General features: G+C 35.0%; 3 protein-coding genes across 7 annotated transcripts; 1 reads left to right on the top strand and 2 right to left on the bottom strand.

Moving 5' to 3' along the window:
- The first annotated feature begins 7,954 nt into the window (after positions 1–7,954).
- On the top strand, positions 7,955–16,732 carry LOC123554776 (ADP-ribosyl cyclase/cyclic ADP-ribose hydrolase-like). Of its 4 annotated transcripts, none has more exons than XM_045345113.2 (8): positions 7,955–8,163; positions 9,105–9,182; positions 10,726–10,858; positions 11,355–11,579; positions 11,845–11,924; positions 12,474–12,560; positions 12,930–13,016; positions 15,976–16,732. In XM_045345113.2, exons 1-8 carry the CDS (start codon positions 8,132–8,134, stop codon positions 16,133–16,135), a joined length of 882 nt encoding a protein of 293 aa, XP_045201048.1. In that variant the 5' UTR covers positions 7,955–8,131; the 3' UTR covers positions 16,136–16,732. The 4 variants fall into 4 exon arrangements, with proteins under 4 accessions (XP_045201048.1, XP_045201049.1, XP_045201047.1 ...); XM_045345112.2 differs by having other exon boundaries at positions 7,960–8,163; positions 9,105–9,267; XM_045345111.2 differs by having other exon boundaries at positions 7,961–8,163; positions 9,124–9,267.
- Positions 16,733–19,367: 2,635 nt separating this feature from the next.
- LOC123556012 (ADP-ribosyl cyclase/cyclic ADP-ribose hydrolase-like) lies at positions 19,368–21,220 on the bottom strand. Its single transcript, XM_045346600.2, has 4 exons — positions 20,978–21,220; positions 20,191–20,270; positions 19,854–19,940; positions 19,368–19,458 (listed from the first exon to the last, which is right to left on the bottom strand). Exons 1-4 carry the CDS (start codon positions 21,218–21,220, stop codon positions 19,368–19,370), a joined length of 501 nt encoding a protein of 166 aa, XP_045202535.2.
- Positions 21,221–41,629: 20,409 nt separating this feature from the next.
- On the bottom strand, positions 41,630–70,624 carry LOC123554777 (uncharacterized). 2 transcript variants are annotated; one of them, XM_053547736.1, is made up of 19 exons: positions 70,503–70,624; positions 69,562–69,668; positions 69,114–69,142; positions 63,042–63,227; positions 62,205–62,541; positions 61,754–61,803; positions 61,398–61,481; positions 59,495–59,617; positions 58,352–58,477; positions 57,584–57,661; positions 56,963–57,090; positions 56,235–56,321; positions 54,189–54,278; positions 45,558–45,650; positions 44,726–44,927; positions 44,076–44,222; positions 43,611–43,690; positions 42,908–42,995; positions 41,630–42,609 (listed from the first exon to the last, which is right to left on the bottom strand). In XM_053547736.1, the coding sequence occupies exons 1-19, from the start codon at positions 70,548–70,550 to the stop codon at positions 42,482–42,484; spliced, it is 2,211 nt and encodes a 736-aa protein (XP_053403711.1). In that variant the 5' UTR covers positions 70,551–70,624; the 3' UTR covers positions 41,630–42,481. The 2 variants fall into 2 exon arrangements, with proteins under 2 accessions (XP_053403711.1, XP_053403712.1); XM_053547737.1 differs by lacking the exon at positions 70,503–70,624 and adding an exon at positions 70,307–70,437.
- Between the last annotated feature and the right edge of the window lie 1,465 nt (positions 70,625–72,089).

Below are 72,089 nucleotides of genomic sequence, written 5' to 3'. Positions count from 1 at the left end.
AAGCACCCCGCAGCAGCAGCCTATATAGTTATATCCTCTCAGAACAGCACCTCGCAGCAACTTATATAGTTACATCCTGTTAGAACAGCACCCCGCAGCAGCGTATATAGTTACATCCTCTCAGAACAGCACCCCGCAGCAGCTCATATAGTTACATCCTCTCAGAACCGCACCCCGCAGCAGCTTATTTAGTTACATCCTCTCAGAACAGCACCCCACAGCAGCGTATATAGTAACATCCTCTCAGAACAGCACCACTCAGCAGCTTATATAGTTACGTCCTCTCAGAACAGCACCCGCAGCAGCTTATCTAGTAACATCCTCTCAGAACAGCACCCCGCAGCAGCGTATATAGTTACATCCTCTCGGAACAGCACCCCGCAGCAGCGAATATAGTTACATCCTCTCGGAACAGCACCCCTCAGCAGCGAATATAGTTACATTATCTCGGAACAGCACCCCTCAGCAAATATAGTTACATCCTCTGGGAACAGTACCCCGCAGCAGCGTATATAGTTACATCCTCTCGGAACAGCACCCCGCAGCAGCGTATATAGTTACATCCTCTCGGAACAGCACCCCGCTGCAGCTTATATAGTTACATCCTCTCGGAACAGCACCCCGCAGCAGCGAATATAGTTACATCCCCTCGGAACAGCACCCCTCAGCAGCGAATATAGTTACATCCTCTCGGAACAGCACCCCGCTGCAGCTTATATAGTTACATCCTCTCGGAACAGCACCCCGCAGCAGCGAATATAGTTACATCCTCTCGGAACAGCACCCCGCAGCAGCGAATATAGTTACATCCTCTCGGAACAGCACCCCTCAGCAGCGAATATAGTTACATTATCTCGGAACAGCACCCCTCAGCAAATATAGTTACATCCTCTGGGAACAGCACCCCGCAGCAGCGTATATAGTTACATCCTCTCGGAACAGCACCCCGCAGCAGCGTATATAGTTACATCCTCTCGGAACAGCACCCCGCTGCAGCTTATATAGTTACATCCTCTCGGAACAGCACCCCGCAGCAGCGAATATAGTTACATCCCCTCGGAACAGCACCCCTCAGCAGCGAATATAGTTACATCCTCTCGTAACAGCACCCCTCAGCAGCGAATATAGTTACATCCTCTCCGAACAGCACCCCGCAGCAGCGTATATAGTTACATCCTCTCAGAACAGCACCCCGCTGCAGCTTATATAGTTACATCCTCCCGGAACAGCACCCCTCAGCAGCGTATATAGTTAGATCCTCTCGGAACAGCACCCTTCAGCAGCGTATATAGTTACATCCTCTCGGAACAGCATCCCGCAGCAGCCTATATAGTTACATCCTCTCAGCACAGCACCCCGCAGCAGCGTATATAGTTACCTCCTATCAGCACAGCACCCCGCAGCAGCTTATATAGTTACATCGTCTCAGAACAGCACCCCGCAGCAGCGTATATAGTTACATCCTCTCAGAACAGCACCCCGCAGCAGCGTATATAGTTACATCCTATCAGCACATTACCCCGCAGCAGCTTATATAGTTACATCCTCTCAGAACAGCACCCGTCAGCAGCGTTTATAGTTACATCCTCTCAGAACAGCACCCCGCAGCAGCGTATATAGTTACATTCTCTCAGAACAGCACCCCGCAGCAGCGTATATAGTTACATCCTATCAGCACATTACCCCGCAGCAGCTTATATAGTTACATCCTCTCGGAACAGCATCCCGCAGCAGCCTATATAGTTACATCCTCTCAGCACAGCACCCCGCAGCAGCGTATATAGTTACCTCCTATCAGCACAGCACCCCGCAGCAGCTTATATAGTTACATCGTCTCAGAACAGCACCCCGCAGCAGCGTATATAGTTACATCCTCTCAGAACAGCACCCCGCAGCAGCGTATATAGTTACATCCTATCAGCACATTACCCCGCAGCAGCTTATATAGTTACATCCTCTCAGAACAGCACCCGTCAGCAGCGTTTATAGTTACATCCTCTCAGAACAGCACCCCGCAGCAGCGTATATAGTTACATCCTATCAGCACATTACCCCGCAGCAGCGTATATAGTTACATCCTCTCGGAACAGCATCCCGCAGCAGCCTATATAGTTACATCCTCTCAGCACAGCACCCCGCAGCAGCGTATATAGTTACCTCCTATCAGCACAGCACCCCGCAGCAGCTTATATAGTTACATCGTCTCAGAACAGCGCCCCGCAGCAGCGTATATAGTTACATCCTCTCAGAACAGCACCCCGCAGCAGCGTATATAGTTACATCCTATCAGCACATTACCCCGCAGCAGCTTATATAGTTACATCCTCTCAGAACAGCACCCCGCAGCAGCGTTTATAGTTACATCCTATCAGCACATTACCCCGCAGCAGCTTATATAGTTACATCCTCTCAGAACAGCACCCCGCAGCAGCGTATATAGTTACATCCTATCAGCACATTACCCCGCAGCAGCTTATATAGTTACATCCTCTCAGAACAGCACCCGTCAGCAGCGTTTATAGTTACATCCTCTCAGAACAGCACCCCGCAGCAGCGTATATAGTTACATCCTCTCACAGCGTAAATAGTTACATCCTCTCAGAACAGCACCCGCAGCAGCTTATTTAGTTACATCCTCTCAGAACAGCACCCCGCAGCAGCGTATATAGTTACATCCTCTCAGAACAGCACCCCGCAGCAGCGTATATAGTTACATCCTCTCAGAACAGCACCCCGCAGCAGCGTATATAGTTACATCCTCTCAGAACAGCACCCCGCAGCAGCTTATATAGTTACATCCTCTCGGAACAGCACCCCGCAGCAGCCTATATAGTTACATCCTCTCAGAACAGGACACCGCAGCAGCGTATATAGTTACTTCCAGAACAACACCCCGCAGCAGCTTATATAGTACATCCTCTCAGAACAGCACCCCGCAGCAGCGTGTATGTATTTATGTATAATCGATAGACATGTATACGTACAACACAGAAAAGGTAAAAAAATAAATAACAAGGCCAAACAAAAAACTGCAACCAAAAAAAAACAAATACAGTGAGGTACCATCTTGGAACGGTCAGTGGCAAAATACCGTAAACCGGTTAATTGCATGCAAGCCTAAAGAGCTTCCTATCATGGAGTCTTCCACATGTCCCGTCCGACAGAAGCAAAGAGAAAAGTGTAGCGTGTAACTATAAACTAACCGAACACCAAATACGCGGTATTTCTCAAAATGGGCCATAAACACTCGTTCCTTATAAATCATGATTATGTATTTAATAAACAAAATAAATTTGTTTGTTTGTTTGTTTGTTTTGGGTTTAACGCCGTTTTTCAACAGTATTGCAGTCATGTAACGGCGAACAGTTAAACTAACCGGTGTTCCTGGATTCTGTACCAGTACAAACCTGTTCTCCGCAAGTAACTGCCAACTTCTCCATATTCTGTAAATTATGATTATGTATTTAATAAACAAAATAAATGCGTTCAAAAATAATTAAGCTTACTTTTAACCACAGACCCATGTCAGTTTAAACTAGGCTTACTTAGTTTCTACAAAATGATGAAAGATGAAAGGTCACAAAAGTAAGCGTAACATTTAAAAAAAAAATACATTCTGACTCAAAAGTTCAGTTGGCGAGTAACGAAAAGTCGTTGTTAACATGCTTGACCGACACACCTGGTGTTTCTTTATAAAATACTGTACGTTAAATTTATAAAATCCGTTTCTAATGTTTATGTTCTTTTTATCGTTTCTGCCTTAAACCCACGAACAAGATTGGAGTAGACATTTGTATAATGCTGTACTTTTTTTTATTAAAGCCGGGGAATGTTTGCACATTTTCCAGTCACGTGATTTTAACAACGTTTCTCCACCATTTGCAAAAGTTTTTCTTACAATTCTACACAGTAGATCAGATATTGGAATGAGTTCTTACTTGACTCTCATTATGTGCGGATGACGCCAGCTGTATTTAGGCGCTACTTTAGCCTAACACAAGACGACATGACCATAAAACACCGTTACCGGTTGAACACGTTGGAATTCGATAATTAAATCGACTGAAAAAGAGGTAGGAAACACTTTAAAATGTTTGAATTCTTTTTCAACAGAACTCCTGCTTGGACTACATTGATCGAAATGCCAAAAAAACAAGTCTCGAGATCAAACACTAGTCAAGGTTGGTTGAAATATTAAAAAGGAGATATCAAAAATTATTTTGAAGAAGTCATCTCTTTGCTTTATCACTGAAAGAATATAAACTGTAAAGACCAAACTTATTGTAATTACAATCTTACCTCTAAGATAGTATAAAGCACTAATCTTAGTTGTCAAATCGCTTTGTGAGAGGACTCGCTCATGTAACTGGCACGAGTTTCGACCACCACCGTTTACATAAAAGAATGATTCACAAGTATCTTCAGTTGAACATATATATGTGCACATACTTCTACAGAATGAGCATAGGTCAGTGCTTGTTATATGATTGTCAAAGGCTTCGTCTCTTTGATATTGTTTCATCTGCTTGATGAAACCAAGTTACCTAAAGCTTAAAAAGATACGAAGGATCTTAACAAAACACATTTTTTAAAGTGATAAACCTTTCTTAATTTATGACTATAAACTTATTCATTTAATCTCTATGGCGTAAAGTTTACTTTCATTAATCTCAAATTAGTTTCCGATAAAAATCTAACATTGGGGATTACAAGTGACAGACAGGCAAAGTTTAGTTAAGATTTGAAAATTAGTTCTAAATTAACAAGTGCATTTACCCAACGTGATAACAATCCAGTCTAGGCGTCTATTAGCCATGTCTTTTGTTACAAAGACTGAGACCTATCTGATTGCATCGGGCAAGGTTCCAAACAAAACAACTCTATGTAATCACTTTGAACTGGGCAAATGAACAATATTGGTTAACTGAAAGAGAGGCCATCTGTTTGGCTTTTTAAACTTGAATATTTTGAAGTGTGCTGTTTCCAAATATTTTAACGCAACATCAAATTTTAGTAATTTTTTATGTTTGTCCAACTTTTAGAACAATATGCTATAAATAACAAATCAGCAAGCATTTCAAGACAATTGAATTATTCAATTGCTAAAATCTTAGTAATTTTACCGCCTCATCTTATTCAATTTGTGAAAAGTTGCACGGATTACTGTACTGTATTACAGTATTTACTATTTTCTTGCATATGACGAGGCAACGAATTTGTTTTGTTTCTATTATCATATTTTACTTCATTGTTACCCGTTTACTTACTAAATGTTTCTTTGTTTTATAAATGGGCTTAAGTCGTAAATTGATAAAAATTGTACTTGTATGATGACAGAGCCTGATTTCATCTAAAAACAATGATATGTTATTATCAGTAAATAGCCTATATATGTATGAAGATATACATATGTTTAAGATATTGGCAAAATACAACACAATAATTATAATATGCATATAAATATATATATAATATATATGTATTAGACCATGTGTCAGTGATATTTGACCGTGTGTCAGTGATATTTGACCGTGTGTCAGTGATACTTGACCGTGTATCAGTGATATTTGACAATGTGTCAGTGATATTGACCGTGTGTCAGTGATATTTGACCGTGTGTCAGTGATACTTGACCGTGTGTCAGTGATATTTGACAATGTGTCAGTGATTTTGACCGTGTGTCAGTGATATTTCACCGTGTATCAGTGATATTTGACAATGTGTCAGTGATATTGACCGTGTGTCAGTGATATTTCACCGTGTGTCAGTGATATTTGACAATGTGTCAGTGATATTGACCGTGTGTCAGTGATATTTGACCGTGTGTCAGTGATATTTGACCGTGTATCAGTGATATTTGACAATGTGTTAGTGATATTGACCGTGTGTCAGTGATATTTGACCGTGTATCAGTGATATTTGACAATGTGTCAGTGATATTGACCGTGTGTCAGTGATATTTGACCGTGTGTCAGTGATATTTGACCGTGTATCAGTAATATTGGCCGTGTGTCAGTGATTTTGACAGTGTATCGGTGATATTGACCGTTTGTCAGAGATATTTGACAATGTATCAGTGATATTTGACCGTGTGTCAGTGATATTTGACCGTGTGTCAGTGATATGTGACCGTGTATCAGTGATATTTGACAATGTGTCAATGATATTGACTGTGTGTCAGTGATATTTGACCGTGTTTCAGTAATATTTGACAATGTGTCAGTGATATTTGACCGTGTGTCAGTGATATTTGACCGTGTATCAGTGATATTTGACAATGTGTCAGTGATATTTGACCGTGTGTCAGTGATATTTTACCGTGTGTCAGTGATATTTGACAATGTGTCAGTGATATTGACCGTGTGTCTGTGATATTTGACCGTGTGTCAGTGATATTTGACCGTGTATCAGTGATATTGACCGTATGTCAGTGATACTGACCGTGTATCAGTGATATTGACCGTGTGTCAGTGATAATTGACAATGTATCAGTGATATTTGACCGTGTATCAGTGATATTGACCGTGTGTCAGTGATATTGATCGTGTATCAGTGATATTGACCGTGTGTCAGTGATATTTGACAATGTATCAGTGATATGTGACCGTGAATCAGTGATATTGACCGTGTGTCAGTGATATTGACCGTGTGTCAGTGATATTTGACCGTGTATCAGTGATATTGACCGTATTTCAGTGATATTTGACCGTGTATCAGTGATATTTGACCGTGTGTCAGTGATATTTGACCGTGTATATTTGACCGTGTATCAGTGATATTTGACCATGTATCAGTGAAAATTCAATATTTATTGTTTGCTGAAAGTCGAAATACAAACAATAAGTGTTTTACTTTAATTGAGTTTGCAAAAAACTTCGAAGAACGTTAGAAGTTTAGATTAATATATTTACCTTATTATTTGCCGCTTTATCCGAATTCTATATTGATATTGTTTCCGAGCTTACTAATTTGTTCCTGTAGCTTGAGGGTTCTTCCTTTATTTTTTATGAGCATTTACCTTTATTACAGTTATTGTTTACATTCAGGTCTAATTTAAATTCATTAAGGGCGGCTATATCAGGTATATATCAATGTTTCAGTGTCAACTGTAATATTTCTATGGGTTATCTCATTTCATAAAGTTCTAGACCAATAATTGTCGAGCACTTTAAAAGCTTTCTCTAAATATTTCTAATTCCAACCGATCATACTTTTGTTTATTGAAAATTATTGGTGTACATAAGATCACCACTGTTCAGAAAAAATATGTGCCTTTACAGCACTTCATACTGAAAGCAGCAGATAGATTTCTTTTATAAATACTTAGTATATCAAAATGTAGCTCTAAAAAGTGTATTCTTGTACAAAGTTTTTTCTCATTATCAATGGTAATGCGGCAACAAGAGCGTACTGACACATCAGCAACCACCCCTCAGCAGTACTCTCAAACAATTATTCACGCCACCGAGCACGTGACGATGGCAAATCATGTAATCATTTAAAATAGAAGCTCTTACCGTTACCTACAGGCAAACTGACATTTTTGCCATACTTGAAGAAAATGCTGAAAATATTTTTTACTGTACTGTATTCAGTGTTCTTTCAAACGATACCATTATCTTTTCTTACCTTTACAAAACTTTTTATGATTTACTCCCGTAATGGCATTGATTACTTATGCATTTCGTTGTGTGTTATTTTGGTAGAAATCCAAGCTTGAACTGTTGAAACATATCTTTAAACATTTACGGTAGAAAATGGCCTATCTGCTTACATCGGAATCTGTGTTGAAAAAGTAAACTACTTCTGCACATTGAACAATGCCCACTATTTTCATTTCAAATGGAAAACTATAAACTTTATTATACAAAAGGTGCAGTTAACCAATTATTTGTCCTATTTAAAGAGTTGACACGGATGAGGACTCATCTAGCGATCTACATTTTACATCCGCAACTTTATAATGATGAAATCGTATACTTTCACGTGACTTAGTTTTAAAGATTTCACACAATGTATACAACTTCTTATGTAAATACTCACTTTCTTACAACACAGATATTTCACTTATGGACCTAATTAACTTATCAATTATGACGCATTCGGTGATGTTATCCAACATGTAAAGAAGATGGTGGACATGGACTCGTATTATTGGAAAAGGTAAGTTAAATATCATTACTTTTAAATCAACGATGAAGTAACTTCAGTATTATATTTCATTTATGTATTTTAGATAGGCGTATACAAAACCTACTTTTAAAATTCAGATAGATACAATGTGGGAATTTTATGAATTCCTTTCTCTTCCTTAACTAAAATTGTATATCATCTTAAACATGACAGTGAAATTGGTAGGCAGTTTGTAGTTGGTAACTGATCATTCGATAAATCAACTACATATCAGTTGCTAGTTCTTTGGCAAGTTCTATAAATTTTTGAACACAAAATAAAACACAGTCTAGCAAACGTTATCAGTCTGGAGGTATAGGTTTTCAACTGCTTACAGAAAGATAGTTAGTTAGTCAAATCGAAAAAAATCCGTACACTTCCTTTAAAGGGATAAAATAATTACATTTAATGCTTGATTTGCTATAAGATATAAATAGTCAAGACTTCAAATGTATAGAGGTCAGGACAGCTAGTTACCATATTCGTTGGTAATTCGATAAAGTATTTTAGCAAATATTTTCCTGTTACAACTTAACGACTATTTCAATTAAACAGAAAAGTAACTATGCTACATATAACAGATAAAAAACTATTTACACTTCACTTTTAAAATCAGCTAAGAACAACGCAGTTACCAGTTTTCAGTAACTTTGTTATTGCAGTTTCGATAATCCTTCTTTCAAAAGGATACAATCATTCAATTTAACGTTTGATTTTGAAAATTAATATTCTCCGCAACGACCAGGACAGCAAGTTGCCAATACGCGTAAAATACCTAACTATTTACTGTTTACTAAAGCAGAAAACCAAACCTTTCACGGAATACCCTGTAAATCATGCATTGTTTTTGTTTTGAGTCTGGCTTCGTCAACACTTCTTCTTTTAGTCTAGAGCAGGTGACTATTATTTTAATGAATATGTTTTTCCACTAGGTATCATAACTATTTACAGACTGGCGGTGGTAGCGATGGTTTGTTTCCTGTATATTTGCACGACGGAGAGTGCACCCGGTACGACGCTCAATATAAACCGTATCTTCTTAGGGCGGTGTTTGGAATACCAGGAACTAACAAAAGGAACACTTATACAACCAGTGTCTGTCTTATTTTGTATTTGATTTACGTTATATAAATGAAATACTCACTTGCTTTTCAAAACACAGTTTTAGTGACATTTCTGTGATTCAGCATCTAAAACTTATGACATATTTCTTCTCCAAGCCTCTAGAACACTTATTTTGAATTCTTCTACTTTTAAAAGCGGCGACATTACGTTTTAGGTAATAAATACTCCATATAAATGAGCTTGCGAAGTTGTCTGTTCAATAGATAGAAGTTTATTTGCTTTAATCGAGTGAACACCAGATGCAATATTTTCACGAGATGTTGTGTTCACGAGAGAAACATATTTAATAATGTCTAAGTTTCTCGTTAATACATTGTTTTTAGTGTTTCGAAATTTCATCAATTGTTCACCGTGAAATTACAAGAAATTTTCACATGAAGATTTCAGTAATTCTCTGGGGAAAAAAAGATGTAATAAATACGCATATTTGAAAGCTACATATAGTATTTCACCACAAAATGTGTTTTGTTGAAGTCTGGTTTGTTTCCTAATAATTTTAGTTATCCGAACAGTGTAAAACAGTGAGGTTTGGATTCCGTATGCATATTGATAGCACTACATTCTGATATTCAGTAAGCATCTTTTTCAGAATAGTGTTACTAGTCCTCTTACTGTCCTAAGACCAGTTTTGGGTCTGAAGAATTGTACTTCTCCGTCATCCTGTCATAATTCAGTCAGACCATGCTTCGTGTCCGGTTCATAACTGTGCCATCAATTTACTTAGCACTCGTATAACGAACCGACTTGTCTTTCTCTTCACCCAGACCCCTTGCTTAAAGGTCATGGTCAAACTATGATGGCAATTTCAACAGGACGTTTTACCTGTCTGTTATGTAACTCTTTTGTTTATCAATGCATTTTTTATTTTACTAAGCAAAACTAACGACTTACAAGACGATGTGTCATTTGCAACTCGCAGACCCCTAGCTCAGTGATTAGTGTCACGATTGGAGGCGAAAGGTTAACATAGTATTAATAGGGTCTCCCGTAACTTTGCCATCCTTCAAGGTATTGTTATATGACTTTACACAAATCTTCCCGATGATAAGAAAATGAGTCACGCGTAAGATCCAGAATCTTAGCCTTAAAGTTAAGGTCACACTTAGAAGTCAAGGTCACACTTTGAAGTCAAGGTCACACAAGTTAAAGGTTTTATGTCATTCTTGTACAGTCTGTTACTTTTTCACCCATACAATGATATTTAAATCACATGACATGAGCAATGATAGACCTAATTAAATGCATTGTGTTTTCTTCGAAATCACTTCCCCTTAATTTATGTTATGTTAAATTGCGTGTTTCACTTCTTTAGTGATTTCTATATGTATGATTTTCTTTTCTATTTCACCTTGTCGCTCTTTCTGCAAATATGTAGTTTTAGATGATACAGTGACACTTCAAAATGGATTATGCTAATTGACATTGCAGGAAAGTCAATTGCACTGAGCTGTGGTCAGTCTTTGCGAAAGCCTGGATACATAAAGATCCCCGGTCTATTGTTCCATCAGATTTTGATGAATTCTTTGATACTGCGAAACAAACTGATCTCCCCAAAGACAAGGTGAACAGCAACATTGATCTGATTGTTAGATTTTAATTTATGTCAGTACGCTATAATATCAGCAGCAATGGTATAGGAAGATGCCAGTTGGACACACCCATAGGCATGATTTAAGCCACAGGCAGGCAACTTGGTATAAAACCTTCTGAAAGCCTGTTGGTAGGCTTTTTTCCATACATGATATAATTATACCACCACAGCGGGGTTTGCACTAAAAACGGTTAGGAAGTAAGTGATTTGACTTGAACCACTTTGCGCTAGAGGCACCCTACTGCATTAAAGCTTTTGAAGCTTACCCTTGATTGGACCGGCAAAACTTGAATTGACACTTTCTGTGCTTGCTTTTGTTTGTGACTACAAATAACGCATTATGACACTGTAAACGCAATCCTAAATTATGATCGACTTAAACATCAGCAAACTTTGAAACTTCAAATTCTTAAATCTGTAGAACATTATGATCATTGTTAAAGCAATTCTTTTTGATTGATGTCAGATATTGCTGTGGTCAGGCACTTATGGTATCGCTCACGAATACTCAAATCAAGGTAGGCGTTACGTTACCCTAGAAGACTCACTGATTGGCTATTTGGTGAATGGTCTGACATGGTGTGGGATGGTCTGTAGCAAGTGTGATGGGATAAATTACGTAGAATGCCCCGAGTTCTCAGATTTGCCCAGAGAAGCCAATCAAGCGTTTTGGGGCGGAGCTTCAAGAACGGTACTATCACATTATGATATACAGATATGTAAATTGCTTCTTTTTTAAGAAATAAATTAAATTTATTCTAAGGTGATGGAGTTGGAATGCTTTAACTTTATATGGTTTTCAAACCTGCTTATTACCGTGAAATTTCGTGAAAATGTGTTTCTTATTGATGAGGCCTTTATTGTAAAAGGTTCCGTGATTGATATAAAAACATTGAATTCTGCTGTGTAAGTAATCAGGGATAAATTGTTATGTGGTCATACGTTTTTTTCTGCAGTTTGCCAGAACGTCGTCAGGCATGGTTAGACTTATGGTATCTGGTACAAATGAAAATCGACAGGCATATAGCAAAGAAAGGTCTCAGCTTTCTCACATATATTTTCTTTTTCAAGTTTCATACATAGTATTTTGTATGTGTTCTTAATATTAACCATAGCAATGCTATTTCAAGAAAATAGTTTTCCTAGGCAAACTGTAAATGTATAATTTGTTTATATTACAATGTTGTTTTACTCTTCTACTGCAATAGTTTATTCCAACATCACTACCAAAAGAGGTGTCCATTTAGTACTTGAATCAGTACGTGTTTGTGTAGGATTTCAATTCTTTAATCGCCTACGTGTATAATTTTAAAAACATCATAATTTTCACACAATTTACCTTTACACATTCAAATTGTTTATGTAATGTTCATGTCAAACTATAGTCTGAAGTTTTAAATGGGTAGAACTACTGACTAACTTTCTGGACAATTTTAGCATAAGCTAATTGTATGTAGGGACTTATAACAGCAACGTCTCTGTTGTTTCTCTGTATTCACTTCTTCCATTTCAGTTTATACTTTGATGTAGCAAACAAGTATGTTTTTAATCTCAGTTGCTTTCACATATTTAACTTGTGTTTCAGTTATTTCGGACAATTTGAACTTCCTTCACTTTCATCAGATGTGCACTTGCAAGTGATTCTGGTTAACTTTTTGGACAAAATACCATTGTATGTAGTTAATATAATCCGGTTCCTGAACTGACTTATCACTATGTGACTTGATGAAAATATTCTTAGCCAAATATTGAATAACATCGTTATCTTTTCACTGAAAATTTGTTTCCTAACAACTCTACTTCATTAGCAAACAAGCTGTTTTAAAACGACATTCGACCGAGATAATATGTTGTTCCTGTATATTTATCATTTCTAAATTAGAGCGCATTAAAGTTTATATCAAGGAACTAAATTAATAATGTTGTTCATGTTCTTCGCTTTACATATTATGTAATTAGAAAACAGATAATAAAGATTAGATGTATTTGTTATGCATTACTTATCTTTGTTGCAAATGTTATTTCAATTTATTTGAAACAGAGAACGGTGTAACACGGGATCTCTTGTTGCGCTGCAGAAGGATGTGGAAAGTAGAGGGCTGTCATACAGCTGTACTGAGAATCCACTGTAAGTCTACATATTCTTATCATATTACAGCATAACAGTAACAGAGCAGTAGCAAAGATCTAAGAAGTATTCATGAAACGTTCCTACTAATTCACTCGTTTACGTTAACTAAGCAGGTGGTAATCCAGTTGAATAAAGTGGAGATTCATACAGGGTGTTTCATAATTTATGTTACCATTTCATTGTTTATAAGAAGTATAGATCAAATAAAGTTTTATTAGATACATAACATCAGAGGTTTACTTAAAATGCTCACCTCAATGTCCATTCAAAGAAAAGGTTCAGTTTTACAACATGCGGCTTTGTGCTCAAAATGACATCCTCTCTGAAGACCTGACTCCTTTCGGTTGGCCGGTGTTACCATGTCGTCAGTCTATAACTGATTCTTACTGTTCAGACCTTTTAACTATTCTGTGCACTTGCATCTTGCTAAGTTTTTCAGTCTCATATCGTTTTTGCATTGATCTAATGACTGTGACCGATAAACAACTCTCAGCTTATAGCTTAACTACTTCTGTACACTTTTCTATGGGCAATACCATCTTGAAAATATGACTTCTTTTGATGACGTCGTTTATGACGTCAACGTTTTTCCATCATTTTTTACATCATTTAAAATTTCATTCTGTCTTCTTTAGAATATTATATAACATGACTGTGTTATGTGTTACATTTACGTTTTATATTAGCTTGTAATTTTAACAAATTATATGAAACACCCTGTATATAGAAATATGCTTGACAAGGTGCATATTGGGTACAACGTCTGACAAATCGTCCGAATCGAATTCATAATCCTGCAGAGAAAGAGATGAGACTCAACAAGCATACTGTGCTTGGTCATCCTTGGTATGTAAAGGGTGGTCAAGAAGAGGAAATATTTTGAAATAATGTGCTGTGCCACTAAGAAATCATCTATCGAGAACTACTGCGTTCAGTTCTAATGCCATGATTTATACGCACTGCAGTAGTTACTTGTGTTGTTAAACACACTCAAGTGGAGTTATTTTTCTTGTACACTACACTTCATTTAATACTTTGAGAGTTACGCTGCTGACAAAATATTTTGTGAAAAATACAGTGAAATAATTCAAGAAGTCCTTTGCCTTAATTTTGCATACAGTTTGAATATTTTTTAACGTTCGGACAAGTAAATTCAATCAGAGGGGTAAATAATTCAAAAGTCAAGTAGAAGTATGGTTGTTGTACACTGTGAAAAGAATTTCTTTCATGCCTTCTTCGAACAAAAGTATTATGAGTGAATGAAAAAGAGAAATGATTAAAAAAGTACGGAAGGTAGTGTAAAATTGTATGGCACTTGCACATTGCACTTTCACTCAATGCCCTCCACAATGTTTGCAGTTTTAGTATAATCCCCCTAGCAGTTAAAGAGTTACTCCTCTGACACGGATAGAAATCAAAAAAGTAAGCAATATCTGGTTATGGTTTATGAACACTATACTTTTCCTGAAAAGCTTTTGCCATGGTATTAAATTTTAAAAGGGTTCATAAGCAATCAGCTGTGCAGAATTATAGTTCTTGTACACTGCACTTCTCGCAATATCCTCTGTATTTATGTGAAGGTTTAACAAATTAATTTTAGTTATGATGAATTTGTGCTCCGGACAAAATGTTAGGTCAGATAAGATTACAGGAAGCAATTCAAAAGGTAAGCAGGGGGGAATTATAGTGTTTGTACACATGACAAATTTTAGGTGATATCCTTACCAAACATGTGGAAGCTAGGTTGAAAAGATACGTACGCCATCAAAATGAGTTCTGGCATGCAAAGAAAACTGGAAACTTTTACGACTCTATAGTTCCCAGAATATTCAATTCTTAACCACTATTCTAACACGATCCGCAGCAGTTGCTATATAAACATATAGCGAAATCGCCTATACATGAATCTACGATAAAATATAGCTCTTCCATTCCGCCCTACGATTGTAACACGACTGAGATTCTACTCTGCTTCCGTTATATACCGACTAAATACTCGACTTTTTCAGTGTTATGTAGTAGTAATAAAAAGTACATCAAATTTTCTGAAACAAACAATATCTAACTGATGAATTTATTTGTTTATATTTTACCGTAAGAATATGTTTCAGCCCGGTAAGTTTCAACTTCAACACCAGTGCATCTATGTCTGGTCGTGTGTGTAGTTTACAATTTCTGCGTTGTAGGCACCACAAATGTCAACTAGATTCTACTTTGACAGTAAATAAATTATAATTAATTTTCCAATCTTCCAGACTCAAGTTTTTACGTGTTTATATGCCGCCGCAATGTTCTGGCGTGTATGTTTCAGTGCCATCATGTAGGTGACGTATACTATTTTTAGAAACTGTATATATAAACCTTGAATTAAGTATTTACCTCTGATTTCTATATCCAACCTTTGATGTTATTGAAAATAACATTTTCACGGCAATAACTACTTAATACTTTAATTAATATTTACTGAATATCGGAAAATTCCGTTTGATGCAACGCTTTCCATTCGTGGGAAGGTTTTTATAATAGCATATGGCCAGCCGAATGACAATCGCGCTAAAATGTAGTGCTGTAAAATGCGAAGAATTTACGTGGTTAGAATCGAAGTAATAAATATGTTCCAATAATTTTATCAGTTAATAAAATATGGGCAGTCGTTCGGATGCGAATATTAAATCACTCGTGCTACGCACTCGTGATTTAATTATTACGCATCCGAACTCCTGCCCATATTTTATTAACTGATAAAATATAGGCACATATTTATTATTTCTTAATTAATTCTGAAATCTTTTGTCAAGTTTTAGTATGAGAAAAAGCTGGAATAGTTATAAAGAATGATATTTTTTCTGTCACCCGTTCTTTTATGTGTGTATACCATGACTGTTGTTCGAAAGTATTTCATTCTATTAAATGTACCTATGATGATCTAAGATGTTTTTATTTTGCTATTTTGCAGTGATGTTTTACACCTTATGTGTGTAAGTGACCCTTCCGCAACAAAGTGTGAAATTGACCGACCAACAGATGTATTGAGTGCTCCCCCATCTTTGCCAGATGTACTTTCAGGTCGTGTACGACAAAGAAATGAGTTGCAAGATGATTTTCGAGTAGAATAAAATATATTTAAGCATCTATCCCTACCACAATTGTATATTTTATTTGGTGATAATCTCTTAACCTTTCACTGATTTAAATATTCTCTGAAATGGTTGTAAAGTGCGTTGAATAGATTATGTTTATTGACTGACTGTTTGACACTGTAACTGCTACTTTGCCCAACAAATCGTTTCCCAGATTGTTCATGGGAGGCTGTTGGTATTAAATTTGAGACTACTTCTTTCCAAGGCACCAATATATATAACAAGATGGAAAAGTTCAGTTGAAAATAACAGACTACTGTCTTTTGATTAATCTATAATATAGATTCTATTTCATTTTGTGATTTGTCGCTGAATAAAATCATTGTTAGAAGTTCAGATGCGAAGGAATTATATCAAGAGGGCGCATATAATATGCATCTGAACGACAATGAAACAATTGTTTTATTCAAGATTATTTTTACGCCGAAACATTCATTTATTAATAAACCGGCGATTTTTTTAATACGCGGAAACATACTTTTTACGCTTTATCCCTGTTAATAAACTGCTAAAACGGAAGAAAGGGGTATGCAAGCAAAGGTATATTGACGAATAAATATAGTGTTTGAAATAGTTTATGCTTACATGTTTTATTCAGTATTAACATGTTTGTTATCCAAACAGCTAAAATATAAGTTTCAGTTGTGATTTTTAGTACATATCAGTTCATTGTTATATGCGTGTAAAAGTCACTTTGAAATAGTTGCACTATATATGCAGGTCTTATTTCGGAAGGAGTATAATCAGTATGTTCTGATGTGATTTTGCTGAGTTCGGGTGATAGCGTTTGCTTTGTGCCTATAACGTACTAATCTAATGTGTTGAGTAAGGGTGATAGCTGTTGGTATTTACTCACAATCTGAATCGTCAACGCTTAAACTGTTACCCTCGAGTTTGTATATTCACGTTTACACCTGCAACTAGTGAAAGATTCTTTTGACTCTTGAGTTTTATCGTTTCCTAAAATGTTATCTTTGTTTAATTCTAATAGGACGACACATCACACACAAATATCATGAATCATATTATAAAATTTCAGCCGAATTTGAAAGACACCACCAACTTGCATTGCTACGACAATGCTTTGTGTAAGGAAAGGAAATAAATCAGGGACATTCATTACTTTCCGCATGAATATTTAAGCTATTTATACATTGCCCATGTATATTTAGCCTTTTTACATACTTCCCAAGGCATATATATTAGCCTATATTTAGGCTATTTACACATTCCCCATATATATTTAGCCTATTTACACATTCTCCATGTATATTTAGCCTATTAACACATCAAACAATGGAAAAACTCCTTTAAAAGTTCTTTATTTTTTTACGCTGAAAAACATTTTCCCTGCTGTAGGTCAATGACAGAACTAAACAAACCTTATGAATATCGGGTATAATATTGCATATAATGATATATTACCTCCTTCCCAAACATTGCACATTTTGTCCAGAATACCTGCAATTTGTCTTTTCTGGTTAAATGGATCATGTGATTCCTTTGTGATGATAGAGACGAGTCCAACTTCATTGTTTAGATTTAGGTAACAGGAATTGTAGTGTGTCTCCGTATAGGAAGCTAATGAAAATGGCATTTGCACCATGGTACTTGTATTTCATATGGAGAATTTGTTAACTGTACTTGATAAAGTTAGCTCTATATATTTTATTTGTATTGTCAGTTATAATATGGTTTTTAAAAGTATTCAATATTTTTCATGTTTCAATGATCAGATATGTGTGTGTTGATATCAGTATTCAACCGTACTTGGATGAAAATATATTGGTTAACTATGCATTGTGTGGCATTGGTCTGCTGATGCGTCAAGTGTGGTGTGCTGTGTGTTGTGTGCTTGTCACCTTCCGCTTTCAGCCTCCACCGCTGGCTAGCCTTCTGGTGAAAAAGGAGCCGAGTGCGTAAGTCTTCCCTGCCAGTACATAGCCTCTCTGCAGACAAGCCCTTTTGCAGTGCCTCCCAGTTGGCGCCACACGGTAACTGAGCACCTTGCGACCTCGGGCAGAACTGCAGGGGACTCGTAGGAGGTCTGCCCCCAGACATGTGGCATGCCAGGCCCACCGGTGTGTGGACACGCCTTGATGCCTATGAACAGACCCCCAGCTATGGGACAAATAGCTCCTGTGTTCCCAGGATAGGGTTTTAACTCGGAACTAAGGGTGAGGTAACCCCGAAAGAAACCTAGAGAGTTGAAGACAGAGGTGCTGGGCCATTGGCACTCTCTTAACGAACCACAGCACCATGCAATATCGCTATGACTACACAGCCACTATGCTAACATTGCTCGATTTTTGATAGCCAGTTTAACAAGAAAAAGTTCAAGTATCCATATTCTGCGATAAATAATGGTTGACTCGCGGACCGGTAATAGAGCATTATGACGTCAATAATGACATCAAATTACCACATGATGTCTTGTTCATTGCTACGCTGATAAATAAATTCCGACAGAATTGTTAAGTAGATGAAAATACAATTATATGAAGTTCTATATTTATTATATTGTACAAATTCAACTGGACTGTTAATTATGAATTTTGACCAAACTATTGTCTTAAAGGTCGATTGAACCAAGAAGCTGGTCTGTTCTAGAGGTTTACACAAAGACATGATATCGACATGCGCTATTTACTACCTTTAAAATATAAAGAAATATAACATAGTCATTTAAGTCTGAAATCGAATGATTTCCTGGCTGGTGCGTAGGTCTCTTTGCTCGCCACATGTTTACACGTTTCTAGAGAAGGGTGATCTACACACATCAGATGAAGAATATCTCTGCAAAAATGTTATAGATGTTTTGATACAGACTGATGACGATTGAAAAAAAATTATTGCTATAATGATCATGCCGTAAAATTATTGATTTTATACCTGATAATTATAATGGTGGTTTTTATCGTCATCGTGGTTACGGATGACAACAGTGCAAAAAGTTAAATTCTTATTCGTCATAGAAAATTACGATGCTTTGAATGGTTTTCCTTATGTAATTATTACTGGTAAAACACCAGTTGCTTTAAAAGTATTACAACCACAAGAACGTAATTTTCTTCAATAAAAACAAATACCTATGCTGTACTCTCCGTTTTAAACATTCCGGAAAGGAACGAAGTAAATACGGAGATACAACTTGAGATTGATAATGTATGCAATAATTGAAATTTTGAAACATGGAATATGTAAAATCTTACGGCGGATTTTCCTCACATGTTACACTTATACCCTTTTTCGCGGCGTCTTCTTTTAGCTGAAGCAAGGATCCCGAGTTACAATCTTCCCTGTAAAGCATAATTGAAATTTGACACATGATCCTTTTTATTTTGATCGGCACGTTTTAATCTATTTAAATTGTTACATTTAAAGAAACTATAATGTAGCGTCTTTTAAATTTTAATCGATAAATATAAATATAAAAATATAAAAGGAGAACTCAGGCATGGATAGGATCGATCCTTCGGGCTTTCTCGCTTGAAAGAATTTTACCCATTACACAGAGCATGACCTGAAGCAAGAGCGGCAAGGCACATTTCATTCAATTACCTTAACCCGTAGGTCACAAAAGTCGCATTCCAAAACAAAGTTTCAACAGATGAGAGAAGCAAACGGAATGCGCTAATCAAAAAAAAAAGATAATATATTTATAAACCCGTGACGAAATACTGAGAAAACATACAATGCTTCTTTGTCTGGTTCATTCGCAAGGATCACTTTTAATTTAGTATCAACAGGCATAGACTGTAGCTCAAATTTGGCAAAGAAACTGAAAGGCAAAGTTGCAACTGTTATAAACATGGCCATATAACTTAATTCTAAATAGAAGGGCTATCACTAAAAAGTACTGTAAGAATTAAGTTAACTTTTTTAATACAACGAAACTAAAACCAATAAACTTTACTTAAGATAGAACAAAAAAAAAGAAATATCCTATTCTTTTAGCAACAATTTTTAAAACGTCATTGATTAAAATCTAAACGTCATACATTTTTGCAATTAATTAAAAATGTCTGTACCTATTTTCACGATAGGCTGGTTTCTCTGGATTAGTACTAGTAATCATGACTCTGGCTTCTCCAACAGCAGAACGTGCTAACTGAATACATGAAAATCACGTGCTGATTTTTCTGCCTCTTTGTTTAGATAGACGTTTGCCATGGAATTTGTTTAACATGTTTATTAAGAAAGCTTTTACTAACGCTGGAATGTCATTATATTTCTGTCGGTACTCTTGTTGGATTTAACAACAACACAATTATACCCATGTTATACGGCGACTTTCCAACTTCAGTTCTTGGAGGAAAACCTAAGGTGCTCATCCGGGCATTAAGTCATGTTAGGCTGGCATCACGATAGAACCACCGACCTTTCGTAAAGCAGCTTGATGGCTTCATCACATGAAGAATTCTTCGCCCCAAGTGCGGCCCGAAACCATATCGATGAGGAGAAAGTAATTTGAAGCCATCGACATTAACCAGTAGGCCACGGAGGCCCTTTCATTATCAACAAAGTCATAATTTTTCAACCAATTCAATTGTGTTAAAGCATTCTAACTAACTTTATTCAGAAGAGCCTTTCTCCTGGAAATAACAAAAATATAATGTCATCTCAACACATTTTACAATGGATGGAAATGTGCCTGAAGCCTTTCATATGAGAAGATTAATTGCGAACGGATAGACGAACAAAAAATAACACCGTACCTTATGCATATTTCAATTTTACATGCTGCTTCTCTCATTACACGAACATTTCTTATATATTTTTACATAGTGTATATCTAAATAGAGCTTTTAAGTTAACCTTAGCAGACGCTCCACCCCAGAAGGCTTCAGCTGCCGCTTCTGGCAATTCTGACCAGTGAGGGCACTCCTTGTAATTAATCCCGTCACATGTTTTATTGGAACGATGACAAGCTACCCCGCACCAGTTCAATCCGTCAACCAAGTAACCAATCCTCGTGTCCTCTAGAGTGACGAAACGGCGTCCTTGATTTGAAAATTCATGAGCAACTCCAGAAGTACCCGAGTAGAATAAAATCTGCATTAAAAAAGAATTTGTAAGAATAACACGAATACGGTCTGGTCAGTTTTTAGCATTACAGAAGACATATACATGGTCGGAAACATGCAAGTTAAGCTACTAGCTGCTGAGAGAAGACTAATGCAACGGAGCTCATTCAAGGTAAACATAAAAGTTTTTTTCTTTTTTCAAATAACATCTAAACACGATTTAAATATTGACTAAAAGATATCCAGAGACACCGCTGTCTGTGGCCGTCGTTTCAATAATACCTACTGGAATACACCGTCAAATGCAAAACTGACTGGCGTTAGGGAACAGATGACTAAATCTAACAATTCCTTACATGGTATGTTTAATACTCAAAATTTGGAAAATATATCGTAGAGTTTTACCACGTCTGCAGGGATATTTGTATCGCTGGCGAGTTGAAAGAATGGTTCGTAGACGTTTTGACTAATGCTTCGCGGATCTTTATAGGCCCATCCACTCACAAATACACTCCACAATTTGTTGCAATCAAATTTTCTAAACAATAGAAAAACGATTTGGAAGCTATACCTTCAATTCAGGTTTATTTTACATACTATATGTTTTTGGCAAGAAATACTTTTAAATATGTCTCATGAAGTGAAGCAGTTTTGTGATGTATAGATTTGGAAATGGACAAGACGGCATGACGACTACAATGACAGGACAAGCCTTTTCTAAAATATCTTTGATTCAGCTTTAATTTGAAATATTACAGACGAAAAAAACTTTAAATAAACTCCAGACGTCATTCCTATTAAAGGCAAGGGGAAAGTTCAACTACAAAAACATACATTGGCTCAAAAAGTCGTCCGTTTTGAAACTGCTGATAATTCAGACATCGTCCAATAAAAATCGTTTTTATGTTTGGAGTAGTTCCTTTATAGCTGTGTGTTGTACCAAACAGAGCACCAACAACCAAAACAACAGCAATACTGTAATTTAAAGGTTAGTCATACAAGAATAGTAAAAGTTTTTTTTTTTTTTGTTTTTTTTTTTTTTAAATAGTACAGGCTAGCGTCTGTATCTGATACCTTTTCTATAAAGTTTGTTTCTTTAAAGGAGTTACCCATGTTTTAAAGGCACCTCTAACAGTATCGATAAAATAAACAGATTTTTCTGAAATTTTCCTCATCCGTCGATTTCGACGAATGAATTAAAAATAAGCAGTAAAAAGTAAATGTTAACTTACTGTATTCTGCATTTTCAAAACAAAACTACCAGAACATGAATACATGCCCTAAATATTTTTTATTTCGTTATAAAGTTAAGTCAAAAGAATTTATCTGAATGGTATGGCAGATTTGACATGAATAAGAAGCATTAGCCGATCAAAAAAATAAACTGAAAATTATTTAATTCAGGAAAACTTGCGATTTTTGCAAAATTATTGCATGTTTTTAAGAGAATGTTTGCATGTCAAGTGAATTATTGAAATATAAGAGTGAACTATATAATAGCCAGTTGGCGAAAAATATTTTAAAAGTTTGTCTAAAGCAGTTGAAAAAAAATCAAATAAAACGGAAACTTGTATTGTTTTAGCTTTCACTTGTGAAGACCAGGTCTTTTATATATATATATTCAGTTATGGCTACGCCGCTTACTAGTATGAAAATAATGCATTAGATCAGTATTCTTGTAGCCTCCTCATAGAAAAATACATTAAGAATTTAAGGACGATCTAAAGGGTAGAGGGATGAGCTGCTTTAACATGATTTTTGTCCATATTTCTGAAGAAAAAGCATAATGTGTAGCATACCAAAACGAATATAAAAGACTGAACTATACCATGGTACTACTGTATTAACATTGTATACGTCATGGTTCTATTAAGACAAAAATGTGTAAAACTCTATTGTTATCCCTCTCTCATCAGTATTTCAAATGAGCCAAACGTGTGCAGTATGAGAGGTTCATAAACTACCAATGTGTATTACAAATATTTCCTAAATTGCCGAAAAAAGAGTTACAGACAAATAAATTATTTTTGGGTATCTGATTCCTTCCCCCAATGAATTAACTGTAATATAATTCAAGAATGGGTTCATTTATTATAAAACTATAATACACTTTTATAGACCACCCTTCAGGTTTTCAAAAACATTGTATTTTTGGGGGCTTTTAACATTTTAGTCTCATTTGCGTTTTGAAATTTTAACTGCAAACTGCAAAATATCTTGCGTTTTGCACTTCGAAATGCAAAATGAATTTTTATTTTACAATTCAAGATATATATTGAATTGCGTGCAGGTTTGAAGAAACATTTTTTTCTCGGGTGGGGGCGGGTGTGCTTTTCAAGCTTTAAAATGTAAGATTTTAGTCTCATTTGCGTCCAAGTCATGAGTGGGTGGTATTGTAAACACATATTAAATTGTCAAATATTTACTGTTTATTCATAAAAAAAGGGGGTTTTAATTTGAACCTTCAAATTCATTAAACTGTTCTTATACATTCTTTCTGTTTCATTTTAAACTAACTTTTATTGTTACAAATAAATTCATTGAACAGACACAGGAATATAAATCTGTAGAGCATACACGAGTTCTAGAAATAGTATTCAAACAAAAGAACTTAAGACATAACTGAGAAGATTTATGATATTGACACTGGTATCCGCTTAGCGAAAATATATGTATTTCACACTGAAACAAACAACAGTTACTACTTCTATATATAATCAAAATGTTTAAAAGATGTATGGGTATACCGGTTGCATTTCGTATTCATTTTATAGAATTGTTGGCATATTCTGTAAAAAAAAATATCCAAAGTAAAACTGTAGAAAATCATAATGCAACAAATAGCCTATCGTATTTAGAAATATAATCAATTCTAAATACTTTTTGGAATAAATAAAACATACTGTGATAAACTGAGGAATACCTCAGTTCATTCACAAATCTAGAAATATCAGTAACCAACCTCAGCTCACAGATTTGAGACACGTTCATCGTCATTCCTATATTTGGTCCTCAGCTCAAATGGCGTGTCTGTCTATTGGAACGGACTGTCCTCAAATGGAAAATCTTTCAACCCTTTCCAGACTACGTTGCTGTAGAAACAGCAATCATAACAAGAGCTGTCGGAGGACAGCAACGCTCGAATATTCAACAGCCTTGTCAATTGAATAAACATAAAAGTTGAAAAGGGGCATAGTTTCGTAAAATTGCAAAACATGGTTATTATGGAACCTGTACAGTGCATATCAGCTCATGACAATGGACAAGTGTATGAAGCTTTAATCCTTTCCCATTAATAGGTACTGAGATATCAGCTTACATACAAAAACTTAACCAAAAATGCTATGTCAAAAATGGGGCATAATTTTGAAAAAGTAATGTAGAGTTATGGTACCTGTGCACTGCATGTCAGATCATGACAGTAAACAAGTGTGTTAAGTTTCAATTCATTCTCACTAGTGGGTAAGGAGATACATGTACCAGCTTGCAGTAAAAAAGGGGATAATTTTGTGAGAATGCAAAGTAGAGTTATGGACCTATCTACTGCATGTTAGATCATGACAGTGAACAAGTGCGTTAAGTTTCAATCCATTCCCATTAGTGGGTACTGAGATACCAGCTTTCATACAAAAACTTAACCAAAAACTGCTAAGTCGAAAAAGGGGCATTATTTTGAAAAAATGCAAAGTAGTGTTATGAAACTCGGAACCTGTGCACTGCATGTCAGATCATCACAGTATTAGTGGGAACTGAGATACCAGTTACATATAAACCTTCATAAAATTTTCTAAGTCGGAAAAGGGGGCACAATTTCGTAGAAAAAAATGGCAAAATAGAGTTATGACATCTGTGCAGTGTAAGTTATTTTATCACTGTTAATAAGTTTGTAAAGTTCCAATCCATTCTCACAAGGAGTTACTGAGATACCAGCTGACATACAAAAACTTAACCAAATCGGGAAGGCGACGCCGACGCATGAGTAAGTCCAATAGCTCTACCTACTGAGTAGTAGAGCTAAAAATTCAACGTAAGTAATTAACACAAACAGAAAATGTTACTTTCAGGTACAGATTCGTTTCATAATATTACTGCTTGGGTGTTTCATTTGGAAACGACTGGCATTTGACCAAATTATTTACCCTATGTTTATATCAAAACCTGTGAGGCTGAGATCATATTGCGATAGTTCGTTTTGTACGTTTAATGGCGAAACGTCATTTATCTGGATAGCGCAAAATAAAGCATGGACTCCGCAAACGGAAATGAAATTCATTTTATGCATTAATGGCATTCAAAAAGACTTCCTAAATTATTCCAAATACAGTTGATTTGGTCAAACAAAGCTAAAAGTTTCAGAACTAGAAAATATTTGACCCCTGCTTTTAAATAATAATCTTGAAGAATGTTTTACTTGTCATGACGTCAGAGTGTTGCAAAAAAAGAAAAATATATTTGGCCATATCATATCGGCTTCTTTTTCAGCTATTTTCGGCCGAAAAGAATCATGAAGCTATATCGGCCTAATAAAGGGGCAAACAGAGGGTATTTGTTTCTAAGAGTTAAACTAACTATCTGAAACTATATTTGGCTATTTTCTGGATTTTCATTTTTTTTTTATTTATTTATTTATTATTTTTTTTTTTTTTCGTTTTTGGTAATCAGGTTATCTCTATAAAGATTTATAGAGGTTTCAATGTCTTGTCATAGCATATTTGGTCCATGAGATATATTGCAAGTTGTACTTGACACATGTATCTGCATAAAGTTTGTGTGTAGGCGTTTAGCAAGAACATGAAAATGAAATGTTTAGGTTAAAACATCATCGGGTTATATTTTCCTGGACATTCAGTAATATTAAATTTTGTAGTTACTAAATACAATCTTATTGACTGACCTTGGTTGATCTTTCTGTTTCTTATGTGTACACACAATCAATTACAATTAAGTGCTTCCTGCTGTAAGATTTATTATGTTTTTGGTCGTTTTGAAATGCAAAGATATGTTTCTTTTCCGCCCAACATAGCGACACAGATTTAGTTGAGATGATTGTATGTGAACAATTATGTGAAATCGTCACTGTCAGAAACATTTTGAAACGTACCTGTATATACGTGTATATCTGACTTTAAGGACTATGCTATTTCGACAATGCAAAATTCGTATGTAAAACTGAGATTGTCGTAACAACGCGAGAAATGCACGGGGATCAAAAAGAAACTAATAATTATAAGAAAATGTATCTCCGAATAAATTATAAAGTATCAATGACACTCAAAAACATGTCCCAACAGTGCACTAGAAGAAAATGCATAGACATTTTCGGGGTAAGTATTTGGTACCGTAAGTCTGTCATATATATACAATATATATATTCTTCAATCAATGATATGTCAGTGTAAATGAGCTGAGCGTTAGCTTTCTAAGAAAACGCCGTTAAACTATGTTACACGAATCACACGTGCACCGCTCTTTTACAAAACTGTGTCCGCCATGTTTTCTTCAGTGAACGAAATAAAAGGAGTATTTTACCTTAGATTTCCTTATTGTAGAGTACGATTGACTTTCTAATCTAAATAAAACATCGCTTTTTTATAACATCCCACTGTCCGATCTTTCTGATCACTTAACGATCACTCACAATTACAAAATAAAACCAACGTGTCATCAAAATTATCACTTTACACGGCTTCATGGACATCACGGCCTACTCACATTAAATTTGTAATCATGCGCCAACCAAACAAATGATGAAAGATCTGTACTTTTTCAAAGACATGTTTTATTTCCTGTAATTTTCTGATATTCTAACCTTCAAACAACCGAATTGTATGCACAGAAATGACGAAACATTTATGCAATATAGCTTTTAGTATAAATTTTGGATCTATCTTTTTCCAGCCCAACAACAGACATGTATATGTCACAAACCCGGTCTGTCCTCGAAATCAGTGTCAAAGGTTACTAGAACATAAATACAATAAATAAACAACCGCTTACTATGTTCTTGTAAGTCCTGTAAGATGAAACGGCTCGTGTTTATACATTCATATATATTCCGTATCGGGAACATTGACAATCACAAGTCGATCCTTACCACGAACATGAAAACAGTTACTTTTATGCCTTTGTTTACATTTCAAAAGTAACTATTCACATATACGTTCAAGAACGTAAATTTCGTGCTTTCCGACCCACATGGTGTGTAAACTTCTGTATTTAAAAGTATGGTGTATTCGGCAAACCATTTGTAACTTCCGACGTGGTAAATGTCATTGTCAGTTATGTTTACGAAATTTAATTGAATATTTATGTTTTATACTTGCAAAAGAAAAACTTGATGGTCATGGTCGCTGGCTTCGAATTCCTCGCCCATCACTGACGTGGGATAAAAACCCACTTGAGTTGTGAAACTTTTCACGTACTTGAGGTGTGAAACTTTTCACGTAAGGAAGCCATCCAACTGAGGTTAGTGTCTCGATCTAGGTACTAGTCTGAGCCTCAAAAAATGTCTGGAGGGACCCCTGGAGCCTTTCATCACCAACAAAACCTGGGAAAAGTTCATTGTGTCGTTTCGGTGTTTAACTCACAATCAAACAAAATAAACATTGTTCCCGTTTTTGTTTGTTTGTTTTATATAAATGAATATGCAAAAAGGGTTTGTTTGTTTCAGTGTAACGTCAAAATATAATATTACAATTATATATCAACAGTGAACGCCACATGCATTATTTGTTCACGAGGGGTTATGCTTTAATCTTACAGGTAAAACAAATATATTCCTATTGTATAAAGGGTTAAGGTAAATATATATGTATATGTGTGTGTACTCGTGGAATTAAATGTTAAGTGTAAAAAGTATATATTCACAGTTCAAATCATCCATGCTAAATAATAAGTACGATATGTTTGCTTTCTCACTGTCTAACATGTTCGAAATGATTTATTCGATTTTTATCATAGAGTTCTAGTTTATTTTTCACCTTAAATTAAAGCAAACATGTTCAATATAATTTTAAACAAACTCTGAAGTTTAGTAGGTTGTAGCATTCTCTAGGTCAATGGTATTTTTATTACCTTCTGTAGTCAGTAATTATCTATTGTGAAAAAAAACTCTTTTTAACCAAAGTGGAAAAATTCAGGTACTTGAAAATGCAGCTGTCTAAAGTTAGAATTCTCGATGTCATTTGTCAGACATACCTTGTAAATAAATAATATTATTACAAAATTAATACTGCTATTTCTTTTGTTGCACTTTGCGGATTTATGATAAAGTTATTTATGTGCATCTGTTCACAACGAAGCACTGACCCTGAGGACTATGTATGGGAAAATATAAGAGTGAACTAAGTGTTGACTGAAAAAGGGCAACATTTATTTTGCCGAACAATACCTTAACAAATATATATTTTCACATATCTGGGCGAAAAATACCGCTTAACAAATATATATTTTCACATATCTGGGCGAAAAATACCGCCATTGCAAAACAATACATTAAAAAAATATATATATTTTCACATGTCTGGGCAGAAAATACCGCCGAAAAATACCTTAAGAAATTTATATTTTCACATATCTGGGCGAAACATACCGTCCTTAACAAATAGATATGTTCTCATATCTGAATGGAGTTACAGTCCAATACCATAAAAAATATATATATTCACATATTAGGGCGAATATAACCGCCGAAAGCATATCAAGAAATGTAGATGAATTTGCATATTAAGAGAAATCTTTCAAAATTAGAAAATTGTCACTTGAAAGAGGAGGCGGAATGGCATGTGGTGGTAAGATAAAACCAGAAATTAGCCAAAATAAAATTAAAGAAAGAAGCGTGCTATTCACTCTTAAATGCTGACGAAGAAGGAAGATGCCGTTTCACGATTGGTTCAACGGTATAAAAGGAATTCATTGATTGGCTTTTACCGTAGTATATAAATTAACATATTTCAGAATAGGACCGATTTGCTCCAAATGTACAACAATGACATAAATATTTTTATCTACCTATAAAATTCATATATATCTGAGCAGTACAATTCCTGTAAATGAGCACTACGTAAGCGCTCAGGCCCCTCTCGCACACCATACCTATAGTTCGGACTTCTTTTATGTGTAAAGGCATGTGCACAAAAATGACAAATTTTGCCAACACCTGGTAAATTGTAATGTGTTTTTTAGAAAAGTAATAAACGGAAATAGAAAAATAGCTCTCAGCTCATTTACACGGATAGTTTAGCTTTATTATGTATGTTATAGTTTTTCGCAGTTATGCACGATGACATAGAATACTTACCCCGAAAATTGTGACACGAACATACTGATAACTTTTCCCACTTTACTTTTTAAATTAAAGTAAGAGTTCAGCACTTCATGGTTTTGATGTATTGTCACATTGGAATAACGTTTGTTTTACAGTAACTTCGAAATTAATCAGAAATAATATCATGTACCCCACCCACCTATTCATAATTTCAAAAGAGCATAGGCCTTAAAAAGTGTTCACGAAAGCCATTACAATAAAATATTAATTTGGGATGTCTAATTTATATATTCGTGTATATCAGACTTTAATAAGTGTTCACGAAAGTCATAACAATAAAATACTAATTTGGGACGTCTAACTTAGACAATCAGATATTCCGTTGACTACTGCATCATCAAATACAATACAATTTAATCTAGCACCATAGAGTTTAAATGAATACATCACGAAATCATGTTTTTCAAGTATGAAAAATTACGAAATATAAGCTTATAAAGTTTTGCAAACGTGGCATTATTTTAAAAACATCTGTTATTTACCATAAAATTCTGTTAGCAAACTTTCATATCAATTCTATATTTTGTAATACAAAAAAAACTGTTACTGGTTGTAAAATCAGAGGGGAATATCTACGGAAGCCTAATAGGGCCGTTTTGAGTTAGAACTTGGATGAAAACAATTAGAAGTTAGAAGTTATGCCTTCGAACTTAAACCTTAGACCTTAGAACTTAGAGCTTAGATGTTAGAAATATAAAAAGCGCGAATTTACAGAAAAACACAGTGAGGGCCGGAAGAGAAAGAACAAGGTAAATAAATATTCAAATTCTATTTTTTGATGTTTTTAATTTTGTTTTCCTTAGTTTAACGACCGTTTTCAACAAGTTTTCAGTCATATACAAGCGGATAGTACTACACTTAAAATATGTGTATGCCTATACAGTTAAACTCGGCTAACCCAGAGTTGTCTTCCACATAAAAATTCCAGCACTCAGAAAATTTCCAGTTTTCGCAGGTTTACTGTGGTTTAGTTCAGCTGTGCGCAGTTGCAGTTTCATAGTTTTTCGACAGTTTTTACCCGATGTTTGGTCCCCTTTTTGGACATTAAGTATGGCAGACCATGCAGGTCAGGCACTGTAGTATGGAAGCCCTGGAGGGACAATTGATTTCCGTACTTCCAACTTCTGACTTCTAACTTTTGCACTTCTCACTTCCAACTTCTTGACTTCCTACTTCCTACTTCTAACTTCCGCACTTCTGACTTCTAACTTCCGCACTTCCGAAGTCAGAAGTGCGGAAGTTAGAAGTTAAAAGTGCGAAAGTTAGAAGAAAGAAGTAAGAAGTCAAGAAGTCGGAAGTAAGAAGTGTGGAAGTTGGAAATCAGAAGTCGAAAGTCAGGAAGTTGGAAGTCAGAAGTGCGGAAGTTAGAAGTCAGAAGTGTGGAAGTTAGAAGTAGGAAGTAGGAAGTCAAGAAGTTGGAAGAGAGAAGTGCAAAAGTTAGAAGTCAGAAGTGGGAAGTACGGAAATCAATTGTCCCTCCAGGGCTTCCATACTGTAGGTACATTTACACGTGTTTGGCACAAAGAGGAATATCATAAATATAAACAGGGATGTTCAATCATCAAGAACTTACTGTATTGCAATTTCAATACTACGGGATATAAACACTTAGTAATACCCTTTAGAGCAAACCTTTTAAAGATATCTGGTAACGTAGTGCATTTTGCATCTCGGCACGTTTATCAGCCGTGCTTCTTCAATTTCTTATCATAAAATAGTAGTAGTTGCAGTAGTAGTAAACACTAATTACAAAATACAATCTTTATGTTGTTCTTTTTTCAGTATTTACAAAAATTATTTTTTTTTATACTTTTACAGTATTTACTAAAATGTCATTTGTTATGTTGTTTTTTTTCAGACAAAATCCATGACGTCTTACTACACAATAATTTTTGGAGTGCTGTTCGTCTATATAACAACAGTAAATAGTGTTGTGACTTCGGGTATCACCGATGCCAGTAATAATTCACCATCTGTAATAGCTTCATACTTTTTAGAAACAGTAAAGGAATTAGGTATTGTGCCAAGGCTACTTCGTTGTGACAGAGGAACTGAAAATGCAAAATTGGCATTGCTGCAACCATTTTTTTTTTCAGATACGAAGGTACAGACAGTGTTTCTGGTTTGAAAAGCTTCATGTATGGGAAGAATGTATCTAACCAGCGAATAGAATCTTGGTGGGGAATATTGCGTAGACAAGGTGTTCACTAGTGGATTTCGTATTTTAAGGGCATGGTGGATGCGAATGTTCTTGATATAACAAACAGGGTGCACATGAATGTTTGAAATACAGCTTCATGGATTTAATCCAAGCAGTACTCGATATGATTGTCCCTGAAATTCAAGCTCAGAAGCATTCTGATAATCCGTGTGGAATGCCAGATGTTATGATTTTTGTACCTGAAATATATGGTGGACACGGCTTTGGTCATAACGTTGACCAGGAAGATATCGAGATATGCATGGAGTTGTATGGAGAACAAAAGCAGCTATATTCAGACGAAACAATTCAGACGAAACAAAAGAACTGGTTCAGCTGTTGTTCTGGATCATGTAAGACCTACGGATGCAGAAGAAGCTTCAGCTTTGTACACACAAGCGCTACACTTGATATATAAATATTCACAAACACGTAATTGACAGTTTGTATTTCGTATGAATTTAGCTGATATCATAGATGAACGGTCAAGTAAGCCAGTCGTTGATTTTTTTATTGTTAGTTAAACTGGCGGCAAGTTCATATTTTGTGGACCGTTTTAAAGTGTTTACAAACTTGTGTCTTGACTGAAATCAAATTATTCTGACGTATAAGGCGTACATCAGCAGCACTCTTAAAACAGGAAACAAATAAGACAAATTAAACTATACTTTTCTTATGTCTTGAGTAATTTATACGCATCTGGCGTACTATTTTGGTTCATATTATCATATTATTTACCCTCGATCAATTTGCTCATGTAACGCTGAAATAATTATGTACATGTATTTGTTTCCTGACATTTAATGAATTTTTTGCATACTGGTTATATGTTAATAGATGATACAATTGTGTTTAAGATCAAGATTAAAACAAGAGTCATATTAGACATGGTCAATCCCTCGTCGAAAAACGTGAATTTAAGGATAAACTTACTCCTAATATATTCAGTGTATGAAGTTTGAAGGAAATCCGTTTAGTACTTTTGGAGTTATACTCTGGACAAAATGTTAAAGTAAATATAATAAAGGGAAATAATTTAAAAAATCGATAATGTGGAGTTATTGTTCTGGCAAACTTCACTTCCCCCAATGTTCTCTGTCAGTGTATGAAGTTTGAATGAAGTCCACCCCGTACTTTTGAAGTAATGCTCCGGACAAAATGGGAATATTTAGAAAATCAACATGTTAGAGTTATTGTTCTTGCACACAGCTCTTCCTCCCAATGTACTCTGTCAGTGTATAAAGTTTAAAAGAAATCCGTCAAGTACTTTTGGAGTTATGCTCCGGACAAAAGCGTTTCGGACGCGCAGACGGGGACCATTTCTAATCGCTCTTCGACTTTTACGGGGGATAAATAAACTTAGTTTTGTCCTGTTCATATTCTAGAGTATCTTTTGCAAGAAGTCCCAGAGCCCTGACCGATATAACTGCACTTTTAAACACGAGAAATATTTTCATATGTATAAAATGTACATTGTATGTAGTTTCAGGAAATGGATATTGTAATGACTGGGCCGATTGCTCAAAATCCAAGATGACCTTCAAAATTTTGAGAAACTACTTAAATCTTAAATCTTAGAACTTACAACTTAGAACTTACAACTTGGAACTTACAAGTTAGAACTTACAAGTTAGAACTAACAACTTGGAACTTAGAAGTTACAACACAGAACATCATTTTAGAGCTTGGAAATTTTATAAAGATGTACAATTTGTAACACAATCATAAATCTTATCAATTCTTACGTCTCTCATCCTCTTTCCACTAATAATACCGTTACTTAAGCATCACAAAAAATAATCCATAAAATATATGAAATTGCAAGATTTAATATTTTAAACTTTAGTGTTAACTAGTTCTCAAACTGCTCTGTGACTATAAATGCGGAAGAAGCCCTTGCAACTCGTTTACAACTATGTTAAACCTTATAGACGAAATGGACAACATTGAAAATTGTCTACAATACATTACCTTGGAATATCTGGAAAATTGTTCTGCAGGAAAAAGTCAATGCCCTAAGCTTAGTTTTCCTATCTTGAGTCTTAAAATAATGTATCAGTCAGTAGTCATAATCAATTGTGCAAGCGCATGTACACTTCTGAACATAAGGGTTTGTGTTGGTCTAACATGCTGCCTTGATTTCCATTAAAGATGTGCCAAAATAATCAAACTTGGACACGCAGTATAATTCTATTACTACGTGAGTACATGTATGTTTGGTTGACAGTTTTAAAAAGAAATTTTCCGTTGCTGTACCTTTCAATGTGTTAAGTGAAGATAATGCCGTGTGAATATTTGAGACTGACGCTTCAGAAATAGAGAAATCGGACTAATAAAGTAATATTTTCTTTCTTGGTAGTAATCACCGTTATATTGTTGTTGTTGTTGATGTTGGTAGAGATTTTGGCAGTGAAAGGGAAATAACTTTTGCATGCAATTTGTTTTACTTAAAAAGACTGACTCAGTCATCATTAACCTAGATTATCAGTAACAAAACATACTAGTGGAGATATTACAACAAAGGAATCAAAGTATATCAATAACAACTTTTAACTTTATTAAACACAGAAATCGAATCATTTCTAAACAAATTTTAATGTCAAAAATAAAGTTATCAGAAATAAGGCCAACTATTTTTGTACACATTTTGTACGAGACAAACTTTAGAACTATTCAAATGACTGTGAAAGTGTACACACGTATGAGTATACTTTCTCTTGCCAGAGAAAACTTCATTAAATCTAACAAAAAAAACTGAGCTCAGGTGAGCTTAAACAACAACATAGACACATTTTACAGCTTGAGAAATTGTGAACAGTGCTAACAATTCTGGACAACAAAGAAGCAAATGTTAATGTAGCTGAAATGAGCTAATAAAACCAGATAAACTTATAAAACTTCAATAAGACTCAATACTCCCGCTTTCATAGCCTTGGGTATTGTATAATCACCCCTTGGATATGATGCCTGCTTTTTAATTTTGTCTTTTGACAGTTCCAGTGATACGCAGGTTCCATAACCTCAGATCCCCTTCCTGAATTCCAGTTTGTTTAGTTCTGCCCATTGTTTTCTCGTTTGGGCAAACCCATTATTTTATCTGGGGACCAAACGCCGCTCTTCATGGAATTACACGCCTCAACACGTGTATCATTGAAGGTTCCATGTTCACCGTCGTTTGAAACATCTGCGGATGTCTCTAAATTGCTTTTTGTACTTTTAGCATGTGTAAATGTTGAGTTCTGCTCAACCCGGGGCTAGAGGGCGTGGACGGTAGCATGCATTTCCACTACCGTCCATGAACAGGCTCAATTAAACCGAGCCTGCAACATTTTCGTTTTTGTCGTGTTGAGCGACCTGTGAAGTTTCCGAAGTTTCCACTTTTCTTTATTCTATAAACTTTAAAAAATAAGAAAGGAAAATGCTTACAATGTTTAAACAACAAAGGAACAATGTCAAAATTGCACAGAGAAATTAAGACAAGAGGACGAAATGGTCCTAGGCCGCTCACCTGAGACCTGAGAACACCTGGAAAAATCTTGCTAAAATGTGACTGGAGGAGAATTTGTGCTAAGAAAAGCCTGGAGAGGACTAATTCCATACAAAATGTTTTTCTTTTAAATTGACTGGATGACCTAGTATGTGACTTATAATCGATCTTGACCTAGATTTCATCAAGACAAACATTCTGACAAAATTTCATGAAGATCTAGTGTAAAATGCAGTCCCTATTGCATACACAAGGTTTTACTTTGGTTTGGCCAGGTGACCTACTTTTTGACCCGTGCTGACTCGTATTCAAACTTGACATAGATTTCATCAAGCCAAACATTCTGATTGAATTTCATGAAGATCTGTCCTTGTTTCTGACCCCAGATGACCCATATTTCAACTTGACTTAGACTTCATAAAGACAAACATTCTGACCAAATTTTATGAAGATCCAGAGTTTGGTGTAAATCTACCAAGTGATTTTGAAGAAGATTTTTGAAGTTTACTATAGAGACATATATGGAAACTAAGTTCACCCCCCAGCGGTCATGTTTTCATCGAAATAGAACGGCTTGGGCAATTTTTGTAGAGTCATTCAAAGATCATTCCTACAAAATATTTTTCAGTTACAGTTTCCGACAAGAAGATATTTAAAGATTTTCCTTTCAGTTGCCATGGCAATCACAGTTCTGCATGGATTTCAATTCGTTGGGCAATTTTAAAAGGGGGCCACCCAAGGATCATTCCTGTGAAGTTTGGAGTAAATTTGCCCAGTTGTTTTGAAGAAAAAGATTTTGATGGACAACAGTCATGGTGTGGTCACAAAAGCTCACCTTGAGCTTTTGGCTGAGGTGAGCTAAAATCACACACAATTTCAATCAACTATGAGACATTGTTAAATCTAACATGAGACTAAGCTCATGTGAGCCTATACAACTGAGATATATCTAGATTTAAACTCTGCAATAAATTCAATAGCTGCCTGCCGCTCTGCACTGTTGTAATTCAGGCCACGACTGACCACGTTTACCACTCTTGGAATAGCCTGATCTTCCAACATTTTTCTGAGACTGTGTAGTGTTTCCTTCTTTTCCATTAATTCAGTGATTTCCTTCAGAGAATCTCCCTCTAGAGGCCATACTTGCTCTTCTGAAAATACCTCAGATATGATGCATGACAAGCTCCAAACATTAGTGCTGTTACAAGCAGGTGAGTGGTTCAAATTTTTTTCAGGTACTTGGTAGGCAGGTGTTCCGGGCTGAAGTTCGTTTTGATTTTCGAATGTTGTCAGTGTATTGTTTAATGTATTTAATTTTGAAAGAGCTATATCGCACAGTTTCACAACATCAGCATTCTCTGAAAAAATAATGTTTTCTGGCTTGATGTCAAGATGAATTATAGCCAGTTTCTGGTTATGCCGATGTACCACAGCTTACGCAATTTGCAGTAAAATTGAATACTTTTTGCCCATATCTAGTTTCTGATTTTCCTCACTAAATATTACATCATCAAGATTCAAACCTTTAACATATTCTGCTTTCAGATACAGATGGTCTTTGGCCACTGCAAGACCAATTATGAGCGCAATGTTGGGATGTCTTATTCTGCTATGTGCAGCAATTTCACGCAAAGCTTCTTACAATACCTCATTCTTTTAACTTTCAATTTTTTGATAGCGATATCAGTGTTAATCCATTTGCCTTTATACACCTCTCTAAATGATCCCTCTCCAATCTTATTTCCAAAGACAATACATGCAAATCTATATGTGCAATTGATATCTCATCAGATGATAAGGTCTTCACCTCCCTAGTGACTGTCTTGGGCTGGGATAGACTGGTATCTGACTGATTCTTGGGCACACATGTATTATCTGCTTCTGTGGCAGACTACTATCTGTCTGAGTCTTTTGCATACTAGTATCTGTCTGTGTCTGGGGCAGACTGGTACATGTCTGTGTCTGGGGCAGACTGGTTTATGTCTGTGTCTGGGGCAGACTTCTATCAGTCTGTGTCATGGGCATACTGGTATATGTTTGTGTCTGGGGCAGACTGGTATATGTCTGTATCTGAGGCAGACTGGTGTTTGTCTGTGTCTGTAGCGGACTACTATCTGTCTGTGTCTGGGGCAGACTGGTATATGTCTGTGTCTGGAACAGCCTACTATCTGCCTGTGTCTGGAGCAGACTGGTATATGTCTGTGTCTTGGGTATACTGGTATATATCTGTCTCTGTGGCAGACTGGTGTATGCCTGTGTCTTGGGCAGTCTACTACCTGTCTGTGTCTGGGGAGTACTGGTATATGTCTGTTTGGGACAGACTGGTATATGTCTATGTCTGGGGCAGACTACTGTCTGTCTGTATCTGGGGCATACTGGTATATGTCTGTGTCTGGGGTAGACCACTATATGTCTGTGTCTGTTGCATACTGTTATATGTCTGTCTCTGGGGCAGACTGGCGTATGTATGTGTCTGGGGCAGACTACTATCTGTCGGTGTCTAGGGCATACTGGTATATGTCTGTGTCAGGGGCAGACTGGTATATTCTGTATCTGGGGAAGACTACTTTTTGTCTGTTTCTGGGGCATACTGGCATACTAGTATATGTCTCTGTCTGTGGCAGATTGATATATGCTTGTGTCTGGGGCAGACTACTATTTGTCTTTGTCTGGGGCAGACTAGTGTATATCTGTGTCTGGGGCAGACTAGTATGCAAATCTCGTCCAACATTTATAACCTGTCCATCTCTGTACCACTAAATCACTGGATAAACCTTGTAACCACACCAAGAACCATGTATGTACTGGTATCTTTACCTCAAGAGTCTTCAAAGCCATGTATATCATGGGGAGTATACATGACTACTTCATCTAACTTAGGTTCTGCATTTTGTGTGTTATCACCGGCATTTGTTGCTAATACATTGTGTATCTTTATTCCACCAACTGACATATTTGCCATCCGAAATCCATCCAGGAAGGGATTGTATTCTTCGAAGGCTGTGTATTCCTTGAAGTCGTTTCATAACATCCTTTCACGGAATAGCAACTCAAATATGATATGGAGTTGTCATACAATGACTGTTTTTCTTTTGTGTACTTGATTGATATTTCTCCTGGTCTCATTCCATTTATAAGTAAACTTGACTTCTTAAAATTTGAAAATTGATTTTTATCTGCACTTTGATTTCCATCAGCTCAATCCATTTTAATTTCATGTCTAGTTTCAATACCTTGTGTTATTGTGCTTTTCATCGCTGATTCATCTTCAGAGGCCTCAACGTTTATTATCGGTGGCAGCAATTATTTTCAATGACCTTGTTCTAAGGTAAACATAAAACTGAGAAGAATAAATTCCATTTGATCTCAAGTGTTCATGGAGAGTTCACTTATTCAATCAATGTTATGAAATGCTTCAATCTTGTCACCCTTAAATGTACTCAAACAAGCATCCAACTCTGACAACAAACCAAAACAGCTTTTGCCATAAGGGAAAAACATTTTTTGCCATTTCAAAAATTGTTTCACTGTAAAACGTCCTCATTAAAAAAACTTTTCGAGTGCCGCCGCTATATCTAGATGTAACCTGTCGAAACTTCCCTTTCTGGTAGTTCACACAGCCAATGTGCAACTTGTACTTTGTAACCTTCGTTTGCGATTGTTTAGCAGTAATTTTTGGTTCCTTTTCGTCCTCCTACAATGCAAAAAAAACATGTTTCATTTAGTACATGTGATGTCATAGACAATGATAACAAGAGATGTCAGAACAACACAGAGGTGTCAGAACCCCAACCCCCAGGATGTGCTGTCAGACGAAATTTTCCAAGGTCACTGTGACTTTGATCTTTAACATACTAGGGTCATCTACCAAAGCAGGAACGGCTTTTGTTTTTGAGACTTATGTGACCTTAACCTTTGATTTAGTGGCCTAAACAACAATAGCGTTTATGTACTGACCATGACCAATCTTTTCGCTACGTTTGATGGTTCTACAACATTGCATTGGTAGATATCAAACACAAACGGTTTTTCTATCTGATGTGACTGTTACCTTTACCTTTTACATAGTGAGTTTAGATACCATAGGGGTCACACAGAGAACATGACCAGCCATAAACGTTGAAGGTCCTAAAGTCATTGGTTTGTAAGATATTGAGCAGAAACAGTCTTCCTTCCCAAGGTCACTGCCCTCAAAGAATACTACACAGAAGACAGGACTTTTCATTAGTTGATTATTGGAAAGAACTGCTGGATAATTCAACTGTTTCGATCTTTCTCAATAAACAAACTTCATCTCAGCAAATTCGTATTCATGGAATACTAAAATTGTCTTACCTGCATTCATCCGGCTTTCTGGATCCAATATGGCGTTTTCCCGGGTGTATGGGGACATCTAATGCCTAAGTTCTAAGATCTAAGATCTAAGTTTTAAGATTTAAATTCTAATTTCTAAGATCTAAGATCTAAGTTTTAAGATTTAAATTCTAATTTCTAAGATCTAAGTTAAAAAGTCTAAGTTCTAAGTCAAAACGGCCCCAATAGGCTTCCGTAAATATCTGTTTCGAGACAAACTTTTTTAGCGTTAAAGAGGGTTTTTACTGCCGAAAAGGTTATTCTTGAATCGGATACTCCAGTCTGGATCGACAACCAGTAGTAGATTATTTTTCACGTGTACCGTATTTTGCAAATTATAGAATAAATAAAGCAAAACGAAATACTTTTTAGCTTACATTTCAAAGACGAACAACGTTTAGTTTTATCATATGATTTTATCGAATTTATGCATAAATCGTTATAGTTATCAGTAAGAGCACGAGGGTGTTATGGCACGAAGTTGCCAGGGAGGTTTTGCCGGTGTAATGAAGTATTTCGACCCCCATAGAATAACGACCCCCCGGTCATTATTCTATAGAAAATGTGACTCCTTTCCTGTAAAATATTGACTCCCCTTATAAAAAACTGACTCCCTTTGAAAACTCTATAGAATAACGACCCCTCGGTCATTATTCTATAGAAAAACTGACCCCTCCAAGTAAAATACTGACTCCCTAAAGATGACTCCCTTCGAATCTCATAGAATAACGACCCCGGTTATTATTCTATAGAAAAAGTGACTCCTTCCATGTAAAATACTCACTGCCGAAATTACTACATTCGAACTTTCATACAATATCGATTCCCGGACATAATTCTATTTAAAAAAGTTACTCTTTCCGTGTAAAACACCGGCTCCTAAAAAGACTTTCGACGATAATATCTATTAAAAAGTGATGCCCACCAAACCTGACGGACAATTTTACTAGATCTACTACTACTTCTACTACTACTACTACAACTGCTACTACTGATACTACTATACCTGCTTCCACTAATACGTCTTGTACATCTACCTCTTTTTCTCCTGCTGCTGTTGTTACTGTCACTTATTCCTCTGCTGCTGCTGCTGCTGCTGCTGCCACTGCCACTGCCACTGCCACTACCACTGCCACTACTACTACTACTACTACTACTACTACTACTACTTTCTATTGTTGCCGCTACCGTACTTTACTGCCACTGCTAAGTATTGCAACTTCTATTAATACTAAGTTCTATGCTAGCAGTTTCTTGTGCAGTTTTCTTCTGAAGATTACTTCATACGAAGTTTGCAGGATTATTGACACTGGTGTGTTTTGTGAACGTATTGTGAATTGTTATTTTCCTGAAAAAAAATGTATACGCCAAGATACAGCGTCTAGAAATAGAATCCCTTTTCCCGTTGCGGAATGCTCTGATTTCTGTGTCAAGTGATGGTATCTGGGGCTAATGGTCAAACGGAAGGACGGACGGACAAGGGCAAATCTATATGCCCCCCTCCCCCGAGTGGGGGCATAAAATGCAGCAATTAGGCCTTAGATACATGAATTATCACTAAATTTGACCAAATGACCGGGAGTCGTTTTTTTATGGGAGTCAATATTCTTCGTGAGGTTCAGTTTACTTCACGTGGGGGAGTCATAGTACTATGATCTGGAGGTCATAATACTGTGACCCGGGGGTCATTATTCTATGGGGGTCGAAATACTTCATTACACCTACATAGGTAAAGTCACTGGAAAAGCCAGTTCGGTGTGCAAGCAAATTAATTCTTGCCTTCAAATCAGAAACATTTGTAAAAACTACTTCACAAGGCTAAAGAGCATATAGAATATCGTACAGTTAAGTGTTCTTTATAAAAACATATCATTACAACTTTTCCAAGGATTAAAACTCGTCTTGAAATAGGTGCCAGGTTTAATTTCTTAATGAAAATATTGTTCAGATTTTGAAAATACAGACAAAATATGCTAGGTGAATACACATGGCAGGAGAAAGCAATAACTACGTTACTGATTTAACATTTTCATATTGCTTCCCTTGACTTGTGATGTTTTCCTAAACAGAACGAGTGTTTCATTAAAATATTTTTATTTTACATTTTTTTTGAAAAAAATCTCAAAAATTCATAAAAAGTGAGTACCCTGAGCGTGACTAGTGGTATACATTTATTGACACAAGATATTGTTATGAATAAGTTAGACCAAAATTATTGTGCAGAATGTAGTAAACCGTTTCAACGCTTTTGAAATAATGCAGAAAATTCACATTATTGTTGCATTTTTACCAATATCTAACTTTTCTTTTTACCTACGTTATCACTTTTGAGTGTCATTTATACATTCCACGCCAAACTTGTCGGAAATAAACTTGTTGAAAAGTTTCACCCAAAATGCTGACGCATAGCTTTTAAGGGTAATATACAGTCAAACTTGTTTGCGACAAAATTTGTTCGAGTTATCGGTAGTCCGACCCATTGAACAATATAGATTATATAGGGATTTGGCCATAACCTGGCCTGAGTTCTAGCAAGGCTGATGTTAGAATTATCCGAGTTCGAGCGAACAAAATTCGACTTATCTAAAATATCCATAAGAAGAAATGCGTACAAACAAAGGCTCATCATTAACTAATTATAATTATAAGTACATACACGCTCAAGTTTTAACACCATTTGCACTTCATTACGGTTATTTCTCGACTTGGCCAGAGTGGAGCTACAGGCCTTTACAAGGAATTATTTGCGAGTGTCAAATATCTTTATCTTAGTAATTGATTATCATTTTGCAAAAATCAACTGTGTGTTCATCTTCTGATTATGGAACTTGTCTATGAACTTCTGGAACAAACCACTCAGTTTTATGCTGCAACAAACATTATTGTGTTTTACTATCAAAACGTTATGATGTCATATCACACGTTACTTTTAACGCAAGTTTTTGTTTTTATTCCTTGTCTTTCTAGTTTCGAATTCTTCAATAGTCAATGCGGGCGGAGGTTTCCATTCGTTGCTGGAACCGACCCTTGAATCTGTTGCGTTGCAACTTTCACCACTGTTAATATAAGAAAACACAAATCAAACCAGTCATGTTCAACATCAATGTCCAAATCTGTGCAGATCAAAGTAATTGTTATCATGTATGATAGGTTTTTGAAAGTAATTAAGTCTATACTGTTATATTGTTAAAACATGAAAATATTATCAATATAACATTTATTATCTATATAACAATTCGGATTATATTTCGAGGATGAAACAATGGCAAGCATTATATTGCACTTCGTTTTAATGAAAACATCGACGACATAATGTTTTTAAATTTTTTTTGCATAATGTAGAAAATTTCTTTCCGATCTTTCGCTCCCGTGTTTATTTTTATCTCTTGTAAGCCATCATCGCCGTATGTGTAATCTTCTCTTTTGCCATCAGTCCATCGAATCTAATGAAAAATAAACAGTTGATATCTGCTTCTCTGAAACAGACTGTGTACATAAATGTTTTACAAAATTAACTCATTTATGATAAACTATGTTGATAAAAACAGTTTGTAAATTATACGTTATTACTATTGGCGAATATCTTTTACGTCTATGGTGATTGTTAAATCACGTCTTCACGTTTTATAATTGTTTTAATATCGAAAATTAAAGGGTAAATGGTAGATTTGCTGGAAGCATAGGTCTCAATAAATATAGCCAGAGCGACATCCGCCTCAAATAGAAACGTTCTTGGAAAGATGTGGCAGACAGGTTGCTTGAAATCTCCATCAACAAGTAAATGTTCATTTAAATATGAAAGATATAAGAAATGGGGTGTTGAGGGATGAGGGAAAATAGACAAAGCAAAACAACGAGGACAAGACAAACAAACAAAGGAAAACAATTGAATGAAAAGATGCTAAGAGTTTTTGTGATACGTATATATCTGTATCGATGTCGTTATTTCTTGTTAACGTCAAAAAATCTCTTTCTGTCTTGTCAAAATTAACCAGCTGATGTAAACTTTAATTAGATACAATTACTCTCATTTCCAGTCTTAAAATCATACTGCTTACCGTTGCTTTCCTGTTGCTCTTGTCCACCTTGATAACAACACCATGATTCATTTTTCCTTCTGAATAATTCCAGTCTATTCCTTCAACAATGCCAATAGTATTTTGAAAAATTCTTGAATTACCTAGCGGCTTCCCCTACCCTAGTTGTCTCGCTTTTATTTATATGTCATAGCTTATAACATTTATTATCGAAATAAACGGGAAACTGCAAATACCGTTTGAATGTTTCAACAAATAAGAGAAAAAAAAGAAGAAACATTGAAAATATTAACTGTTATCAAAGGCTGAATTTCAGACTTTTAATATTAATAGTGCCTTACTAGCTTCTATGCTGGCAAATTATTTTTCTATAACAGAACACATAAGTTGAAATTAATATACGGTTTGCCAAAAAGACTCAATTTGTGTTTGTGTAGCACACTTTACACAATTCTAAGTTCCACAAACACGAGACTGAATCCTTACCTGGTTTAACTTCACATCCCACTGCAATTATTTCTCCTGGTTTCAACTTCCTTGCTTCATCTATTAGAAGAACATCATATCTTCCTGATCCATACACGTAAATGTTTTGATGCCCATCTGTATCCCATTCAACCCATACCCCGTTACCTGATTCAATTCAAACAATGCAACAATAGCTTAAACAAAGTATCACTTCAACTTGAACATGACACAGACAGATAAGCAAAATAAACTGTGTACATCCCTTGCGTACTTTGAATGTATATCTGATGTATGCCTTCTTTTGGATTGGGAACGACTGCTTATTTTATTTTTCTAGAATAGTATACTTAGTTAAATAGGAAATACGTGCACTAAACGGCCAATGAAGTATAAAGAATATCTATCGTATAGAAATTTCGGCGTAAGATGATTACCACTTTTAACGTTGGTATATATTGGACTTATAATTATTAACTAGCTCCACATGTTTTCATTTTGCACACACTTGATCTAGCGCTTAAAAATATCCACATTAAAGTGGCCTTGTAACCAAATATAGAATAACCAGTTATCACATACCAAAGAAGCAAAAATTTGTAACTTTTCAGATTGTATCGCTAAACCTAGTATCATCAAAATACAATCAATGTGACATGACTTAAACAAACCATCATCATCGTGGCCTATAACAGTTCCAGGACCATAATTGTCCTGTGTTCCGTAATTCCAATCAGGGCCTCTCCTCACACGGCTGCCGATAGACGGCAATTGACTACTGTTGTTTTCACCATAATGGTGTCGTCCACCCCCTTTTCTTATTTTTACTGATACGTGGCGCATTAACCTTTCTTGTATATTCAGCAGATCTTCCTGTATGCAATTGAAATTAAAGCGCTTTTGTGTAGCAATAAAGATAAACTATGTAAATACCCATAAAAAGCTAAAATCATTGACCCCTTTACGTTTTTTATATTAGATTTTTTTATCATTTATGCCTTTCGATGCTTGCCCTGAAGAACAAAATATGTTAATCAATCCAGTCTGAACCCTCCATGTATACTTTGAGTTTGAATTGATTTTTTATTTCAAACAGAAGTGTTACAGAAATATATGAGCCGCGCCATGTGAAAACCAACATAGTGGCTTTGCGACCAACATGGATCCAGACCAGCCTGCGCATTCGCAGGATCCATAATGTTCGCTAACGGTTTCTCTAATTGCAATAGGCTTTGAAAGCGAACAGCATGGATCCTGACCAGACTGCGCGGATGCACAGGCTGGTCTGGATCCATGCTGGTCGCAAACGCACTATGTTGGTTTTCTCATGGCGCGGCTCATATTGTTACATGTTATTGTTATAGTTAAAGGCTATAGATTGTGGTCAACAAATCATGCTTACTTCGAATTAAATTAAAGCAATACTCAGTATTTGATTAGACAGAAGCGTAATCTTATTTTATGCTTAGAATGAGTTCACATGATATATAAAAGTTGGTATACCATGTCTTCAACAGAGAGGCCATCATCTGAGTCGTCATCTGAGTCGCTTGTCAGAATGCCAGTCATCATACCAGATGGACGCGAAAACTGTGTCTAAAATTGAGTAGAAAAAAAAAGATGTATTCTATGCGATTTGTAATACCATTTCAGAAAAAAATGAGACTGTCAATATAAAATATAGAAAATAATTATGTAAACATTTGCTTTCACCAGTAAAATGTTTACCCCTAACAGAAAGGCATTTTTCCATCCGGGCTAACGATCCGAGACTTGAAAGCCACAGAGGAGCATTTTTCAGCATTGTAAAGAGAAACAAATCACAAGGACTTAAGTCGGATGAATATCGAGGGTGTAGCAATTGCTTGACCTCCTTGTCCTGTAAATACTGCTGTACAGTATTGCTCTTGTGTGCAGATGCATTGCCATGGATAAAGGCAAATGCCACGTAAACCAGTCTGCGGACAACGTTTCTCGAAATATTTTAACTGGTTTTAGAACTTTGTTCCTCTAAACTTTTCCAGCACTGGGTATTTGCACAACAGGACTTTTAGAATTGAGGAAAATTGCGTAAAGAACTTAGGGTTCTTTTCACTGGTCGTTATCGCCCTTTCCTAAGCCACTGAGGTTCGAAATAATATGCCCATGTCTCATCCCCTGTAAGAAATTCATCAAACCTCCTTTAATCTGCATTTTTATATTCAGACGTTTTTTGAAATATTGCACCTTTCGGGCTTTGGTCAAAAGACGGAATACCAATCTTGCACACATCTTCGATAATACCATGTGTTTAGTCAGAATTTCACGAATACTTCCCAATGAAATGTCCACTGATGCAGCTAGTTTGAAAACTATATATTTCGGGGACTGCTATAGAAGCAATGTTATTACGAGGGTGACTATAGCCAAAAAAGAGGCCTATTTCAAGGGGTAGGTGCTCACAAAAGTATAACAAAGGATGTTTATAGCCAAATAAGAGGCCTATTTCAAGGGGTAGGTGGTCACAAAAAGTATAACAAAGGATGTTATATACCAAAATGTTGGTAAATGTTTGAAGTTCATGATTATGGAAAAAAATATTTTTATCAAGTCAGTGCGGGCTGAGAAATCCTAGATGGCGTCCAAAATGGCCACCGAATTTGTCAGATATGACCAATACTAATTAAAATGGTTCTTTTCTTTCCAAAATGTATAAAACATTAACATTTTTCAAATATCATACAAAGATTTAGTCAGTTTAAAATTTCTGTCAAAAAAACGGGTATTGGATGGTTCAAGGTCAAGGTCAAATTCAAGGTCAAACCCGTAATTTAGCTAAAAATGTATTTAAAGTAGATATCGTTTCCATTGTTTACTTTGTATTTTGATTAATCTGTAATCTATCATCATACTAGGCAGCAATAATGTATGTTAAATATTTTCTACATAATAGAACTCTCTCCTGTTTGTTACTATGGAGAAATTCAATATGGCATCCAAGATGGCTGACATTTTCGCAAAAATGCGCTCGTAATAATAAAATATTACATTTTATTTCTTTCACTTTATCTAATATAAAATATTTCAGCTAAAACAAATAGAAAATAAAAACACCTCAAAATCTTCAAGCGTTCTTAGAGCGTCCAAGGCCAATGTCAATGTATAAGTCAAGGTCAAATTCAATGTCAAATTCAAGGTCAGCACTATCAGTGGCATTTTTTGGCATGTTGAGTACATATAATCAACATTTCTATTAAAGTTTGACCAAAGTTAAACCCCAAAGCAGCATAAAGTAAATTGTATTAGTTAAATAACAGAAATTCCTCAAGTATAACATGTACATGGAGAATTACAAAACGGCATCCTAGATTAGCGATATTGTCATCACAAAAAGGAAAAGAAAACCGTAAAATCTTATTTGTTGCATTTGATGTTTATTACCACCACGAATGTCAGAAAAACACCAAAGGATAAATTATGTTTTGAAATCATCACAGACATTTTTGAAAAACTTCAAGGTCACAAATCAAATTCAATGCGAAGTCGCGTCGCTAAAATGTCATTTTGACGGCCCATGTGCCGAAGACCCCGGGAGGCAAACAGTAATTAACAGCCTGTCCATCACCCAAGTTTGTATATTCAACTTCACTTACAGTGTTCATCCAATTCAAATAAAACTGTATGTCAACATGATGTTGGCATGTCCATATTGACAGAACTTATGGTTTTATTTCTTTTGAGATATGACCCATTTTTCTGGCTTGAGATGGTTCAGGGTTTGCTTTTATTTTCAATTTATACTTTATCCTATCAAGCATTCTAACAAACGTTTTCAGTTATCATGTGTCATACAAGGTTGACATCATTCTTGTTAGTATGTTAGATACATATGTTTTTCAGTATCTTCATAGTAATTTGATGAATTGTGTTATATCATAGCACTGAAATAACATAACTGTGTTATGTAATTAATAAAAGACATACAGATAACTATTTTCATTTGTTAAATAATTAGAGTTAATTTAGAATTTTGAGAAGATTACAGGTAAAATGCCAAAATGAAACCTTTAATCAATCATTTTTAGCTCACCTGAGCACGAAGTGCTCAAATGTGAGCTTTTGTGATCGCCCTGTGTCCGTCGTCGTCAGTCGTCAATCTTCCGTCGTCGTCGTCGTTAACAATTTGACTGTTAACACTCTAGAGGTCACAATTTTGTCCCAATCTTAATGAAACTTGATCAGAATGTTACTCTCAAAACAATCTTGGATGAGTTTGATATTAGGTCATCTGGGGTCAAAAACTAGGTTATCATAGGAAAAAATTGTTAACCCTATAGAGGCCACATTTATCATTATATCTTAATGAAACTTTGTCAGAATGTTAATCTTGATGACCTTTAGGTCAAGTTTGAATCTGGGTCATGTGAGGTTAAAAACTGGGTCACCAGGTCAAATCAAAAGAAAAGCTTCTTAACATTCTGGATGCCACATTTATGACTGTATCTTCATGAAGCATGCTCAGAATGTTAAACGTGATGATCTTTAGTTCAAGTTCAAATCTAGGTCAAGTGGAGTCAGAAACAAGGTCACCAGGTCAAGTCAAGGAAAAGCTAGTTAACACTCTATAGGCCACATTTATGACTATATCTTAATGAAACTTGGTCAGAATGTTAATTTTGATGATCATTAGGTCAAGATTAGATCTGGGTCTGGTGGGGTCAAAAATTAGGTCACCAGGTCAAATCAAAGGAAAAGCTTTTTAACACTCAAAGGCCACATTTATGACTTTATCTTCATGAAACATGGTCAGAATGTTAACCTTGATGATCTTTAGATCAAGTTTGAATCTGGGTCATGTGGAATGTGACCTACTGACCTACGTTTTTGTTTTTAAAGACACAGCCTTGAAATTTGGATGACATGTACAGTTTTGCACACCGACCTTAAAACTGAATTCATTGACCACGAATGTGACCTACTGACCTACTTTCTTCAGGTGAGCGATACAGGGCCTTCAGGGCCCTCTTGTTTAACGTTTTTGCTAAAATTTCTGTTAGTGTTCAGGACTATTTTACAGATTAATTACGGGTTGTTTATGCCATTCAGCAAGAACATCTAAATTTATTGTGTTTCTTTTTCACTTGATCCCTATTATAGTAGGTATATAATATGAAAATCCCTCTTTCTAATAATGTTATGTTAATCAGTAAGTTACAGACCTCAGAGTAAATTCAAAGGTTGGCAAAAAACAATTTATCTAGGGGGCTGGCGAGGCTATAACGTGTGCTTGATATATTACTAGATTTTTTAAAAGTATTGTATGGGTTTTTGTCTATTATGAAATAAATGAAGTGTCAGAACATTTTTAAAACATGGTGAACATTTTTCGGATTTGGTATTTTGTTGAAAGTAATGGATACTCCAAAATGATAATGTTGTGTGTAAGTTAGTTGGAAAATAAAGTGCATTGCAAAATTGTATGATAGTCATAATCACTCAAATGTCATGCAGTAAAAACAGTAAGCATGTGTGCATCTATTTATAGGCCTTAAACCAGTATATAAATGAAAGTTTGAACTTTAGAAGAAAGTTTTGCTTTGCCAATAAAATATGAAGGTCGCTAAAATTTGTTTTGTCTGGGCGTGAAGCCATTTGATACATTTGACACTAACCTGAAAATGACTTAGATTGTCTGCTTTTGCTTCTCAAGAATTGTGTTTTATTAGTAACAGTGTATATTCAAATGGGTAAGATACTGACATAATATTTTTTCCTAAAGACCAACTTGGTTTTGTTGTCCCAGAAACTCAATTTTGCTCCATTTCTTTCTAATAACAAATTTGATTGTGAACAAGTATTCCATTATTATACTATGCAACCTATCTCTTCTATCTCTCCGACAGCACTGCTCTGGAAATAACTAATCAGATTATTTAAATATCTATACACATTTTAGTCTGTCAACTAACTTCCAAAACTTTAAGCGCTGCCTTGGCTGTCTGTTACTACAAAATAACAAATAAAGTGAGATTATGTCCATACCCTCACTAGTTTTCACTATATGGTAATATCACTATATGATAATATGGTACTTGTTGAACATGCAAGACTGGATGGGCTTTCATACTGCCTTGTGTTGGATGTTCAGGAGCACATCATCAGGTGGAGGGAGTATGCATTCTACAAAACATCACCAAGAAACACAAGATTTTTAAGAAACTGAAAGAGTAAACAATTGTTTTTCTGAGAGTTTATATCCTAAATAAAACCCAAGGTGCACAGCTTCACAACATTCCTGTAAAGTTTTAAATAAAAGGTCAAATAATTTTGAAATATGTGTGACAAAAGTTTATATGCCTTTTATGCATATTTTTGACAAAACAATGTTAAGGGCCATAACTCTGGTCTGTTAGAGTGAAATATCAAACAAAACTCCACATACTAAATAAGATTCCTTTAAGACTTTATGTCAAACACATTTTAGATATATATGCAACACAAAACTTTAAGACCCTTTATGAATATTTTGACTGAGTTAATTGTTATTCGTCAGATCAGCAAGAGTAAAATACCAAACTTTACCTCAGGTGCACAAATATACTATACCAATATATGCTATACAATACTTCTTTAAGATTTCAAGATGTTAGATTAAAAATGTTTCGAGATACATGTGAAACTAACTTTTAGGACAGACGCAAAGACAAAGGTAAATCCATTACAAAGAAAAAAAGTAGGAAATGACAAAACAAAAAAGATAAAAAGATTCAGGTCTTATCTCGTTAAATGTATCCAGAGGCTGTAAAGAGTGGAGAGGGAGGGGGGATACTATATTGCTTCCAAAATCACGATTTGCAGTGCTTCATAAAGGGAGTCATTAATATCATGATAACACACTTTTCAAGACCAAGATTTTATGCTCCTGCACTCCCAATAATTTGGGTGCCATTAGATTTACTTTTGTCTGTCCGTCCAAATCCGTTTACCCTCTCTACCCACACCCCCAACAACAACTCCCGCATCAACCCAAAGTAATATGAAATTTTAGCCTTGCAATGCCAACAGTTCAAACACGACCAGACTTGCTTTCCTATTATATAGATGGGTCTGAAAACTGTGTGTTATTATGGAAGAAATCAGTTTGTACACCACAATTATTACACCATAGCATCAAACGTCATAGCGGCGTGTGGGGAAAGAAAACCACACAAAACAGAGCCATATCTGATATATGTCGTCAATAATGTACATAATAATCCTACATTTCGTGTTGAAATCAAAATGATATGTTTCAAACCGTGATTTTCTGTTGAATAACATCATTAATTTTCGTTTAAATGCGTATTATTATACCACGAGGGCGCAGTCCTTTGCATCTGAACCCAAAACGGTAATTTTATTTAATGACAAATTGCTGTTTGGGATATATTATTTCTTAAGTTACATGACCATACAGTGACAGGGAGTTGAGTCACCAGTGTCTTCTATGGACATGGATCTAGATCAGTTTTACAGTGCACAAGAACAATGGTACATGTATTTGGAAAGGGTCTGTTCTGTTTTTCCATATTTTGTGTAAATGCTAAATGTATATCAAGTAAACACATCAATAACATGTTGATATGGGGAAAATCGCTATAATAAATGAAATTTGCAAGATTGTTACATATAAAATACAATCTAATAGGAAAAGACCTCGTGACTTTTCACGAGAAAATTCAAATTTTAACTTAATACTGACAATTTAGAAGTAAGCTAAAACATTTCAGCTTCAGAGATGTTATACGCTGTTTTGGATCTCTTAATGGGCGCGACCATCAGAATATAAAAATAGCGTTAGTTAAGTTTGGAAGCCAGAACTATTTAAAAGTTTGACCTTGAATTTGGCTTTGACCTATAACTTTCTTACAATTATTAATGGCAATTTTAATAATAATTCTACCCATTTGCAAATACTATTTACATTTACTAAAATATTTGAGAGTTAATGAATGTAAAAAAAAACAACATATTTTACTTTACTTTAATATCTCCTTAAAAGTTTAAAAAAAATGTTAGCCATCTTGGACGCCATCTTAGATTTTCCTGTAGAATGTTCTAGTACATTTTTGTTATTAACACAGTATATCACTCTTTTTTATGTTGCTTTCAACAATAACAATGGTAAACAGTTACATGTATTCACTTGCTATAAGCATATTATAGATATTACTTATTGTATTCAAGAAAATCTGTGAAAAGATCCTTTTGAAGCATAGAACTCACAGTGAAAAAGACTCATTCGAGATCTGACCTTGAATTTGACCTTGATCTTTTACTTTCTTATAATCAGTCTTGTCGACAGTTTAAAATATGTTCACCCTTTTGAAGTTTCAACTAAAATGCTTTGACCATGGAGACACTGAGAACCATATGAACTAAATAGTAATTATTTTGCTTTTAAAGTTAATGTCGGCCATCTTGGACACCATCTTGGATTTTCCTTTTGTAATCATTTTGCTAAATTTCTGCTATTAATGTATTATAGCATACTTGTTAGTGTTTCTTCAAATGACAATAAATAACGCATTTTTCCAATTGAATTAAAATACAGGCAATAATGTGTACCTAAAAGACGTAAAAAAAATACTAATTTTCAGGTTTGACCTTGAATTTAGCCTTGACCTTGAAATTTTTTTAGCATTTTTTCTTCAGTTATTATTCATTTTTAGCCTTTTTTAATATATAATATGAAATATAAGCTGTTTATCATATTTTAAAGAAAAACAATATTCTAAGATTAATTTGATAATATCTGTCAAAAATGGTAGCCATCTTGGAAGCAATCTTGGATTTCGCGGCCCGCACTAGCATGAGAAATTTATATTTGCCAGAATCATAAACTTAAGACATTTGCCAACATTTTGGTATATAACATCCTTTGTTATACTTTTGTGACCACCCCATGTCCATTTTTGCCCTGAAAGTCACCCTACTATATGAGAGGTCGCCGACGTTTTAGGGCGCCAAACACCAGGTATATTTTGGACCCTAGATTCTCCCTTATCAAACATCCTTACCTACCTATAAACGGTGGCTTCGGATAGCGAAGAATCACCATAAACAATTTAAGTTCTTGCATAATCTGCTGGCCTAGTATATTCCGAGAACAACGCATATGTATGTAGGACCTAATTTCCTTTCTATCTTGAGTCTCCATGTTTACGATAAAATAACACCAGTGTATACGAGTGTGGTGTGTTAAAACGCTTGTATCTCAATTATAACAAAACCAACTATGTTGAAATTTTCAATTTACATTGCTACTGAAACCCTCTAGATAACTTTTAGCTTTTACCTGTAAAATTTTTACGGAAGGCTGCTAATCTCGAAATGTTTTGAATCCTATAGTACAATTGAAAACAATCAATTTCGCGTTTGTTCCTGATTTTATGAGGACGTTTACACAAGGTATTGCAACCATATTTATAAATATTGTTTTATAATTTTCAATCAAACGTCGACAATTTATCAAACTGGCATTTGTAATTGTTTGTCAATACAAGTATCTATGAAAAACAAAAAAAAAACTTTTACATCATTAAGATAACTATTACGATCAATTAAGTACATGATCAAACTTTAAGATACATTCAATATCTTAGAGCACTTGGATATGTAATCGAAAAGTAATAGGTAGATAACGATTGCTTACCATGCATACTTATTATGAATACATTGACATGAAAAAAGAATTTAATTAATTTTGATTACATGGAAAAAATGTAACTGATTACGATTAATGATTATGATATCAGGAACATATCATTTGACATATAACCATGGGCTGGCCTTAAGCACTTCATGACATAGAGAACATAAAGTTAGACATATAACCATGGGCTATTAGTATGCACTTCATGGCATCAAGAACGTGACATAAAGACATGTAACTATGGGCATATAACTATGACATATAACTATAAAGAACATAACGTTAAACAAATAACCAGTATTTCATATCATTAGACGTATATCTCTTGTCTAGTTTTATATACTTCATGACACAGTGCACTACCTCTGAACGCATTGAATTTAACTAATGCGCTATAATAATATTCCTTATTTTTTAAATATACGAACAACAAGTTAATGAAATAAAATGAGATTACTTACAGCCAAATAGTGCCTTCTTGAAAATCGTTTTCCGTGTCTGTAGTCTAGAAGCATTCCTCCAGAACAAGTGGCCATTGTATTGACAAAATCCTTATGTGAAGAATACTTTAATTATTTACTATATAGTTCTAGACGCTTATCACTAATTTTGAAATAATCAATATCACGTAAATTTAAAATAATGAATTTACAACATTCACATTCCCTCCTCTGCAAAAATGAGTACAAATTGAGGGATGCCTTTTATTCACAAACTTACCTTAGCATAGGACATGTTGCATAGTTCATATAGAAACGGTGAGAACCTATAAACATTACGTATGCTGAGATGCATTCGGTTATTAGCTTTAAAATGTATAATATTAGGACGAAAATGGAGAAAACTCATTTTCTGACAAATACATTGTAAGGATACGATTTATATGACCCAGGGACTTATATGACCATATATATTTATATGACCATACGACTTTAGTATCTTGAACAATGAAATGGGTCCAATCGCTAAGGTGACTATGTCTTAGACTAGCTGACAAACGATATAGAATGTCCTTTGTTAAAACGTACAGCTGGTTAGACCAAATATCTCATACATAAATTTTCCTCTGGATATCTTGCCTAAATGATTTCAATTATGAGCTAGTTAATTTCAAGGATCAGGCAAATCACTTAATGTTTCAAACTAACAACCTTCAATTAATAATAATTAGCTCTAACTCCTATAGACTGGAGACTCTATACTTGACTGGTCTTTTTGTTGAAGTTGCCGTCAGACAATGACTTTGAATCAATAACATACGAGTCCTATCGCATAGATGCTCGGCCTCTGTCTGCAACTCTATATGGTTGCCCTTACTCTTGGATGCTCAGCCCCTATATGCTATCATATGTAGCATTCAACTACCATATAGGTATACCCTCGATGCCTTGGCTGTTCTTCGCCAATAACGCTGAACCGTCTATAAAGTGGAACTCTCCTACTATCTCAGTAGATTACCAAACACTGGGTCTCTGTCTCAGCTTTCCAATGCTCAGCCTATATTTGCTATCGTCTATAGCATTCAACTACCGTTAAGGTAAAACTGCTATGCGCTGTCCCTATAGCTCGAAACCGTCTTGAAATTCTGCAACTCTTCTGTAGTTTATGAACTTCAAACGTCTTCATTTAAAAAATTCATCCGCCCTGACATGGTAGTTGCAATAACTTCCTTATCAAGGTACTGGGATAAATTATCAGTTCAATCCTGGATGTGCCTTCTTCGATCGTTGGATACAGAATGAGCTCTCTGTCCTCCATCTACCTATTCATACCTTAGCAGACGTGAGCTTTGATTTGTGCTATTTATAGAACTTGTTTCAGATTGGTCCAAATTTATACATAGTATTTTACAACGAGTACTTGCTCTATCAAATATCTGGTTCCCTTTAACTATTGTATATGATATAATGTGTGATGCTGGGATCCAGCTATCCATATAATGAACCCAAATCAGCCACAAATGACCCAAATCCTATTATTAACAGCAATTCCACAATCATTTTAGCAATTATAGCATGAAAAGGGTGTCAAGCACTATCTGTACTTTTGTGTAACGTTATCAATATATCAAACATATGTCACGGTATAGAACTTGAATATTAAAACGGGGAGAAAGTGTGTAGGCGGCCGGGTAGCTCGGTCGGTAGAGCATCGGAACGGTATTCCGAGGCCCCGGGTTCAAGTCTCGGTCTGGCTACACATTTTTCTCACCCTGTGACATTTGGCGCCCAACGTGTGACCGTGACGGCATCACACTGGTTTGTCTACGACGCCTGTAATTGCTTATATATGTACCCGCTGAAATTCGAGGACGAATTTCAAAAATGGTCGGGAAATATGTCACGGTATAGAACTTGAATATTAAAACGGGGAGGAAGTGTGTAGGCGGCCAAGTAGAGGGTCGGTAGAGCATCGGAACGGTATTCCGAGGCCACGGGTTCGAGTCCCGATCTGGTTGCACATTTTTCTCACCCTCTGACACATACAAATTATCCTGACATACATACCAGGTCTGGATTGCCAACCGCAACAAAATATACATCTTTTTGTGCCCTCTGAAAATTTTCCATTTCTTGTAATATATATGCTTTTGTCTGTTAATTAGAAAAAAAGATAATTCAATTTAGTTTTTAACTTCTTGATTTTAGTTCAGTAATTTCGAAATATAATGAGACATCCCAGAAAGGACAAGTACTTATGTACTGGTATGGTATAGGAATGTATGGTTATTTGTACTAATAGGGTTACTACAACAGGGACAAGCCAACAATTTACTCCACTGCGCTATCGCTCTCTTTTAAAAGATATTAGAAATCAAGTGATTACTTATCATATAAGATTTACTTCACTCGTCGACTAGTGAAGTAGCTGCTTTACACCTATTTTTAATAGTAAAAAGCAAAAATAAGATACATAGGAAACCATTAACTTAATCAACATAAACCGAAACTTACACAACTTTGATACAATCAGTATTACCTGCATCTATGTATATAATGTTTTGGAAAAAATAGAAATACCTACTAACACTGAACATACATGTATGAGAAACTAAATTATCATAATTCTCTGAACACAGATAAGAACAAGTACGAGGTTTTACAGGTTGTAAGAAAAGAGTTAAATAGCGTGCTACTTCAGATAGAGAGTGTTATCGTACTTGCACAAGCTTAAATCGCAGGTTTCTTTTGAGGTGTCAAGTCCATTCCGAAACGGAAGCTTTCTATTATTTTACCTCGTCCACTTTACTTGTGTCTGCAACATCGGGACCAGCAATTAAGTCAGATTCTGTTGGTCTACCATCTGTCACTATGATGATCTTGGAAAAAACAGGGATGCCATTACCAACTCTCTCGACATGACCTGGAATGTTAGGTTGTCAAGTTGTCACAATTTCAATGAGACAGGAAAACTCGCCTTTTGGCATGTACTCGCCTGCTAACCATGAGAGCTCTTAATATATAAGTCAAATGGTATTTGAGTAAAGGCAAAGATAAATGTATCAATTGCACGATAGTACAGGACGAATTATCTGCAACGTTTTATGTAAGTCGCAAAATATTTAAACAATCTTAAACGACAGACATTTTTGTTAAACACGAGCAACCAAACCAAAGAATACAATAAATGAGATCAAAGAGATTATTAAGATCTATATAGCGCGATCATAAGTTATGATGAATATCATGTCGAGACCTTGTCGAAATCTGTTTTATAATAACATAGATTTTCTCAGAAACAATGTCATGGGCAGTATTAAGGAAGCGTCATAAATTACGGCCTTATTTTGATCTTTACCATTTATTTCCCTGTTCTCTACATAGACGTTTTCAAATGAATATATATATATACATACGTGCAGTACATAATGATTTTGCAAGAGTCAACATAACTCCACCATACATCTGAGTAGGTCCACCAAGATTTATATCATCTAGAAGTCATTTCGAAAACAAAGAAAAAAGAAACGTTGTTAAATTTGAATCATTATTTTCTGATCGTTTGTAAGAAAAATAAGACTGAATGGTATTTCACAAAAATACAAGCCGAAAAAGTATGTCTAATGACTACACGAACGTCTCCTAGAAGCATTGACGTTCCTGGCCGAGTAAGTTTGGTCAGTTATTTCAATTCACAGTTGTTGGTTTGAATCCTATTCATCAGGACTTTAATTTAATTTCGTGTGAAAATAAAATCTGTGAAAAAGATTCCTTGGAAGTATAGAGCACAGCCAAGTAGAACAAAAGCTGACTAGGCTGCTTACTTACCGCAACGCACCCATATATAGCCGGACAGTAGCCAAATGATCTTGTTGTCATCTTGATGCACAGGCTAATGATTTACAGTAACCATATTTCAATATCAATGTACTATTATTACAAAGAAACCATATATCAACATCTTGATACACAAGATAATGTATATTTTCATTACAGAGTAAACAAATACCAGCAAGAAGAATAAATTTTGTACTAAATTAGTGATAACTAATGTCAGTTAAGAGATATCTCGACTTATTTTTAAATATAATAGGTTATATAAGTTGAATAGTACAAGCGAATGAGTGAATCACGAGGGCCTCGTAGTATAAGAAGTTGAATAAATGATATTAAAAATCTGGTACCAAGTCGCCTTCGCACGTCATCGTAACGATCTGTGTATCCCATCTGAATCTTCGTGTCATGCCCGAATGTTATCAATGCAACGTACTCAGTTTTCAAATCGTGGGATTTAGACATCTTTTCTAGGCCTGAAATAAGCGACTCTTTCTTTGAAACGGCATTTTTAGCACTCGGTAGCGTCTTAGAAAACCAATATGTATGTTCTTCTAAAATCAAATCTATCATTTATATATCTGCAAGGTTAAAACAGTGCAAGTACAAGTGCATTCCTATAATTTGTATATTTTCTCTTAAATATGTAATTTGTATTAGACTTTAATGCTGTATTGGTACATCTTAATGTTGTCGTTTTTTTCTATGTCTTTACAATGGCGTATAAGCAATTACGCACAGTTGTAAAAATACATTAAGACGGAACGAATTTACATACAGTATGAAATTAATGATAAAAAGTAAGAGCTTATATATAGTCGCAAAAACTAATAGGTTTATAAAACATTTTACTGAGAATTTGTGTTCGTCTTTTAATGTATCGTATGAGTTAGTTTAATAGTTCAAAACGGATTTTGTGCATTATCTGTTAAATTTCAAAGTTTGCAGATACGGACTGCGGCAATTTGTGATATTATGACGACATACCAATTTCGTAAGAGCGGCAAAGTGATGCAATCTTTTGTATAAATGCTTGTACATGTATATTAAAAGCTACTTTTGCTGCATTATTTCAGTACCAGTAGCCGGTATGAAGAGTGTATTCACCCGACCAAATAATTAATGCACAGACATGACCGTCCGCTTGGCTCAGTAGGGAGAACGTTGGTCTACGGATCGCGGGGTCGCGAGTTCGATCAACGGGCAGGTCATATGATTTCCGTGACGATTTGATAAAAGACATTGTGTCTGAAATCATTCGTCCTACACCTCTGATAAATAATGTGGGGAAGTTGGCAGTTACTTGCGGAGAACAGGTTTGTACTGGCACAGAATCCAGGAACACTGGTTACTAATAGGTTAACTGCCCGCCGTGACTGAAATGCTGTTGAAAAACGGCGTTAAACCCAAAACAAACAAACAGTAACAGACATAATAGTCCAAAGAAGTATGCCCCATTCAAATTTGCGTGGTGAGGAACATAGAATATTTACCTGACAAATACTCAGACAAGAAGGTATATGCTTCTGTCCAAGCGTTTGACTCAGTCATACTTTCTGATATGTCCAAGCAAATCATTGTGAGAACACCCGTCAGAGATTGAAATATTGCACGATCTACATTGTGTAAGTATTATGATTAGGATACAAATGCAAAGAGCAATAAGAACAAAAGACATGTAAGTAAATGATATCACAACTTTGAAATAAAATGAAATAGAAAATACTAAAAAATAACAGGTACCAGGACGTTGGTCCTTAATTTAATTGTTGGTCAGCATTTACGCAGACTTTGATATTTGTTTTCATTCATAAGCATCTTTTTTCATTGTTAAAGTAAATACAAGTATTGTCGTTTTGAATTTTAATATTCTAGTTGGTAGGTAGATATTATATATTAGGCTATTGCCAGTGTTTGTGTCAGAATGAAAGTCCAACATTTTCTATCTTTATGGAGCGCCTCGTAATCCTACTTAATTTTACCTCGTTTTCAAGTATAGTTATTAGAGATAAGATATTGTAACGCTTGTCTTATTAATATATTTGTTTAAATGCATTCACTGCTGAAAGTAACACGTAATTCTCCGAATATTCATGCATAGGTTAGAGACCACCAATTGTTTTCCCATAGACTTACATTGTAACATTATGGCGTGTACGGCCTTCCATACATCGAAACATGTATATCTAATTACAAGTTTTTCAAGAACTATTTTAGTTCTACCAAAATATCGGACGAAAAACGTATGAATAGTGATACTTTATCTAAGTAATTTTCGTGTGAATGAGATGACCCCCTGTTTACATCATTGACATGGCGGGAGAAATTCGTTTGATAAAACTTTCTTTCAATACACATAAAATGTAGCAAATTTTGTCAAAATGTATAATAAAATACTGTGAATGCAGTGAAAAAATATCAATTTTGAAAAAATAATCACTTCCTGGGTTTGTTTACATGACTGACCAATCAGAACGCACAGACGTTACCTTATTCCCAGGTATACACTTACCTCATTCCCAGTAAGTTCCCTGTACTTTTTTCAATTGGTGGTCTCTGACCTAAAGACAAGTTCCAAGTAGAGAGCGTCATTTCGTTTTATGTCGCTGACTTTGCCCCGTTACGTCATAATCTAATCACGTGACAGGGACCGTCTAATCGCAAACAGTAGAACGGCAGTTGTGCGAAATCATATGAACCGGGAACATGACTCATGAATTAGAGGTATAACAATTGTTACTTGGGTAATTAAATGTTTTTAAGGCTGTTAATACCATTAAAAGTGTGTCGGTCGTTGACCCGTACGTATGAAATATTAGGACAAGATTTGATCAAATATTTATATTCATATTTATGTTATTTCTGAAAATTGTTAGTAAGTGTTGAACTTATTAAGGAATATTTGTTTGAGAATGTTATAAAGAAGCAAATGCAAAAGTATAACAACGACAACTGTTTATATCTAATCTGTTAATGACAACATAGCAAAGAGGATCGAACATCAGATGCAATATTTTACGAGTTGCGTAGCCGCGAATGTCCATTAAAGGTATGGTGTTCATGGGTGAATTACTTCTTATCTTACATGCATTTAACCAAATTTCAGTAAAAATATATTTGATATTTTTATTGTGAACTTTCCAAATACATTTCATCGCAATATTCCAATAATTCACTGATTGAAAATAAATAAACTTTTTTTGTCAGAAATTTGTTTTATTCTATTAGTTTTAGTCTATTTGCCCGTTTGTTTCTCCTATGAAAATCGAATTTAAGGATATACAGTCGTAGTGTAAGCCATTATGAATGGTACCCAAAAGCACCACTTTGGGTATTATGATATCACTGCTTCTGAAATATATAGGGAAATGTGCGAGCTTTAAAAACAAAACCTACTTCTGTCAAGTTCCATTTGGAAAATAGACCGCCAGTGTGTTCTACCATCGTACACCAATTCTACCTCTTGTTTCACAACTGTCGCTACAAAATGCAAAAAGTCGGTTCAAAGTTTAGGTAATTTAAAAGGGTATTGTTTTACAAAAATACAATATCAGCAAGGAAGTTAGTGTTATCAGTTTCAGAACAACTTTGGTTCTTGACATTTGATAACAATAACATAAGGGGAAACAAGAGATGATTTTTCAAAAGTATTTATTTCCTCGTTTAAATTAAATAACAAAACAAACTTGATAGAACTGTTATAGCTACCGAAGGACAGATAAAAACTACAGTGTTGCAACCATATTGCATACCTTTTTGTTGTTGTGGTTTCATAAAATTTGGTTTGATAACTGCACCACGGCTAAAAACAAAAACAAAATTTTATTTCCATAACACATTCTTTAGCGAAGACTTTTCACCTGTCCATAAAACAAGAAGAAATCACCAGCATATTGTTTGAAGCAAATAAACTGTCCTGAGTTATTTTATTTATGAACATTCGTGAAGCTCGCCCACTCCTGGTGGTTATATTGAAATTCGGATGATACATGATTCAATATGGTAATTATAGCTAGTTACGTTCTTCCAGTATCCTGTATGAACATGGTGAATGAACGCAAACGAAGACACTTTACATAAAGTAAAATGGTAAATACTGCACTCTGTAGTATCATTTATAATATAAAAACATAATCAATAGAAATTTCATTATTTGGAACATTACTTTTGGAAGAAATAAAATAATATTAAGAAAATAGTTACCTTTTACCTGTATGTTTGCTGTCTCTACCATTATCTTTGTCAGATCTGCCTACGATACCTTTCTTGTCACTTTCATTTTTCAGAACATGTTTTGCCATTGATATATCTTCAACTTTTGATATGTCTTCCAAATCTGATACTCTACTTCTTCCTGATTGTGAGTATTTACTGATATATGTGTTTCTCAGTAAGGGTCCAGCCCAAGGACCTTGTGTAATTTTCTCTTTTTCTTCTGGTCCAGTAATTTGAACACTATTTTCATTTTCTTGTTTGTTTTCATCAACAAGACCTTCTCCTGCATTTGCTTCCGTGTCGGTATGTTTGTGTCGTGCGACATCTTTTGAAACGACGACATTTAAGAGATTGATGTTGAAAGTAAATTCAGGAAAGAAAGGGAATGATTTCATTCTAAATTTACATTTTTGAAGCCGCTGACATATCAAAATACATGTTTTAAAAGACAATATAACCTTCCTGTGAGTGATCAATCAAGTTTTGGTCTTTACAGATTTGTTTGAAAACTTTAATTCTGATCATTAACACTTATATATACATGTATATCCATCTTAAGTTTAATATATTTTAGATGTTTACCTGAGGTATATTAAATCTGGTTGTCCAGAGATATTTTAGTAGATGTATAAATATTATAAACACACTTTGTCTAAGAAATGATATACATATACGACTTATTGTATCATATATAATTAGTATTTGAATTAAAAACTGTATGTATGAAGCTGAAGTTGATTCGAAATGCAATTATTACTACGGCCCTTTGCCCATTTTGATATAAAATAAATGAATAAAGATTCTACTAGCAGTTTTAAAACTTGCCTTTTGGTTCAAATTTCATGTGAATAACTTCTTTGATTTCTGGTTCCTTCTGTAACAATACTGTTTCTATTCTATGCAGTCTCTCCAGCAGATATCTGGCTTCATTATGTAACTTTAATCGAATTTGTTCCTTTTCTGCGATTTTATTTTCCAGGTCCTTACATTGTAAGTGCAGCACCGTAATATCTATGGTTTTAAATAATATCATAATCGGTTATGTTTGTCACGTCTGTTTTGGCGCCACGTTAAAAAGCGATAAAAAATCGGTTTATTTTCTCTCATTTGTTTATTTTTCTATTTACAGCAATGAAACTTACATCTTTATGTGTGTTATACAAGGGTCTACGGCGCTAGACAGTATTTGTCACTTCTGTTTTCAAAATTATGAAAAAAATGAAGAAAAATGACATTCTCAATTTTTTAGATTTTTAGAAAAAATGGCACACTTGTCTATTAAACAGAAAAATGGCTTGAAATATTTTTGCCAAATTTTTATATTTTTAAGATAAACTTATGTTTGACGAAATATTGAAAAAATAAGTACTTTTACCACCCAGTTATTTTTTAATTAATGGTTTATTAAACATATCCGTCAGTAAAATGTGACGTCAAAATATAACGCATAAACTCTATCTAATTCATCTTGCGTCAATAGAATAATATGGATGAACAGATACAATACGTTTTCACTTGCGCTTTGTTTGTATGTGCATATGACAGAAATAGCAAAGTATCAAGCTTTAAGTATTTTTGTTTTATGTATTTTTCTTTTTAGAAAATACTTTATGTTAAATGTTTATTTGCATGTATAACATATTACGCACTCTTCCTGTGTGGAGGTAATAAAAGAATTCTATTCTATTTTCTATTCAGAACATTTTTTACTGAAAAAAAAACCCATCTAATAACAGGAATAAACCACTGAACGTAAGAGAAAAATGTTGAATATTGAATGAAAAGAACACAAGCAGTATCTGCATTAACTCATTTTTATAACAGTTGGGAAAAATTATTATTGAATTTAGTTTAAACATATTTTATTCCCAGTAATACATATACAAATTAAATACATACATCATAGTTTGAACAAGATAAGTAGGAAAGGATAAGAATGAAAGACACATAGTCTTATAGAATAATTGCATTTGATTAAACATTCGATATAGGTTGTTCCGCGCAATATCGATGCGATCCCAAACTGTTAGATGTACGTGCAGTGAACTTCTATGGATGTTAAAAAAAAAACTTGCATAATTTTTAAAAATAAATTCCATCTTTTTGCCCGCTACACATACAGATTTATGTTTTACAAGTGCATTTTAAGCGTGTACAATGAAATTGCACAAGCTGTCGTATTCTGAATTTCAACAACTTGGGAGTTTAAAAAAATACGAAACTTAGAAATGAAATGCTACTCGTATATGCGCACTTACAATAGCGCTGAAACGTACACTAAAATTGCATTTGCTAAAGTACATTTTCATTTCCTATCTAAATATGATGACAACGAGTTCATTATTTTTGACATGTTAGTTACACTAGCACTTTTTCCGACCTTGTCAGTTAATATTGCGCGTATGCCCTGCTCACGGTCACGACAATGTGCAAATTTAAGCATTTCATCCTGTTGGAAAAAAAAAGTTGCAAATAATTGTTGCAAATAATTTGAATGTTGACATACTTTTAATGTCTTTATTCTTCATACGAAAACCCCTACAAACAAGATCGAACTTTACAGTGTTAATATTTTAAGGATACCAGCACTGTATTATGCGATGTTATGTTTAGGAAAAAGACATTTATTTTAGATTAAATCATCTTATCTCGAGCCCACGACGTCCTATATCGAGCGCATGACATCTTGCCTTGTGTGTTCGACATTTCATCTCGTGCGCGCATATAATCTACTGCGCTCTTCCCTTGAATAATGCACAAACGGGAACATAGGGTCTCCGCCATCATCAAAAGCTGAAAAGCCGCTATATGATTAAAACTGTGTCAGTGCGACGTCATTCTCAACATTCGTCTGTTTAATTTTTGTTGCTCCACATTGGGAAAATGCTAAATGCAGTGTGATGATTTTTGTGAGCACAACCTTTGTCTAACCCCCTCAGTCAAGTGTTACATTTACCTCACAGATAGAGGTCCTGTGTTTGCTCGCGAGAATCGATCTCACTGAGTAAAGCATAGAATATTTTCAAAATATACGATGAAGTTAATATCTGGACAAAGATTAACCGGACAGACGGACGCACGCACGCACGCGCGCACGCACGTACATACGCTTGCATGCACTCATGCATGAATATTTCCCTGCATCTATATGACATGAAAAATTTTGTTATTCAAAAGTCACATCGTGTCACTGTTGGACTCACCGATGATCTGTTCAGGATGTGGGGTGGATAGGGGTCAGGTAAGTGGGGATAGAGTATATCGAATATTTCGTTGGGGACAGAGAAATATATCATAATTATCACCACTTTTTATCGCAACTTTGATTAATTCAATCGTATTTCGTTATTCCGGAAGGCCAACTTGATACGACGTTTCTTTTTCTATTAATATCTTTTTTTTTTTGTTGGTTGTGGGGGCGGGGGCGGTAGGAGTGGTGGTGATGTTCAGATAGGCGAAATAACTGAATGGCACAGCGCCTAATATTTTAAATATTTTATAATTTATTATTTAGTAATTCCATTTTTATCATTTTGGAAGTGGGTTTCGTTTATAGTAGTGTAGTAATGAGACTGCGGAAGGCCGGTGCGCCATGCTAGTTTTAAAATGCCAAAATGTCGTGCGCTCCAGATAATATTTCTTGCACACGAGATAAGTTGTCGAGAGCACAAGATAAGATGTCGTGACCACGAGATAAGATGTCATGCGCGCGAAAAAAATTAATCTTTTTAAAAACATAGATGCATGTTCTAAACATACCACCATAGTATATATTAACATCGCTTGAAAAAGTTTTTAATCACAAATGTACGCATACGTCTGAATTTTATTTATCAATGTAATAATAAGCGTGAACTGAAACTGAAATTATCAAAACTGCAACGTCTCTGATTCTCAACAAAATAAAGCACGAACTGTTACTTAAGTTACTAGCAAAGGTAAAAGTACATGTATAAAATCTAAACATCTACATTCCAACACCTATCACTGCAAAGTTTTATAATTTTAAAGGAAAACAAGGTATTGTCAAACACTACTACATTTTAGAAAAAAAAAACATATTTACCGCCTGCGGAAAAGTATTCCTGTAAGACATTGTCTTTATCACTACACTTGATTGAATCTGTTATGTCACATGTTCGTGTGACCTCACTGTAGTCATGAGATTCTTCTTTTAATTGTTTGTCTTGAGTTTTTCAGCAGTATTTCAGTTATGTAACGGCGGGCAGTTGACCAAACCAGTCTTCCTGGATTCTGTACCAGTACAAACATGTTCTCCGCTAAGTAACTGCCAATTTCCCCTCATAAACCAGAGGTAGAGGACAAATGGTTTCAGACACTGTCTGTTATCATATCGTCACGGAGAACGTACCTCGCTCAGGGCTCAAACTCACGAACCCGCGATCCGCAGATCTGCGCTCTCACTATTGAGTGAAGCGGGCGGGCTCGAGATCCTTCTTTAACGTTCTTCAGCTTTTACATTCTTCAGCTATTAAAATTTTTAAACAATTTTCTTTTCGTAAAAAATGAAAAATTGGTATATTTTCAAATGACTTTGATTGCCTACATGACGGCAATTTTTTGCCAGATCAAACAAAATTCTTTCATGAAATATTTTTATTATAAAACAATTAAGAATTGAGAAAAATGAAGTACATTTATAGCGGAATATTCAGTGCATACATGCCTTCTTAAGTACATGTATATAGAATATTCTTACGAAACCATACCCACGTTGTATGTAAGAACGCACTTTGACGTCATTTTTTGTTCGTCGGATAGGGGACAAAATCAGTGATTAAAAAAAATACTAGATGGTAAAAGTTCTCAATTTTTTGAAGTTTTATTAAACATAATTTTAACTTGAATATATAAAATTTTGGCAAAAAAATTTCGAGCCGTTTTCCCGTTAATTAAACGGGTGTGCTATTTTTTCAATAAAACTAAAATTTTGAGAATGTCGTTTTTCTTCATTTTTTTTTCATCGTTTTGAAAACAAAAGTGACAAATACCATCCAGCGCCGTAGACCTTTGTATAACACACATAAAGATGTAAATTTCATTGCCGTAAATTGAAAAATAAACAAATGAGAGAAAATAAACCGATTTTTATCGCTTTTTAACGTGGCGCCAAAACAGACGTGCATGGTAATGTTTGCGACGTCATAGCTAAAAAGTTTCACTAATAACCAAGAAAACAGTTACACTTTCATGCCGGGGATAACTTCTACTTTAATATGATATCAAAATCATATGCAGGTTCTAAAAAAATTACAAAGTGCTATTCCACCTGTAATTCCATGAAGAGCGGCGTTTGGTCCCCAGATAAAGTAAAGGGTTTGCCCTAAACGAGAAAACAATGGGCAGAACTAAACAAACTGGAATTTAGGAAGGGGATCTGAGGTTATGGAGCCTGCGTATCACAGGAACTGTCAAAAGACAAAATTAAAAAGCAGGCACCATATCCAAGGGGTGATTTAACAATACCCAAGGCTATGAAAGCGGGAGTATTGGAACCACCCAGGCCGAAATGGTCATGTTGAGAAACTAAACGGTACCAATAACACGACATAAAAGTCGTGCTGAACGATCTGAGAAGATCGAAATATAACAACCCTGATTGAATGTACGGGGAGACTTTTTACGGCCGCCACACGGCACAAACAACGCTGCTGTGATAATAAAAAAGAGAAAAGTAGAAACTTCACAGGTCGCTCAACACGACAAAAACGAAAATGTTGCAGGCTCGGTTTGATTGAGCCTGTTCATGGACGGTAGTGGAAATGCATGCTACCTTCCACGCCCTCTAGCCCCGGGTTGAGCAGAACTCAACATTTACACACCCTCATGAGCATTCGAGTTAGCCATTAGTAGGCATTTTGAGTGTGAACACCTAAGATGATCGATATTTAACGGGGTCATTTCAGCATAATTTAATAATAACACAGACAAAGCCAAATCTATATCATCCACCGCAAAATGCTGGCATAATAATCGTTTTCCTACCACACTTAATATAATTAGATTATGTTGAGATGACCCCTTGAAATATCAATCGTCCTAAGTGTTAACATTCTAACTCGTCTTAATTCGCAAATGTCTATTAGGGTCCTTTATTACTATAGTCGGTTTCACTGATCTGTCTTATCGAATACATGTAGTATCTAATGCGTGGAAGAGTCTATTATTACTAATATTTACCACGTGATTTGCGGAAAATGTCGCCTCGTACTTATTTTGTACTCATGGGATAATGAAGTCATAATACAGTCCGCTTAAAGACCCATCCCAACCTAGTGACATACTATTATCCCCAACATGAACTGTGTGTTTATCATTATGATAATGCAAGTTTACTACAAAATGACAATTGGACGATTTTAGGCCTTTACTGAATTATTGTATTTTCATAAATTTATCCATTGATTCTTTCAAGGTTTTTTTTTTCAGTATATTTCAAACTTTGAAAAAAACAACACAGCTGAATAAACATCTTACACTGTAGAAAAAAAAGATGTCTGAACTTAAATTAAACATTTGACATAAACTCTCATACTCTGATTAATTTAATAAAACGTTTAGATAGTAAACAACTTGTCCTGGCCTCCTCAATGTCACTGCCAATCTTTGAAAATGAATAGATAATTGTTTTATGCTAATAATGTATAATTTCCATCATGAAAACACAATGGGATACTGTTTATCTGTGGTGCGTCTCATTAAGGCGATAGTGGAGGGACGTGTGAGAGGTGTTACACATTTCACTTTCTCTAATAAAAAAAACTCAGCCGACCCGTATCTGCTATCATTTGTCTTGGTTGCGTTCTATGTCTCATAGATTAAATGATATACAAAATACTAATGAATGTAGGTATAAAACGTTGTCGTCTCCCTTACCTTTTCGGAATTGTTCTGCTGCATGATAGCTGAAAATGAAACCCTTGTAATTACTTTGATAATCATAGCGATTTTGATTCAAGGCAGTACCATTAGTTATAGAATATATATTTATGATAATATAACATAATATATACTAGTTATAGATAAAGGATGGGTTCTATATACGACTTGCTGGGAAAACGTTTTCTTTGTATAATTATACTCTTTATGTGCATATACCTTTACTTCCTGACATGCCAGATAATAAAGCGGAAATAAGTCGTTATTATGTATATGTGTATGTTACTGATTTGCAGGAAAAAACGTGTCAAATCAGATATGTTTCTTGTACCAAAAGGCTCACTTCATGACTAGGAGACATTTACATACACGAAACTATAAAAAAAATAATCTTGCAGTCTAATATACCGATTTCTGTGGGAAAAAATAGTGAAAAATACTATACCAGGAACAGCTGTGTTGTCCTCCAGTCAGCATTGGCTGAATGAGCTGCTTCAACATGTATTTATCAGTCGTGTGTATCTCACTAAATGAGGACTGAACTTCTGTCACCTACAAATTAAACCGGATTTTTTTTATATTTTTAGCAGAACATGTATGTAAATAAACACTCATTAGCCATCTCGTTTAAAACAAAATGTACGAAGGTAGATAATAGTTGGCTTGTTGGCACAGCCTCAGAGATGAGTGGATGGCTATGTGATCACTGTATAGTTATTCTTTTTACGGTTCGCATCATTTTTTTTATTTTGCAATACATACTTTGTGTAAATTTGTTTTTCTTCTGTTTACTATTCGTTCTCTTGTTCTCATTTTCGTATAAAATCGCCAGTATTTTTAATAGATCAATACCGAAATTATTGCCGGTCAAAACTGTTTACAATGAAGTATAAGACTGTCATAAAGTTTATACAACTTACCCGTTTTGCTTTGAAATATCACATGAAAGTTTCAAAAACATCATACTTAACGCAAAATGTATTTAAACATAACTACGTGTTAATAGTGGCATGTTTCAGTTAGTGAAAATTTTGAACTATAACTAAGTTGAGTTGTATTTATTGAGAAATAAGAAATTAAAAACAATTTTAGAAATAAATTTAGATTTTTTACATGCGTTTTCATGTACATTTTTACTACATAGCTACATCTTTTTACATTTTTACTATATATTGCAATAAAAGATTTACCTTAGGATTAAGAATACATCAATCAAGTCCTTCACTATACATGTAATAAATTTCCTATGACAACTCACATTATTACCTTTAACAGAATAACCGTAAAATCACAATAATAAAATGAGATAAGAAAAATGTTTAACATCAAATTATTTTACTTAAGGAAATTATATCAGAAAACAGAATATTAATCGTAATATAATACATATAATATTTCCTGGAAATCATCAACCGTGACCTTTAAACTGCACATTTACGAAATTTTAGAACAGGCACTTTTTGACGTGAGTCAGTTTCTGTTTTCCGTATTGTGTTACTGAATTATTACTTCCGTAGTCAAAAGAATGCAATTGATAATTATGTCTTTACTACGTGAACTTGAATATGTTTACCAGTCAATTTGAATATGCCTTATGGATCATCATATTAACAAATGAATTCCGTCTATAATTGGGACAGTACGTTTGCATCTATTATAACAAAATGTTCACAGTCTCACAATGTCTGTGTTTATGATATACAGTCAAACCTGTGTTAAAGACCACCTCCGAACAGAGACCACCTTGCTCTAAAGACCACATGTTTTGTTTCCTATTTTAACATTTACAGTGTATCTTAACCTGTGAATAAAGACCAGCTCCCAAAAAAGACCACATTTTGGCTCTCCCAAGGGTGGTCTTTATAGACAGGTTTGACTGTACTGCACAATGAATCTCTAGCCAGATCATAACAGTGACAAATTATTAACTTCTAATGACTGTATAATAGTATATAATTAAAAAAACCAGAGAAAATATAGCACCCGCACAGTCTTTGTAAATTCTTGTCATGTATGACCAATCTTCTTGGTTTGTTTTATGGGTATGAATGAGAGATAGAATGAGAGAAAGAAATAAACTGGTGTTCTTTTTAATCTCTTAGTACTTTTTACTGCCAAATTCCTTCTGCCCTCAGAGTAGTTAATGTACTCTTACGAGTAAGCCGGTAAAATGCAGAGAAAACTTAATTAAAATCATGTAGAATTCTTTCGATTACTTCAATTAATTCACCAGTCGGTGTGGTAAGGAATATTTAGAAATATCTCAACATTGTAGTTTGTATTTCTTTACAGAGCGCGTGAATTATTATTTGTGCAAACTTTGTATTATTTTATCTTTATTTTATCACGAGTGCTAATTTCATCGCTATTAAGTTTTAGACTTTTTATATTACGGAAAATAAAACAGAATGAACCTATGCCGGGAGTTGATATATGTTGTGACATGTTATTTACATATTTCAATGTAAAGACATTTACACCCATTATAAGGAACCGTCTACAGCGAAGTATGGCCAGATGTAACTATTGAATGGCTTAAAGTCGAACCCGTTTACTGTCATGATGTTATAATATCTTTTCTTATGGAATGTTTTTACTTAGGTTTTGAAACAATGCAGCGGTTGATCATTTCGTAAACGTTTACCTAGAACATTGTTAGTCTAGAGTGAAAATTGTGAAATTTTATCTCGGTTGTGCGTATAAAAATATCTATTTCCGGGTATGATTTTATTGAAAGTTTTCTAAATAATGGAGCGGCTTAAGCTTTTCAACGGTTACGTTTTATTAAAATATATTTTACTTGAAATAATGTTTTCAAGAAACTGTATTAAATTCAAAAGTATTACACAGAAATGTTTCATGGGGGAATTTCCATCAAGTGTATTTAAATTATCCGATTGGTCAAAAGACATGGCCGCAAGACAATAACAAAACTTCAAATAAAATGTTTGCTAATTTTGACCCTCTATTGGT

Source organism: Mercenaria mercenaria, chromosome 7, assembly GCF_021730395.1.
Source record: "Mercenaria mercenaria strain notata chromosome 7, MADL_Memer_1, whole genome shotgun sequence".
NCBI classification, from domain to species: Eukaryota; Metazoa; Mollusca; class Bivalvia; order Venerida; family Veneridae; genus Mercenaria; species Mercenaria mercenaria.
The sequence above is the reverse complement of the archived record's forward strand: the minus strand, read 5'-3'. Positions and strand labels throughout refer to the sequence as shown.

Coding starts and splice junctions, on each gene's coding strand:
- LOC123554776 (XM_045345111.2), top strand. CDS start 8,132: ATGGTGGACATGGACTCGTATTATTGGAAAAG. Junction 8,164..9,123: donor GACTCGTATTATTGGAAAAG/GTAAGTTAAATA, acceptor AACTATTTACAG/ACTGGCGGTGGTAGCGATGG. Junction 12,561..12,929: donor TTTTTGGACAAAATACCATT/GTATGTAGTTAA, acceptor TATTTGAAACAG/AGAACGGTGTAACACGGGAT.
- LOC123556012 (XM_045346600.2), bottom strand. CDS start 21,220: ATGCAGATTTTATTCTACTCGGGTACTTCTGGAGTTGCTCATGAATTT. Junction 20,271..20,977: donor GGGGTGGAGCGTCTGCTAAG/GTTAACTTAAAA, acceptor TCATGTATTCAG/TTAGCACGTTCTGCTGTTGG. Junction 19,941..20,190: donor CCAGCCTATCGTGAAAATAG/GTACAGACATTT, acceptor TTTGCCTTTCAG/TTTCTTTGCCAAATTTGAGC.
- LOC123554777 (XM_053547736.1), bottom strand. CDS start 70,550: ATGTGCAGTTTAAAGGTCACGGTTGATGATTTCCAGGAAATATTATAT. Junction 69,143..69,561: donor GGACAACACAGCTGTTCCTG/GTATAGTATTTT, acceptor TTTCATTTTCAG/CTATCATGCAGCAGAACAAT. Junction 61,482..61,753: donor GAAACCACAACAACAAAAAG/GTATGCAATATG, acceptor TGCATTTTGTAG/CGACAGTTGTGAAACAAGAG.